This window comes from Neovison vison, chromosome 4 (assembly GCF_020171115.1).
Source record: "Neovison vison isolate M4711 chromosome 4, ASM_NN_V1, whole genome shotgun sequence".
NCBI lineage: Eukaryota > Metazoa > Chordata > Mammalia > Carnivora > Mustelidae > Neogale > Neogale vison.
This window is the reverse complement of record NC_058094.1, coordinates 157,874,072-157,946,160: the sequence shown is the minus strand read 5'-3', so window position 1 is coordinate 157,946,160 and position 72,089 is coordinate 157,874,072. Positions and strand designations below refer to the sequence as shown.

At 38.8% G+C, this 72,089-nt stretch overlaps 1 protein-coding gene, 1 non-coding gene and 1 pseudogene across 2 annotated transcripts; 1 reads left to right on the top strand and 2 right to left on the bottom strand.

Moving 5' to 3' along the window:
- Nucleotides 1–14,535: 14,535 nt before the first annotated feature.
- Nucleotides 14,536–30,866, bottom strand: STEAP1 (STEAP family member 1). The gene is made up of 5 exons (XM_044245981.1): nucleotides 30,769–30,866; nucleotides 26,642–26,727; nucleotides 18,329–18,841; nucleotides 17,537–17,701; nucleotides 14,536–14,903 (listed from the first exon to the last, which is right to left on the bottom strand). Exons 2-5 carry the CDS (start codon nucleotides 26,720–26,722, stop codon nucleotides 14,646–14,648), a joined length of 1,017 nt encoding a protein of 338 aa, XP_044101916.1. The 5' UTR covers nucleotides 26,723–26,727; nucleotides 30,769–30,866; the 3' UTR covers nucleotides 14,536–14,645.
- Nucleotides 30,867–32,567: 1,701 nt separating this feature from the next.
- On the top strand, nucleotides 32,568–32,713 carry LOC122905631. Its single transcript, XR_006384374.1, has one exon. It is a non-coding gene; the product is annotated as a U4 spliceosomal RNA (small nuclear RNA).
- An 8,532-nt stretch (nucleotides 32,714–41,245) lies between these two features.
- Nucleotides 41,246–41,591, bottom strand: LOC122904792 (annotated as a pseudogene).
- Nucleotides 41,592–72,089: the final 30,498 nt, after the last annotated feature.

Sequence of the window (72,089 nt, the reverse complement as noted above, 5' to 3'; positions counted from 1 at the left end):
AATAGTAAATCCTGGGCTTTGTATGCAGGATCGCTGAGCAACTTTAGTATAGAAGTATTTGTAGTGATACAATTTAGGTAAGCCTCATTTTTTCATGCTTTTTCATCAAATTGTTGTAAAATTCTCTGAACACTTGTAAACCTTTATGGGCTTGAAAGGGCTAACGTGGTTCTTTATTAAGTGTCTTATTTAGGAGAAGCCAAATCTTGATATTTAATAGTGTTTGTGCAGCACAGAAAACAAGGAAGTGGGACAATGCAAAGAAAGCAGGTCCATCAGATTCTTGCCTGCTTCTCCCGTCTCCCTTTACCCACACCTTGGAGTCGCTGATTGCCTTTTTTCTTCTAGTTCTGGAAAAATCTCTTCTGCTTGAATGATTTGGTAGATGGCTGGCCCTAGAGAGACTTATTATGTACTTTCCCTACATCTAGTTGAATGTTTGAATGAAAAAGAGAGCCTTTCTTTAAAAATATTTGTTCTGGCAAGAATAGAAGGATTAGCAAAAGCATTGATAATTTCAATGATTTTTCTAAAACCACACAGGAGAATTGTTCGTCACTAGAAACACACTTAACATTTTAAGGTTTTTTTTTTTTTTATGCCATCTAGGAATATTAAAAAGACCAAGCTAACACAATATTCATTCATCAATTGTTTAATGAAAGTGGGGGCGCGGGGAGTGGGGGCAGAATTCCTAGTCAGCCATTTCGAACTACACCATACCTGGCTAACCAGGCTATTTGACTGTTTACTTCTATTTGTATTAATAAATGCCAGCCGAGAGAGTATTGTGACTCAGGTGGGTTCATAATTTTCCCTTCCCTCTGTCTCTCCAGCCTCCCTCCTTTTGTTGACAGTTTGTCTTACCATCAGCTATTATAACACAAAGATATTATCTTTCAGGATAAAGGCCGAATGCCAAAGTGGGAGGCAGAATTTTGGCCGTGTTCTGGATGTTCTTAAAGACGAGATGCATTTTTCCTTCTCTATCCCCTCAGAAGTGAGAAATAGATCCCACCAGCTTTTATGGAACAAATTTAGCTTGGCCCTCCACAGACAAAATGTTCTTTTTTTCTATAGTTACCTCAAGGAGAAGATTCCTGAGCATTCATTGTAAGACTTTTAAAAATATTTTGCTGTTTCTTTTGGTAGGATTTGCAGTTTCCTGGTGTCATTTAATAATAAAATTCCAGTTTTCCTGTTGCAAATCTGGTTGTCCTAGTTTAAAATTATATATTGAATTATGAAAATCAGGCATTTGGTTGCCAAGGAGGAAAGTGATTTCTATCTTGGAATTGTTTAACTCTACAGGATTGGTGTATTTCCGACTCATATTTTCCTTCCAGAAAATTGTCTGGAAAGCCATTCCTCTTCTACTGGTGATATTACACAAATGTAGTGTAAACTTGAAATAACTTTGGTTTTCACCGACATCTCCTTATAAATTAGTCACAGTTTCTGTCTTATTTTCTGAAAAGAACAAAATGATAGGTTGGTTGTTTTTTTGTTTTGTTTTGCTTTTTCCCCTCAAAGGACTGTTTATGAAGAAGGGAACATGGCTTGGGGTTGACTAACAGAGATGGGAAGAGCAGGTAAAATACTGGTCTATATTAAAACAATTGACCTCAAAGAAAATTCAAAAGACTTGTTTAGATAAAGACAAGATTTCATTTTATAGCCTGTGTAATGTAGATTTAGGAAATGCTAGTAGGTATTGAAAAGTTAGACATAAATAGGCTATTTTATATTTGAATTTTAGGTTTTTGAAACAGTATTTGGAAGATTAGAAAAAACAGATTTTATTTATTTATTTAGTTATTTATTGAAGATTTTACTTATTTATTTGACAGAGGGAGAGAGCGAGCAAGCACAGCAGGGAGAGCAGCAGGCAGAGGGAGAGGGAGAAGGAGGCTCGCACAGCACGGAGTCCCATGCGGGTCTCTATCCCAGGACCCTGGGATCATGACTTGAGCAGGCAGACGCTTAATGACTAAGCCACTCAGGCACCCCCAAAACCAGATCTTTAAAAGGAAGAAATGGTGCCTCTTAATTTAAACGCATATCTCCCTATTGTGACTAGTCCATGGAATTTTACTATTGATTATTCTAGTTACTTTTGAGGAGGAATGATTGCCAAAGTTATTGTTTAAATTTTACTTACAAGGCCCAGGGATCTGAAAAACCATGATGAGTCAGGAAGTTGTGGTGGTGATTAATGGGGGTGTCAGACTGTTTCTAGCCTTCTGTCTTAATAGAAAGAAGAATTTTGCTGCAAAGTATTTATTAGTAGTCTTTGAACAATGCCTGAACATGGGATTTCAGGTGGGTATTTTCCCAGCACTATTAATGCAACTCGCTCATCTGGTAACCTGAGGGAAACACAGATTTCCTGCCTCTGAGTGGTGAGCTTTGCTGAGCTTTGCTGAGCTTTGCAAAAGACAGAGAAGTTTGCTTTGTTTTGAGTTTCTGGACTCTTTGGCAACCCAGTGACACAAATGCCCATCCTTTATCGACCAAACACAAGAGCGTAGAGGGATCAGTGCTAAGCTCTTCACATGACCCAGCAGTTACAACGTCAGGAACTCTGGGTGGCAGGCCTTATTCTGCCAAATACAAGCATGTGACTCTGGGAGGGTCTCTTCTCTCTGTCCTCAGTGTCATCTGCCAAATGGGGAACTTCATGGAGGATTTATGACACAAAATAACGCTGCTTATTAGAATTTATGGAAATTATTTTGGATTGTGGATATGTAGAAATTAGAATGTGATCTTATAAACTACACTTATGTGAGATGGATGTTGGGCCAAATTTATATAAAAAGTGGGGTGACGGTGCATTGATATTTTGGCACCAGTTCATTTATAGAAGAAACCAGAATTATAATTGTCATTTTCCTGTCAAAACATGAGGCTTTATGAGGAAAGTAATAATTTTAGTATTCTTAGCTCATTATTAATGATACCCCTTCTAGTAATACCATCTACTATCCAGCTTTTGTCTAGAGCCAAATTTTAGGAATGCACATAACCACCTACTCTCTGCTCAATTACTTGGAACTTGGACATGTTTTTTTTTTCTAAAGTGAATAGTCTGTGTGTGGGGTTTTTTTTTTTTTTTTCCCTCTATGGAGTTTATTTGGATTTTTTTCCCCTTATCCTTGGTAGCCTGAAATTTCACCAAGATCATATAGGTGTGCATTCCCATACTCTCCCACCTCCTAATTCTCCCTAACTTAGGGAGCCCTTTGATCTGAAGTCTAGTGCCTTTCTGTAGCTCCAGAAAACTTTCTTTTATTATTTATTTTCTTTTGAATTGTTTCCATGCCATCCTTCTGAAACTTACACAAGAAGTATTTGAAATCACCGAGATCCCTTTTCCAAGTCCCTTTTCTTAAACATTCTCCATTCCATGAATTTTTTCTTCTGAGCTGCATTCTGGAGAAATTTCTTCAGTTTAGTCTTTTAGTCCTATAAATTAATCTTCAACCATACCTATTTTGGAATCCCATTTTTCCATTAACATCTAATTCTTTCCCTTTTTGAATCCCTAGTGTAAAGAGTTGGCTTAATTATAACACCTTAGTTCACAGCAAAATATTATCGTTTTTCATGTAAGTCTTATTTCATTTGTTTTTCAAAATTCCTCTCTGATTTGCATTTCCCTCTCCCCACCACTGTTTCCATTTAAGATGTCTGATATATGTTCTTAACTGTGCATATATTTTTGCATGCCAAAGTGTATTTTATTGTTTTCTCTGCATGCTTTCCTTTCCTTACCTGATAAATATACAGTATTGTGCTATGCAGCATACAACTTTTTAAAAATTTTGCAATGAAGATCTGATTCCCAAGAACATCAATTGTTTCTGTTTAGCAGTCATGTTTTTGCTAATAAATGTAGTATCTTCTTAGATCTCACCAAAAATATTACTTATACTTATTTTAAAGCCATATTCTGTTGTCTCCATTTATTTTCTGTAGGTTTTATTTGTTCTGTTTTTTAAATCAGATGATCCTTTCTACTGGTATTAATTTTCCTCAAATATTTGGTGATGATTGTCTGTTTTTATTGTTGGTGAGGGTTTGTGTCCTTGGCCTAATGAGACGCCCTGCTTACCTGTCTGTGAATGCAGGTTCCATTTTTGGTGACAAAGGGGGAGCACAGTGGAATGTGTGGCCCAGAGGGCTGGCAATTTAGTTTCCTGAGGCTCCCCTAACAAAGTACCCCAAATTGAGTGCTTTTTTAAAATAGAATTTTTTTTCTCCACAGTTCTGGAGACTAAACATCCAAAATCAAGGTGTTGGCAAGGCCATGCAATTTCCAAAGCCCCTCTGGGAGAATCCGTCTTTATGTCTTCTGTCTTCTGGTGACCCCAGGAGTGTTTTGGCTTATAGTTGCATAACTCTAGTCTCTGTCCCTGTCTTTACATGGTGGTCTTCCCTCTATGTCCATGTATCTTTATGTCTTCACATGGCCTTCTCATCTTTGTCTCTCTTCTCTTCTTTAAGGACACTAATCATATTGGATTAAAGGCCCCACCATAGTCCATTACAATTGCATCTTAACTAATTATATCTGCCATGATCTATTTCTAAATAAGGTCACATTCTGAACTAGTAGGGTCTAGGACCTCAACGTATCTTTTTGAGACACACAATTTAACCTACAACAGTAAGTATGTGTCTTGTCCACTTAGTAAAAGTGGACTTCCCCTCTTTACCTTGAACATAGTCCTACTTCTTCAGTGCCAGAAGCTACTCTGGGAGTCTCTGATTCCAGAAATCCCAATTTGAAGTTCTGTGCATGACAATTAATCCTGATACAAAGGCTCAAGTTAAGATGTCCTTTTCTTTCTGTCCTCTGCTGGCATTGTGGATGTCTTGCTAGACTCTGCTTGTCAGGCCCCAGCGCTGAAGCCAGGAGCCTTTCCCAGGAAGTCTCCTGAAGCCAGGAGTCTTTTAGTTTTGTTTATAAATGAGGACTACAGCCAGCTGTTTAGATCTTTGGGTGAAAGGGTCACTGGCCAGATTCTCTGATTGGTCTTTCAATGACTCATCCAGTGATTTCTCCAGGACTGATTTGGTTTGGTTAGCTTTGAACATAAAACTCATCTAGGGTTTTCTTAAGAACTTTTGCTTCCTTTTGAAATAGCTTTTATTTGAATCTTGTATTGCAGTTTTTCCCACTTGTTTCTCTGTTAATCTGATCTTATCTCCTTCCCCATAATCTCCCCAAAATGTTGCTTGTATTTTGCAAGTTCCTTAAATTTTCTGCTTCTCTGATACAACCTTTTCTTGTTTTCTGTTATGGATCCTCCTTTAATCGTAGCTTTTCTTTAATTTCAGTGACATTTAGGTGGAAAGGAGATAGGTATATAGGTGAATGAGTTTATATGGCTATCATTACACATTTAAGGAGCTGATTTAAACTGGAGGTCATCAAACTTTTTCTGGAAAGGGCCAGATAGTAAATATTATAGGTATTTTGGGCAATAAGGTCTCTTTTGCCACTATTCATTACTGCTGTTTTTGTTCAAAATCAGCCTAGACAATATGTAAACATACAGGAGAGACTATGTTTCAATACAACTTTACTTTTAAAAACAGGGAGTGGGCCAGGCTTGGCCTACCCCTGAAATTAGTGGTTCTCACACTGATCACGCAATAGAATCCCTGGAAGGGATTGCTCTCCTCACCTCCAGTTTCTCACTCAATGGGCTATGGGTTGGAGGGGGTGTCCCAAAATTTGCAGTCTTAATAAGCTCCCCAGTGATGCTGATAATATTGGCCTATGGACCATACTTTGAGAACCACTCATCTAAATAATTTTTATTTCCTAAGCACCACCATCTCAACCATTTATTGATAATACAACTGTGTTCCTTAGTCATGCATTCATTTGTTGGTTTGTTCAGCAAGTAGTTAATGAGCTTCTACTATGTGCCAAGGTCTGTTCTAGGTCATGAGATTATTGTTACGAACAAGACACAATCTCTGTGCTCATGAGTGGGGGAACCAGATGACCAGACAAACACAAGTATTTCTTTAAAATATATAATGTTGGATAGTGAGAAGAACTACACAAATAAAGCCAAACAAAAAGAGAGAGTGGCACGGGGCTACATTAGGCAGGATAGTCAGGGAAGGTCACTCTAAAGAGATGACATAGCAACATAGATGCAATGATATAAAAGAACTAATTACGGGAAAGGGAGAGAATTCAGGAAGAGGAAAGAGCAAGTATGACTATAGTGGCTTGGACCGAAATGATTTGGTAATGAGACACAGCTGGATGCAGAACATATCGTGATGGTTGAGCCAGTAGAATTTGCTGAAAAATTGCATGTGGAATGTGAGGTAAAGAGCAGTCTTGAAGATAACTCCCGAGTGTCTATCTTGAGTAAGTGGGTGGAGATGGGGAAGAACTTAAGATTTTACTTTTAGGATTTTATGTTTAAGATGCTTTTTTGAGGTTTGAATAAAGTTGTCAAGTAGGTAGTTAGATGTAATGAGTTGGGGATCAGGTAAAAGGTGAAGGCTGGAAATAAAATATAAGTTTGGGACATAGCAACATACATTCAATGTCTTATTGTAAGGTCACAAGTCTGAAGTCCCACATTGTGGGTGTAGATAGAGAGGTGGGCCAAGGAGTTAACCTTGCTAACTGAGATGATGGGGAAAAGAAGAGGAGCCAGCCAAGTTAACAGAGAAAGCATGTAGGGGAGAGAATATGGTTACTCAGAAGCCAAGTAAAGAAAATGTTTCAAGAAAGAGAGTCACCAACATCAAACTTGTCAAATGTTACTGGGTGAGTAAATGAGATGAGGACTGAAACTTGGTCATGTGGTGATCTTGACAAAAGAGGATGCAGTGGAACAGTGAGGGATAAAGCCATTCAGAATAAAAGAAAATGAAAGAAGAGGATACAGAAACAGTAAACAATCAACTCTCTCTAGGAATTTCTGCTTCCGGTAAAGCTTGCCTAAGTTATATGTGCCAATCATGAGAACCAGTAGAAAAACAAGCCTCATTATAAAAACTCTTTGCCTGAAGGTATTGGGTATCTAACAAGATGTTGAAGAATAATAAATTTTGGAAGTAGAAAGAAGCCCAACAAGTCAATCTCAGCACCAAAGTTGTTTTTGTTTGTTTGTTTTTTGAGAATAGGTAGCTGAGAGGTTGAGAACTCAACAGGATTTTTAACAGCCTCAAGAGATTATTTGAACAAAATAGGTAATCCAGAGTATGCCAAGGGAGAGAGCTAGGTAGTCACCCTCCACCAGGCTTTGTGTTGAAATCCCAAAGAACTGACTCTGTGGAAGAAATGTGAATCAGAAATAATCCAAGTCTGGCAGAGAGTGAAAGTCCAGCTTCAAATAAACACAATTATTAAAATAAAATTAAGGAAACCTTGCATTGTTTGTGTCTCTGACTACTTGCAAGAGGAAATATCGCTCTCGACCCGCAAGGACGACAGAAGCCCCAGTTCAGATGTATCTTCTCTCTCTTTATTTCCACAAGTCTACACACTTATATACGTTTACATGACCAATCAGCCAGCAGGGTACAGGAGGGAGCGAATCAGGCTGTGCACCTAAATGAACAACTTCGCTAGCAACCAATGCTATTTACTTCCTCTTTGGGCGTTCCGCTTAGTCTCACGAGGCAATCCTAACCTGGCAACTAGCCAGGCGCCATCTTTTAATGGCGGAGGCCACCCTGGCCAGGGACCTGCCTCCGACAAGGAAACATAAATTTGTTCTGGAATAAGATAACATCATTTAAGGCCTCAAATTATTTCCATAATGTCTTAACATACCGTGCCTGGCACTCAATAAGATAACCAGTCACATGAGGAGATAAAATGACATGAGTGAAAACCAAGGGGGAAAAACTCCTAAAAATAAAAACAGACTCATAGGAGCCTCATGAATTTGTCTTTAGGATTCTTACTTCTCTCAAGGGGATTAGGGACAGATTAGGAAATTTGACAGAAAATTGTAAGCCATGAAAACAAACCAAATTGAAATTCTAAAACTGAATGTACATGGTGACAGAAATGAAAAACTCAGTGGATAGGGGGTGCCTTGCTGCCTCAGTCAGAAGAGCATGTGATTCTTGATCTCAGGGCTGTGAGTTCAAGCCCCATGTTGGGTGTAGAGGTGATTTAAACAAACAAACAAGCAAAATAACTAACTAATTAATTAATTAATTTTAAAAACCTCAAAACTCAATGGAAGGACTTAATAGACAAAGTTGAAGACAGAACTAGTGAGCGAGGAGATAGGTAAAAGTGATTACCAGAATAAAGTACAGAGAAAAAAGGGAATGCAAGAAGGTTATGAAATCGGAGATACAGTGAAAACATTGGCTGAGTCACTGGAGCCCAGGAAGAAGCAGAGGAGAGAGAAAATGGGACATAAGAAATATTTGAAGAGACGATGACTGAGAATTTTCCAATCTACTGACGAATATCAAACCACAGTTTGAAGAAGCACTACCAACCCCAACAAAGATAACTATAAGGAATACCACACTTAGCTTAATTTTAGTACAAGTACTGAAAACTGAGACCAAAAGAAAAAAATCATAAAGTAGCCACAGGAACCTCATAAAGCAACAGTTAGAATGAGATTTCCCTTCTTTCATGAGAACAATGGAACATTCTACAAAGTTCTGAAAGAAAATAAATTCCCAACCTAGATTTCTAAACATTAACAATAGAGCCTTCAATAATGAAGATGGTAATCAAGATATTTTCAGACCAAAACTTATAAAAAAATTTTTTTTCTTCCTGTAGGCACGCATTACTAGAAGTAACACTGAAGATTTTTTTTTCCGGTGGTGGGAAAATGAAATCAGATGGAACCCAGGAGATGCAGGAAAGAATAAAGAGCAACTAAAAAAGGTAAATGCTTATAAACCGGGACACCTGGGTGGCTCAGTTGGTTAAGCAGCTGCCTTCAGCTCAGGTCATGATCCCAGCGTCCTGGGATCGAGTCCCACATCGGGCTCCTTGCTCGGCAGGGAGCCTGCTTCTCCCTCTGCCTCTGCCTCTGCCTGCCATTCTGTCTGCCTGTGCTCGCTCTCTCCCTCTCTCTCTGATAAATAAATAAAATCTTTAAAAAAAAAAAAAAAAGGTAAATGCTTATAAATCTAAATTACTGTATAAAACAATAGTTATAATTCTTGGTGGGCCTAAATATATATTAAAATTATAATATTTAAATTAAATAATTAAATTAAATAATATTGAATTAAATATACAATATTGAATTAAATATTGAATTAAAATATACAACAGCAATGTCAAGAGAGGGTTAAATGAAGATAAAAAGTTTTAAGTTTCGGGTGCGTGGGTGGCTCAGTGGGTTAAAACCTCTGCCTTTCGGCTCAGGTCATGATCCCAGGGTCCTGGAATCGAGCCCCATATCGGGCTGTCTGCTCAGCAGGGAGCCTGCTTCCTCCTCTCTCTCCCCGCCTGCCTCTCTGCCTACTCTTATCTCTCTCTCTCTCTGTCAAATAAATAAATAAAATCTTTAAAAAAAAAGGTTTAAGTTTCATACATTGCACAAGAAGAGGTAAAAGTGCCAACTAATGTTAGATTTTGCAGTAAAAAAAGGCATAACTGCTATAGAGGGGAAAACTGGACTAATGAATAATCTCAGTCTGAAGGAAAGTAATATAATAAAGAAATTTAGAACATAGAACTGGTATGGAAATGGGAGTAAAATGGGAGAAGTTCAAATGTTTTAATAAATACATTACATGTATACAGCCTGAATGCCATAGGTTACCAGACTGGATTAAAAAACAGCAATTATGTGTTGCCCTCAAAAGACACACCTAAAAATATGGGAAAACAGAAAAAGTGCAAGTCATAGGTTGAGAAAATATATGCCATACAAATAGTAATCAAAAGAAGAGATAACCTGCTATCAAGCAGGTGAGACTTTTGAGGAGTTTTAAGTTTGCTAAGGGATGGGCCAAGAACTAGAGGAGGACATTGGTTCAAACCACTTTATTTATTTGTTTTTTAATACTGTGTCCTGACGGGAGTACTACAGCAGAGACAGGTAAACTGATGACACAGGAAAGATGTGTATAAGCTCTTTGAGTAGATTAAAAGGGATGAGATTTGATGCCACAACAGAGGAGTTGGCCTTAGGGACAGGGACAAGGCTTTAACAAGCAGAGGATAAAGGCACCACGTTGGCAGACAGATTTCTTAGAAGATGAGACAGCTGTCTTCTCTGAGTACATCTATTTCCAAAATAAAAGGTACCAGTGGAATGTAGGAGGAGAGGTTATTATTGGTTGCAGCAGAGGGATGGTGTGATACAGTTTTAACCAGAGGAAAAACAGACTTCCTATGGAAATATACAAAGGTTATAGTCTGAGAGCAGGGTTGAGAGTTCATATAACATTTATCATGATCCACATCAAGCAGGGTTAGTCAGTGTGACCGTTGTGTGTCTCTTCCAGCCAAGTCCAAGTGCGCTGAGGATGCTGAGTAGGTGAGGAGTTTAATCTGTGCTCTGGGGAAGTGAGGTGAGACGTGTGCATAGTTTCTCTTTAGAAACCCACATTTCCCAGACCTAAGGAGACCCTCTCCCCTCCCTCTGTCCCGAGAGGTATTGGTGGCCTGCTACTGAGTGGTCTCTTTCCCTCTCCCTCTGCTCCTCTCCTGCTCTCTCTCTCTCTCTTAAAAAAAAAAAAATGTTAATTGCAGAAAATGAAAATAGAACCTACTCTTCCGACTCTTACACTGTGAAAACCCTTTATTTATCTTTTGTGGTCACAACTTCAGGTTACAAGACAGGGAAGGTCTGAAGTCATTTCCCATGTTATGGGCCAAGGCATCAGTAATCCCTGAGTTTAGCTTCCTGGTTCTCTGACTCTCAGATCTTGCCCTACCAGCCACTCCCTGATCTGGCTGAGGTGCAGGGGAGCGTTGGTTCTGGGAAGATCAACAGCTTCTTCACATTACAATACCGGTACCCGTGTTTGCTTTCCCTCCTCTCTCTTTAGTATTATCCAGAAATAACTAACATTTTGCTGAGGGAGCCTCATTTCAGTGGGGGTCATGCCTCTGGGCAGGGGATTAGCAGCTCAGGTGATCTCACTGGTCTCTTCCAGGTCAATAATTTTACAGCTACATGAACTGGTAACTTGTTCTTGGCACAGTTAAAATGGGCATCCATTAATAGTTCTGGGAATCTCACTACTGAGAAATGTGAGGACCCCCTGACCAGCTGAAGAAGTAGAATTCGCTGAGAAGAAAGGACTGAACTTTACCCTTGGGTCATGTGTCATGGTCACAAGTCAGTGATTCATTAATTTCTTCCAGTATAGGATTATTTTCTACAAATGGATCAAATAATTTATTACCTCTTCCGAGGGCCTCTTGAAAACACCTGGAAAAATTGGCATGAAGAAAGAGAACTAATTAACCAAGGAAAACTTAACATTAAATCCAAGCTGGAACATTTCTAATACTTGTACTTTGAAGACCAGTTTCAGAAAAGGAGCTACAACTTGTTCATTTTCTTGGAAGAAAATTCCAGAGTTCACGTTACCAATGCAAATCACCTATTTTTGTTATTAATTTATATATTTAATTTTACAGATCTTGTGCTTAATCATTCTTTATAGGCTCTCCCAGATGTGTGTCTACAGTCGGAAAATCAGATCAGAATCACACATTTCCTTTTTATGGTCTTAAAACATTAAATGAACTCATTATTACAATAGTAAAAAGACATCATTTAAATTTTTTTCTTTAATGAAATACTGTAAGATTCCTATAGAGCAAATGCTTAAAGAAAATAAACTCTAGACAAACTTCATTTTAAGTAAAAAAGGAAGCCCCCCGGGAAGGAAGGCTCTGGGCTCCTGGCCGGCAGCTCTCCTAGGTGCTGTTCTTTGTGCTCCAGTGAGAGACCCTGTGTATCCTCCACAATCACATTAATTGTATTAGGAGTTTCATTAAAAATATCACCTTATCAAAGGACCTGAGAAATGCCTATCTTTTTGTTCCCCATTCTATCTGAAGGACTCTTACTTTTGCTTTATTTTAGGTAGTTTTTTGTTTTTTTTGTTTTTGTTTTTGTTTGCATCAACCTCACAACTTTCTGACTTTGCCATACTAGGCAGAGCTGATCATTTCCTCCTGAAGGATACCAGAAAGCCTAGAATCCATTGCTGACCTAAAATTTGTCTTTCCTCTGAGACTGTAGGTGGGACTGGTCCTTCCTTCCTTTCTTTTTTTTTTTTTTAAAGATTTTATTTATGTATTTGACAGACAGAGATCACAAGTGGGCAGAAGGGCAAGCAGAGAGAGAGGGGGGGAAACAGACTCCCTGCTATGCAGAGAACCCGATGTGGGGCTCGATTCCAGGATCCTGAGATCATGACCCTAGCTGAAGGCAGAGGCTTAACCCACTGAGCCACCCAGGCGCCCCTTTCTTTCTTTTTAAAAAGATTTTATTTATTTATTTGACATAGGAGAGAGACAGTGGGAGAGGGAACACAAGCAGGGGGAGTGGGGAGGGAGAAGCAGGCTTCCCGCTGAGCAGAGAGGCAGATGGCTGGATTCCAGGACCTGAAGGCGGATGTTTAATGACTGAGCCACCCAGGTGCCCCGGCACTGCTCGTTTCTATCTTGATATATCATCTGTCTAGCATTGGGCCTTATATAGGGAGGTGCTCTCTAAACATCCATTGCAAGGAGCCCTAGGTCCTACAGGTAAACAAGGAACCATGGAACGTTACATCAAAAGCTAATGAGGTTGCGTATGGCGATTAACATAATTTTAAAAAATCCATTGAATAAAAGGAAATCCAAGCTCATACCAGAATATAATATTCGTTCTTTTTAAGACAACTTTTGTTGTTTTCTTCTAATAACAATACTATCCAATCATTGTAAAAAATTCAGAAAAATTACCCAAGTGTGAATGGTCTTGTTTCCAAAACCCTGAGTACCAATTGAATCTATATCTTTTTATGCCTTACTTCTAAGGTCTCGTAGACGCCTTTCTTTCTACCATTAGGAATTCCCTAAAGGATACATTCTGTATTTCAAATAGGCCTGTTGTTGTGTATTACTGTGGCTAACAGAGACAGGACCCCAGTAACCAAGCCAGAATTCCGCTGCTGTCCTTGACAGCTTCATGGAAATGGCTGCTTCGGGTTGGAACCCTGTTCCCAAGCTGCAGCCTCCATGATGTCTTGGTGCCAGGAAGGCTAGAACTTGATCTCTCCCTCTTAGTCCTGGAGGTGTTGCCACTATGCATCATGCAATGCAGCTGAGAGGGCAGGTACATGACCGAGGCATCTCAGGGCTGGTTGGTAAGGGCATGATACGCATCACATGCTTAGTAAAGAAGTACCATTGTTATATCCCCCTGAAGAATCTGCTTTGTAATTTAAGAGCCCTAGATTCCTTCTCTAATGGTGAATTATTTCTCCAGGGCACCATTGTCTGCTTTTTCCAATTATGCTACTTGGAACTCTTCACTATCTCCAGACATAGATCTCTCTCTGTAAATCTGAATCTCAATAGTGTGTAGAGCCCAAATTTATACTCCAAAAGGCTCCTTAGCTCCCCCATGTAATAATGAATTGTCATTCATCCATTCATTCATTTAAGAGAGAAAGTCTTGGGGGGAAGGTATGTAAAGAAAGAGGGAGAGAGAAAATCTTAAGCAGGTTCCACACCAATGAGGGGCTTGATCTCACAACCCTGAGCCAAAGTCGATAGTTGGACTCTTAAGTGACTGAGCCACCCAGGCCTCCCCAAAATTGTCCTTTTTTAACAGAATAAAAAAATTTTTAAAAATGAACACCCAATGAATATACTGCTTTTCCTTATTTGTATCATTAGCATTAGCTCTATTGTTTTAAATCATAATAAATGGTTTACCTATACAAAAGATATGGTCTGTAGTCAGTTTTGTAAATTATAAGAAACCTCTGAAGTATATAGTCTATTGGGTTAGCGAGTCCTGACAACAGACGTCTACTCGCTTTGAAGAAATGGTTCAAGGTATGCTTTCACCAATGTATTATTTCCAACTGAGTCGTATGTAACTCATACAGAGAAAAGTGAATTTACTTTTTCTCTTGGATAGCTTGAGTTTTATTTTGCCTGGACATATATCTGATGTTATTCTGTTGCTTTACTCGTGTAGACACAATCTGTGTTTTTTGCAATTGGTGTTTCACGAATAACACCCAGTTACAGGAAAAGGAAACCTATCTTTAACAACAATCATAAATAATGGATATACTTGCATGGTAGAACCAGATAATGTATTTTTTCATGCTTCCTTATACCTTTTAATGAGTTTTAAGGATGGGGACTACAAGGCATTTTATTTATAATGCTATACAGTCTGACGAATCAGATGTGATTGTTTTGTTATGTTTAGTTCTACTGAACATAGGGAATGTGCTAAAGATTGCTTTGTTTATTGCTTTGAATCAAATCTACAGAGAACCACACATACTTCAAACTCATGACTCAGCTGCAAAGATACGTTAAGACCCTCAAGTGGTCATTTTATTAAACGAATACAAATCTGAAACATTTATGGTAAAATATATCAATATTGAACAAAAATGTGTGTAAACAACTGATTCTACAACTGGGAAGACATGTCAGTTCTATTAATTTTGGTGACATCTTCCCAACCATGTCTAATCTTCAGAATCTTCTTCCTCAAGCATGGCAGGAATAGTATAGCTTTACAAAACAGGACAACAATCGGAAGGAAAACCGCTATCATAAAAGTTGGAGGTGTATACCACACAAATTGTTTTATATCTACCCATTTATTCCAGGCAAAAATCAATGCATGTATTGTGCCCAGCAGAAGGGAAACAGTTCCTAGTTTGCTCTGCAAAAGAAAAAAAAATGATCTTGTTGGGATTGGTTGAATAAGAATTTATTCCATCCTACCTCTTCTGTTCTGTTGCTTGGAAATTCCTTCATACATCTGTAATCACTTCCCTATCATATTTCTCAACATTGTCCACTCACATCTTTCCATTTTCCTCACACATTCCCCACCTCCCCTTCCTTACTTTTGGTGGTATTTTGCCCCCAGTTTATTTAAGTTGAGAAAATTCACAATCAATCTTTCAACCTCAGCTAATCAGTAACACCATCTTTCTTTTCTCCATACTTTGTTCATCTGTCTTATGATGTTTAATTTATGGTGCTTTAGGGGTGCCTGGGTGGCTCAGTGGGTTAAAGCCTCTGCCTTTGGCTCAGGTCGTGATCTCAGGGTCCTGGGATCGAGCCCCGCATCGGGCTCTCTGCTCGGCGGAGAGCCTGCTTCCTCCTCTCTCTGCCTGCCTCTCTGCCTACTTGTGATCTCTGTCTGTCAAATAAATAAATAAAATCTTTAAAAAAAAATTTATGGTGCTTTGTCTCTTGAGCATTTGCCTTCATTCTGCCTATCAAGAGACATCTAAAATCGGGGACTTTTACTCATCACAGATCCCCTGCAGAATAAACACAATGATTTGTGCATTTTAGGTGCTCAGTAAATATTAGCAGGTTGACGATTAGTGCAAAAATCAATTTGATGTCAGTGATCTTTATCAATTATGAAAGCAACCAAAGTAAGTGACTCTGATTTTGGTACATGAATACTAAGGTGAATGAGCTTGGCCTATGTTTTAAAAACCAAACATCCTGATAAGGTGGGAAAACGCCAACAGCTATTTCCACTCTTGAAACAACACACAGAGATAGGAAGATGTGAAGAAAAATTTCAACTTGTATTGGGATACTTGGCATTGTCCAGAAAAAAGTTGCTCAAAAATAGTTGTTCACCTATGTAATTTTATAGCATTCTGACAATAGCTCTTCTAGGTAAGTTTTGACTTCTATTCGCTTTACTGGAAATGGTCATTAGTCTGCCAGAATGAATCCAACTCACAATTATTCAGCAGTAAGCACTCTTAAGCCCCAATGAATACAACCAAACAGCTAAGTTTACATTTTCAAATATCAGTCTCCAAGGTAAATCACAGAACAACTAGTTCTCAGATTGTAAAGGAAAAGTTTCTAGGTTATTAATTGAAAAATCCACATGCTTGGTTGAATATTCCTCTTACCAAATGTGTCCTGTATACTTACTATGGACTAGGTCTTGTGTACATAGCAGCATGGCTGGGTGGTCAAGATGCAGTGCCTGAATTCCTAATTAAATCTAAAAAGTGGTGCTCAGGGGTGCCTGGATGGCTCAGTGGGGTAAGCCTCTGCCTTCAGCTCAGGTCATGATCTCAGGGTCCCAGGATCGAGCTCCACATCAGGCTCTCTGCTAGGCAGGGAGCCTGCTTCCCCCCTTCTCTCTCTGCCTGCCTTTCTACTTACTTGTGATCTCTGTCTGTCAAATAAATAAATAAAATCTTTAAAAAAAAGTGGTACTCAGCATACATGTGACAGGCAGAGAAAACGTACAAAGAAAGTTATTTAATGAGGAACAGAGAACTCTAATGGCTATCCAGCTAAACCTACACAATCAGCAAGTACTGTGCTTGGAAAATGTGGCACCATTTCCAAGCTCTATTGTAATAATTCAGACGGAGACAGATTTTCCTGCTTAATCAGATGTCCTGATAAAGAGTCTGTAGGAGGACATGTATAGACGTGTAGAAGGGATAGTGCAGAAATGTCTGACTGTGTGGGAACTTCCAAAAATGTCCACCCGTAAAAGCTAAGGCTATGTGCTTTAAAAAATCTCGGCAGTGCTTATGATTAAATTAAATTTAGTCCTCTGCCTCCTGCTGTTCTTAGGCTGTAATCTACCATGAGAAGATGAACCTCAGTAAATCTGAGATAATTTTGAATCCCAAGAATACTGAGAAGTCAGTAGGCTACATAAAATACAAGTTGGAAAAAGCAGTCTTTAAAATTAAATATTAGAAAAACTTTGGTAGTTAAAACTCCAAATGTCAAGAAGAGTTGCTTTTTTAAAGGGAGTATACAGCTGTGTAATGTAAAAGGCATTAAGTAAAATCAGAGGGCACGCAGAAGAATATGTTTATTTGGGAACAAATAAACGATAACTATTAAATTCCTAAAATATCACCCATGTTGTTATTAGGTGGCTAGAAAATTGTCTAACAACATTCAAATGTTAGAAATTGTGGGAGAGGGAGAAGCTGGCTCTCTGCTGAGCAAGGAGCCCAATGCGGGCTCCATCGCAAGGATCCTGGGATCATGACCTGAGCTGAAGGCAGCTGCTTAACGGACTGAGCCACCCGGGTGCCCCCAAATGTCAGATATATTTTTCTTTGAGTAATGCTTTTTATTTATGTCTGGAAAACACTTCTACTTAGAAGTGATAGGGAAAAATTATTGGAGAGCACATTATTGTTTGGAACAAGTGTGGGATCTTTGCAACCGGAAAACCATTTGTTATTTTTTATGGGGCAAAGTTAATATACTTGATGATATTATAAGCGCAGAAAAGATTGGCCTTTTTGAGGGACCAGAGTTATTTGATATATAATTTACCTGAATATAGTGAAATTCTCTCCACGTCAAAGAGTCGCTCACAGATGGAACAGAGGTCACAGCTAATAGAGCCAATATTGCAAGAGCCACAATTCCCAGAGACACATAAATTTCCATTCTCCACACATCATGCTCAATCCAGGCATCTTCTTTATTTTTTTGGACCTACCAGAGGGTGAAAAGGGGAGAGAAAGAATACAAACAACATTTGTTCCCGGCAGATCAGTCTCCTCCTACGTTCCCTCTGTCTACGATGGAGGGCCTGATAACTAGGAGCCTCTGCAAATTTGTGGCTTTGTTTGTCCATTCTTCTGTGAGAAATGAGTTGGAGCTATCAATCTCTTTCCTGGAAAATATATATATATTATATGTATAAAATATATATAAATTGTATATATAACTTGTTTACTAATTTATATCATAGTTACTTGATGGTTAGGATTGTAATGTGCATGCTTGTGTGGTAGATAAGAACAATGAACATTAAAAAGTCATCTCATGAGGAGGAAGAAGGTTGCTGTGTAGCCCTGTCCAGGAACAAAATATGTGTTTAAGTTGTTAAAGTTATAGTTTACTATTTTCAACTTAAAAAAAAAAAATTCTTCCTTTTGAAATTATATACAACCAAGCTCCAAAGGAGAGTTATACTAAAATACTGAAAAATGCAGATTACCTTCCCGACACAGAGTTTCAAAAGAGGTTTGGGGTATTGATATTAAAATAAGAAAGCCTTATTTTGTTGGAAGATTTAGACTTTTTAGTTCAGCGATGTAGGCAGTATGGTCATCCTACCTGTTGATATGCCCAGTTGAGCAACTTGTATCTGTAGGATCGCCTCATTGGATAGGATAAACTATAAATTGCATGCAGCACAGCAAAAAAGAAACTGAGAAGCCCCAGTTGTTTTCTTGTTAACATCCATCTATCCAACCAACGTGGAAATTTCTTATATTTGGTTCCATTACGAAGCTGTACCATGGCTGCTATGACCCCGGGCAAATAGACCAGTGCCAGGAGGGTGATGGACACCATTGGCAAGACTTTGTTGATGACCAGGATTGGGATTTTATAAAAATACTGTTGGTGGGAAGTTATAAAAGGGTGAATTACTTCCCTCAGAAGAGTGTACAGAAAAGTCAGAGATGACACGATAGCAGCGATTTTAACTGGCCAGCGCCACATTGGAAAGAGTTCTTGTTTGTGCTGAAGCTCGGCAGGGCAATCAAATCCATCAAAGTGGGTTGTTGGGTGCATGTGAGAAAACACAGTTCTTTTCAGCGTGCTGGTCTCTCCCAAGTCCTTATCCTACAAAGCAAAGAAAATCAACATCTTAGACAAATAATGGGATTTCTCTTCAACGCATTACCTACTCTGTTCATGGTGCTTACCAGTAAAAAAGGGCATTCAGAACCTTGTTTTTGGATACTGGTTAGCTGAAGTCACCGTCTATGTAGCACTGATTGAATATGGATTTAGCTATGTTGGGATTCTCCATTAATTTCTGTTATTTGATTTTCTTTAAGACAGAGGAATACAGACAGAAAATTAGAAAAAAGACAGAAGATTATCTATTAAAGCTGAGACCATTGTGTTTCTACCTTGAGGCATGAAACAACGGAATAATGTAAGTGGGAAACTAAAATTGAAAACGTAAAAAAAAATCCAGTAATCTTTGGCAAAAATAATAAAACTTTTTTTTGTAATGGTTGAATTTGTTTTATAATATTCTTATTGGTAAATTTCCATTCTCCACACATCATGCTCAATCCAGGCATCTTCTTTATTTTTTTGGACCCACCAGAGGGTGAAAAGGGGAGAAAAGGAATGCAAACAACATTTGTTCCCGGCAGATCAGTCTCCACAAAGAACTCTCCACAAAGAACTGAAGAGCGAATTCTTCATTAATTCAAGTACAAAGGGTCAGGAATAATATACTCAATACAATTATAAAAATATATAATTTCATCAAAAGATTGGGATCATTCCCTGCATATTTTCAGACCACAATGCTCTGAAGCTAGAACTCAACCACAAGAGGAAGTTTGGAAAGAACACAAATACATGGAGACTAAACAGCATCCTTCTAAAGAATGAATGGGTCAACTGGGAAATTAAAGAAGAATTGAAAAAAATCATGGAAACAAATGATAATGAAAACACAACGGTGCAAAATCTGTGGGACACAACAAAGGCAGTCCTGAGAGGAAAATATATAGCGGTACAAGCCTTTCTCAAGAAACAAGAAAGGTCTCAGGTACACAACCTAACCCTACACCTAAAGGAGCTGGAAAAAGAACAAGAAAGAAACCCTAAGCCCAGCAGGAGAAGAGAATTCATAAAGATCAGAGCAGAAATCAATGAAATAGAAACCAAAAAAACAACAGAACAAATCAATGAAACTAGGAGCTGGTTCTTCGAAAGAATTAATAAAATTGATAAACCCCTGGCCAGACTTATCAAAAAGAAAAGAGAAAGGACCCAAATAAATAAAATCATGAATGAAAGAGGGGAGATCACAACTAACACCAAAGAAATACAAACTATTATAAGAACATACTATGAGCAACTCTACGCCAACAAATTTGACAATCTGGAAGAAATGGATGCATTCCTAGAAACATATAAACTACCACAACTGAACCAGGAAGAAATAGAAAGCCTGAACAGACCCATAACCAGTAAGGAGATTGAAACAGTCATTAAAAATCTCCAAACAAACAAAAGCCCAGGGCCAGACGGCTTCCCGGGGGAATTCTACCGAATATTTTTTTTTTTTTTTAAAGATTTTATTTTTTTATTTATTTTCCAGAGACAGAGGGAGAGAGAGCGAGCGAGCACAGGCAAAGAGGCAGGCAGAGGTAGAGGGAGAAGCAGGCTCCCTGCCGAGCAAGGAGCCTGATGTGGGACTCGATCCCAGGACCCTGGGATCATGACCTGAGCCGAAGGCAGCTGCTTAACCAACTGAGCCACCCAGGCGTCCCTCTACCAAACATTTAAAGAAGAACTAATTCTTATTCTCCTGAAACTGTTCCAAAAAATAGAAATGGAAGGAAAACTTCCAAACTCATTTTATGAGGCGAGCATCACCCTGATCCCAAAACCAGACAAGGATCCCATCAAAAAAGAGAGCTATAGACCAATATCCTTGATGAACACAGATGCGAAAATTCTCACCAAAATACTAGCCAATAGGATTCAACAGTACATTAAAAGGATTATTCACCACAACCAAGTGGGATTTATTCCAGGGCTGCAAGGTTGGTTCAACATCCGCAAATCAGCCCATGTGATACAACACATCAATAAAAGAAAGAACAAGAACCATATGATACTCTCAATAGATGCTGAAAAAGCATTTGACAAAGTACAGCATCCCTTCCTGATCAAAACTCTTCAAAGTGTAGGGATAGAGGGCACATACCTCAATATCATCAAAGCCATCTATGAAAAACCTACCGCAAATATCATTCTCAATGGAGAAAAACTGAAAGCTTTTCCGCTAAGGTCAGGAACACGGCAAGGATGTCCATTATCACCACTGCTATTCAACATAGTACTAGAAGTCCTAGCCTCAGCAATCAGACAACAAAAGAAAATTAAAGGCATCCAAATCGGCAAAGAAGAAGTCACACTATCACTCTTCGCAGATGATATGATATTATATGTGGAAAACCCAAAAGACTCCACTCCAAAACTGCTAGAACTTGTCCAGGAATTCAGTAAAGTGTCAGGATATAAAATCAATGCACAGAAATCAGTTGCATTTCTCTACACCAACAACAAGACAGAAGAAAGAGAAATTAAGGAGTCAATCCCATTTACAATTGCACCCCAAACCATAAGATACCTAGGAATAAACCTAACCAAAGAGGCTAAGAATCTATACTCAGAAAACTATAAAGTACTCATGAAAGAAATTGAGGAAGACACAAAGAAATGGAAAAATGTTCCATGCTCCTGGATTGGAAGAATAAATATTGTGACAATGTCCTTGCTACCTAAAGCAATCTACACATTTAATGCAATTCCTATCAAAGTACCATCCATCTTTTTCAAAGAAATGGAACAAATAATCCTAAAATTTATATGGAACCAGAAAAGACCTCGAATAGCCACAGGAATATTGAAAAACAAAGCCAAAGTTGGTGGCATCACAATTCCGGACTTCAAGCTCTATTACAAAGCTGTCATCATCAAGACAGCACGGTACTGGCACAAAAACAGACACATAGATCAATGGAACAGAATAGAGAGCCCAGAAATAGACCCTCAACTCTATGGTCAACTAATCTTCGACAAAGCAGGAAAGAATGTCCAATGGGAAAAAAGACAGCCTCTTCAATAAATGGTGCTGGGAAAATTGGACAGCCACATGCAGAAAAATGAAATTGGACCATTTCCTTACACCACACACAAAAATAGACTCAAAATGGATGAAAGACCTCAATGTGAGAAAGGAATCCATCAAAATCCTTGAGGAGAACACAGGCAGCAACCTCTTCGACCTCAGCCGCAGCAACATCTTCCTAGGAACATTGCCAAAGGCAAGGGAATCAAGGGCAAAAATGAACTATTGGGATTTCATCAAGATCAAGAGCTTTTGCACAGCAAAGGAAACAGTTAGCAAAATCAAAAGACAACTGACAGAATGGGAGAAGATATTTGCAAACGACATATCAGATAAAGGACTAGTGTCCAAAATCTATAAAGAACTTAGCAAACTCAACACCCAAAGAACAAATAATCCAATCAAGAAATGGGCAGAGGACATGAACAGACATTTCTGCAAAGAAGACATCCAGATGGCCAACAGACACATGAAAAAGTGCTCCATATCACTCGGCATCAGGGAAATACAAATCAAAACCACAATGAGATATCACCTCACACCAGTCAGAATGGCTAAAATCAACAGGTCAGGATATGACAGATGCTGGCAAGGATGCGGAGAAAGGGGAACCCTCCTACACTGTTGGTGGGAATGCAAGCTGGTGCAACCACTCTGGAAAACAGCATGGAGGTTCCTCAAAATGTTGAAAATAGAACTGCCCTATGACCCAGCAATTGCACTACTGGGAATTTACCCTAAAGATACAAACGTAGTGATCCAAAGGGGCACGTGCACCCGAATGTTTATAGCAGCAATGTCCACAATAGCCAAACTATGGAAAGAACCTAGATGTCCATCAACAGATGAATGGATCAAGAAGATGTGGTATATATACACAATGGAATACTATGCAGCCATCAAAAGAAACGAAATCTTGCCATTTGCGACAACATGGATGGAACTAGAGGGTATCATGCTCAGCGAAATAAGTCAAGCGGAGAAAGACAACTATCATATGATCTCCCTGATATGAGGAAGTGGTGATGCAACATGGGGGCTTAAGTGGGTAGGAGAAGAATAAATGAAACAAGATGGGATTGGGAGGGAGACAAACCATAAATGACTCTTAATCTCACAAAACAAACTGAGGGTTGCTGGGGGGAGGGGGGGTTGGGAGAAGAGGGGTGGGGTTATGGACATTGGGGAGGGTATGTGCTTTGGTGAGTGCTGTGAAGTGTGTAAACCTGGCGATTCACAGAACTGTATCCCTGGGGATAAAAATATATATTTATAAAAAATTAAAAAATTTATAAAAAAAAAAAGACCTCAATGTGAGACAGGAATCCATCAGAATCATAGAGGGAAACATAGGCAGTAATCTCTTCGATATCAGTCACAGCAACTTCTTTCAAAATATGTCTCCAAAGGTGAAGTGAAAATGAACTTTTTGGACTTCATCAAGATCAAAACCTTCTGCACAGCAAAGGAAACAGTCAACAAAACAAAGAGGCAATGCAGAAAATGGGAGAAGATATTCACAAATGAAAGTACAGACAAAAGATTGATATCTAAAATCTATAAAAAACTTCTTAAGCTCAACACACACAAAAGAGATAATCATGTTCAAAAAATGGACAGAAGACATGAACAGATACTTCTCCAACAAAGACATACAAATCGCTATCAGACACATGAAAAAAATGTTCATCATCACTAGCCATCAGGGAGATTCATATTACAACCACATTAAGATACCACCTTATATCAGTTAGAATGGCCAAAATTTGCAAGACAGGAAACAACGTGTGTTGGAGAGGATGTGGAGAAAGGGGAACCCTCTTACACTGTTGCTGGGAATGCAAGTTGGTGCAGCCGCTTTGGAGAACAGTGTGGAGATTCCTTAAGAAATTAAAAATAGAGATTCCCAATACCCTGCAATAGCACTACTGATTATTTACCCCAAAGATACAGATGTAGTGAACAGAAGGGCCATCTGTACCCCAATGTTTATAGCTGCAATGGCCACAGTCGCCAAGCTGGAAATATCCAAGATGCCCTTCAATAGACGAATGGATATGAAGATGTGGTCCATATACAGTATGGAGTGTTATGCCGCCATCAGAAAGGACGAGTACCCTACTTTTGTATCAACATGGACAGGACTGGAAGAGATTATGCTGAGGGAAATAAGTCAAGCAGAGAGAATCAATTAGCATATGGTTTCACTTATTTGTTTGAGCATAACAAATAACATGGAGGACATAAGGAAATGGAAAAGAGAAGAAAGTTGAGGGAAATTGGAAGTGGAGATGATCCATGAGAGACTAAGGACTCTTAAAAACAATATGGGGATTTTGAAGGGGTGGGGGGTGGGAGGTTGGGGGAGCCAGGTGGGTATTATTATGGTGGGCATTGTGAAGGGCACACAATGCATGGAGCACTGGGTGTTGTGCATAAACAATGAATTCTGTTATGCTGAGAAGAAATAAATTTAAAAAAAATAAAGAAAAAAATATATAATTTCTATCATGCTGTACTTTGATTTTGTTTCTAAAATATCTCACTTGTGTAAGTAATGATTGACAAACACTTTATCAGAAGGTACAAAAGTTATATACATAGTTAAATCCCATAGAGATGATCTATTTCCTAAGAACATACTTCTTTACCCAGTTGCATTTCTGAGCAGTTAGCAATTAAAAAAAGGTTACATTGAATATTTTGTCATTTCCCTAGCTGACTGATATACCAGAAAATTAAAAAAAAAACCCTCTTAATAAGAACTTAGGATGATTCATATTCTGATGATTTAATGATTTACTTTTTCACCAACTACCTTTTTAAAAAATAATTTAAAAACATTTTTTAATAAACATATAATGTATTATTAGCCCCAGGCATACAGGTCTGTGAATCGCCAGATTTACACACTTCACAGCACTCACCATATCACATACCCTCCCCAATGTCCATAACCCAACCACCCTCTCCCTACCCCCTTCCCCCCTGCCACACTGTTTTGTGACATAAGAGTCTCTTATGGTTTGTCTCCTTCCCGATCCCATCTTGTTTCATTTATTCTTTTCCTAACCCCAAGCCCCCCATGTTGCATCTCCACCTCCTCATATCAGGGAGAACATATGATAGTTGTCTTTCTCTGATTGACTTATTTCGCTAAGCATAATAACCTCTAGTTCCATCCATGTCCTCACAAATGGCAAGATTTCATTTCTTTTGATGGCTGCATAGTATTCCATTGTATATATACCACTTCTTTATCCATTCATCTGCTGATGGACATCTAGGTTCTTTCCATAGTTTGGCTATTGTGTACATTGCTGCTATAAACATTCGGGTGCACGTGCCCCTTCAGATCACTACATTTCTATCTTTAGGGTAAATACCCAGTAGTGCAATTGCTGGGTCGTAGGGTAGTTCTATTTTAAACTTTTTGAGGAACCTCCATGCTGTTTTCCAGAGTGGTTGCACCAGCTTGCATTCCCACCAAGAGTGTAGGAGGGCTCCTCTTTCTCCACATCCTCACCAGCATCTGTCATTTCCTTGCTTGTTAATTGTAGCCATTCTGATTGGTGTGAGCTGGTATCTCACTGTGGTTTTGATTTGTATTTCCCTGATGCTCAGTGATTTCAACAACTATCTTATTCTTCATTTCTTACAGCTCTCTATGTAAAAACCAGAACATTTTAAAGTTTAATGTGATATATTATATTGTTGATTTCCTCATTTTATGCAGAGTAACCTTAACTCACATAGTTCTTTATAATTTTTAGTGTTCAAAAGTCGCCTCTTGCCCTTTGACTTTTACTTTCAGTGATAAATCACTGTTACATCCTCTGCTTTTTCCAGTTGCTCCATTTAGAAGGGAGTTGAGCATGATACAGCTTCTGTCATCTCTACATGTTGAAACAATCTAAGTACAATCAACTGAGATCAATTTTCTGGTTAATGATGAAAAATTATGGAAAAGCAATTATGATGGTTAACTTGAAAAATGAAAATGTTTTTATTTTATGCACAATTATTTTAGAGAATATGTACGTATAATATCTTCTTATTCCTATTAAAATAATTCACAAAAATAATTTTAAAAAGTGATGTTATATAAAATTATCGTATAGACTATCTTTCCTATTAAAATAACTAAGATAAAATACTTTCAGTAAGAACTGCAGTTGATATCATTTAGAAAGGCAAAAAGAGTTTGGAACCAAACATTTCTACCAATTTTTCAGTCAAATTATATAAGTAAGAAACATTTAATCTCCTGGTGACATAAAAGTGGGACAAATGATTCTTATTCCAAAATTGAATTTATTTGTTTAAATGGTGAATCATCAATTAACTTGATGATCTCTTGTTAAGCTGCCATATTGCCTATGGAAAAAATGTATGCTTACATTGTTATATGGGCACTGATGATTCTCTTAAGAAACTTAGACCACAGAGTGTTAGAGGGGATTGGAAGGGCCTTGGAGCTGATCTGGTCCACTCTCTCATTTTATAGATAGACCAAGACCTGGAATTTTCAGTGACTTATTCGAGGTTATTCAGCCAAGTCCATGACCATCGTCAAGGTACAATTTCTCTTATCTACCACCCTAAACCTTTCTTTGCCCATCGCAGTATCAGTGATAGGAATCAGAGTGAAGATACCTGTCGACTAGGGTGAAAAATCATGGTTTCAACCCTAGGAGATACAGGACAGCATTGAAATTCTGTTTCTAGATTTCAATGAAGTATTATTAACATATTACCAAATAATCATCTTCTTCTGGATTTCTCCTAGGCTTCATTGTCCAAAGTTCTTGGTTTGTAATGTCTTGTCTGCTCTCCATTAGTTCTGTAAAATAGGATAGCGTCAGCCACCGAAGAAAATAAACATCATTATCTTCCTCGTGTCTGTACTATTTAAGATATTAATGTTTGATAGGGCAACAGAAGAATTTACTCACACAAGGACTAGAGTGGCCTACAAAGTGCAATTAAAATAGTGACTGATTTACCATTTAACCTCACATAATCTGTCAGAATCTCAAACCAGTGTCCTTGTGTCAATAACAGCTTTGTTTTGCCCAGCTATTGGTGCAATGAATGACAAACATGTCTATAGGGAATTCAAAGGGTCAGATGTTACCTTTTATAAGTTAACTCCAGGTGCCATTTAGAGGAAAGCCAGCTCTGCTCAAAGGTAAAATAGAATTAGGAAAAAAATTTTTTTTTTTGAGTGGATTTAGCTGATATAAGATTATACTTTAGGAAGTTATATTTGATAGACTTTTGGGGTTGATACTGGAATCTGAAATACTAATTAAATGATTTTATGGGGAAGCGCATTCTGAGGTTCAGACAATAAACAGAATAGACATTCTCGGTAAAGTGAACCCTGATAGTGGCACAAAGGACCCAAAAGGCTGTATATTCAGAGTGTCATTTTCTCATCAGAGTAACAGGCTGGTTTTTGTTGATAAGCAAGAATTTTTAGTATATTTCCAATGGAATTATTGAGTTGTGTTCAGTCACTGATATGCCTATTCTCCTGGTCAACGCTGTGGAAATTAGTTTTGTCAAATTTACTACCTAACAAAGGAATTTTTGCCTCAACACCCTTCACAAATCCTCCTCAGGCTTGGTGTAGCATTTTTTTTTTTTTTTAAAGGAAGGGAACACATGATATCATAATACTATTTGTTGTTTTTATTAGTTCTAAATTTATTTCTAGAGGAATACCTCGCCAATTTGCACTTTATGAAATTCAATGAGAAAAACAGATTAGATATATAACAACTTGATTATGAGAAACACGTGTTTCTTAATTTCAGAACACCTGTAACACTTTACTAAGTGGAAAGTTGTTTCCAGGAGTGGCTTCAAATACTTAAAACATTCTCTAAATTTAAAGGCTTGATTTTCTCAAACAATAAAGAGAAGCCATCTTTCTGTCATGCCAATCATTTACCTTTGTTCAAGCGCTCTGAGGACATTTGCTATATATTATGTATTTTGACATTTTGCAACATTCATGCTGAGGATATTTGTATTGGTCTGCCCATATTTCCCCCCTACTTTTTTTTTTTTTTAAGATTTTATTTATTTATTTGACAGAGAGTGAGATCACAAGTAGGCAGAGAGGCAGGCAGAGAAAGAGTAGGAAGCAGGCTCCCTGCTGAGCAGAGAGCCCGATGCGAGGCTCGATCCCAGGACCCTGAGATCATGACCTGAGCTGAAGGCAGAGCCTTAACCCACTGAGCCACCCAGGCGCCCCCCCCCCACTACTTTTTAATGATCTTAAACATTTCCTCCATTTGGAGAAAGGGCCCTCCTTTGGCATATGACTCAGTCTTGGCTAATCAGAATTCTCTTTTCCCTTGATGGCACTGACTGGCTTAGGGATGGCATAACCCTCATTGAACCAATTAGAGTCTTTCTCTAATATTTATATAGAGGAGTGGAAGATAAAGAGATGTCTAACTCTTTGTTAAGTTGGTATGATAGAAGCCTACTGTGCTTTCTTCTACATGCTCTAAGGAGGAAGATGTCTTCAAGAGAATAAAAACAAGCCACAACACTAAAGTACAAGCAAGAGATGGGGAAAGACACAGAAGAGTGCTGGTGGTAATATTTTAAGTATTTACAGTTCCTGAGACCAGATAATGAAATTTTCAGTTACACAAGTCAATATACATTCCCCTTTTTTGCTTGAGTTTGATTTTTGTATCTATCACTGGCATGCAAAAGAGCTCTGAGTAAAGCAAATGCCAATCATCAGGTATTTATAGAGCTCAACTCTATGACAGACACAGAGGAGGAAAGAGAAATGAGACTATGTGTCTGTTCTGGAGAAGCTTACACTCTATTTCCTTAATAAGTATAATTCCAAATCATTTAGTGATTTAACCAACATTATAAACACAGTAATCTGGGAGGTATGTATGTGTCTAGGAATAGGAATAGAAGGTTTTTTTCCCCCTAAGATTTTATTTATTTGATAGAGAGAGAGAGAGAGAGAGAAAGAGCGGGTGCATGTACCAGCAGGGGGAGGAGCAGAGGGAGAGGGAGAAGCAGGCTCCTCGCTGAGGCTCCTCGCTGAGCAGGGAGCCTGACGAGAGGCTCCATCCCAGGACTCTGGGATCATGACCTGAGCCAGAGGCAGACATTTAATCAACTGAGCCCCCCGAGGGGCCCCAGGAATAGAAATTTTATTTACTGCAACCAAACAAGAAATAATTCTCTATGTTTAGATGGTTTCACTCTGAGTTGTAGGATGGCAAAGATGTTAACATGAAAATCTACACTTATTCAATATTAACTCATTAACTATATTGTGAACAACAGTATCACGCAGTGAGAATACGAAGTTAAATGGAATGGAGCCTCTGCTCTCACAAACTCAAAGTCTAGGGGAAAAGGCAGAAATTTCAACAACTAACTGTGTGGTAGTGCAATGGATTCTAAAGAAAGAAAGTTTTATAGGCAGATTGTGGCATGGAAAGTGTAAGGGTTCTCTTGTAGACCTGGTCCTGGGGCCTCAAGCAAGTTGGCAGTGTTTGCTGATTGAGGGCCACTTTGTACAGAATCTGGGTGAAAAGGCAAAGTGACCTTGGAGAAGTATCCACCCATTCATCTGCGTGGTAGGGAGACCATGCTGGAGAGCAAGGCCATGGAAGAGCCCAGAGCAGTGAGAAAGCCTGTTGGCTCTGTGGTCCGCAGTCCAATTTGTGCCAAAAGGCGAGAAAATAAAATATCCGTCAAATAAAATATGTTGGTTTCCATCAGACATTAACCAAATATATAATTTAAATTCCACAGTAACATCTTTTCATGAAAAAAAAAAAAAAAAAAGAAAGAAACAACACAGTGTTCAGATTTTAGGAACTCCAGATTTGACCCAAAGTTCTCTAACTCTCATCCCTTAAAAAAAAAGCAAAACATATTTCTGATGTGACTGTTCCGTTTTGCTGAATGAGGATGGCTGACCTGATGTTCCTGCTAAATATTGACACAGCCCAAGTGACTCATGTTTTTGTCAAAGAGTTTAGAATATGAAGAAACTCAACGACCGGAGCACAATATGGATTGCACTGCATTTCCAAACCTTCTACACTTTAAAGTGTATACTCGCTTCCCCACATTTAACTATGTATAGGTTTCTTTACTGGGCTGTTTGTTTTTTTTTTTGTTGTTGTTGTTTTGTTTTGTTTTTAAAGCATTGCTTAATATCTGTGTTAAATCTAAGTAATTGTCAGGATGTCGTGGGGATTTTTTTCTTTTTCTTTTTTTTAAAGACCAAGAAATTTAGAGGTGTTTGTAAATTTTGTGTCTACAAACCCATGACATATACGAAGCCTTCCTTGAGCGCCTATTTGGAGAGAACTTGAACCCCAAACCCGAGCCCGAAAGAGCAGGACTAATATTCCCAGAACTTCAAACGAAAACTCCGTTACTAGGAAACCTGAAGGCAAGTCACACGATTTTAAGCACTGTGTACCAATCATTCCTCAATGCTATGCAAACTCGCGGCGATTGTTGCCAAGTTGGAAAAACCTGCCGGCAGAATCCAACCAAAGGGCAAACTTAACAACCCATCCTATCCGCCGGGCCCCCAGCGAAAAGACTTCCTTAGGAGTCCCTGGCTCCCAGCCCCTGGACCGGCCACAACGGAGTAGTGTGCTTGGGCCGAGAGCTGGGCTGGAGGGCAGCGAGCGCTGCAGCCGCGCATAAGGGGCGAATTGAGCTGCTCTCGCCTCGGAACGCCGCCGCCCCGGGACTGGGGAGGCTTGCAAGCCGCTACACCCCTCCCGCGGCTGCGAGCCCGCGCCCGCTCTCGCAGGGAAACACCGAGGCGGGGAGCAAGCAGCGAGCCGGGACGATTCAAGGGACTCACCCGCTCCTCGACGCGACCAGACGGTAAGTTGCGGCACAGCTTCTGCGAGGACGCGCCAGCCCCACGCTGCGTCCGAGCCCCGGAGCGCCGAGCCTGCTCCCCCGCCGCAGACCCCGCCTCTTGGTCAAGGACTCGTCCAGCGCCACCTGCAGGTGCCGGGCGTCCTCAGGGCTCCTGCCTCAGAGGGGCAGCCCTCGGGGGGTTCCAGCGGCCAAACCGAGCGTTTCCCCACATTGCAAGCAGGCCGTTCCAGGTGTTCTTTCGGATGGCCCTGTCTCCCCCTGAGGCCTGCTCCTCCCGCTTTCGCTAATCTCCCGAGGAACAAACGTTCGTGCAGTTCCTCGGAGCGGTGGTTCTCAAACTTGAACGTGTACCACCTGTGGGCCTTATTAAACTAACAGATTCCCCCTCACGGTTTCCTGATCCTCAAGTCTGGGCCTGAGATTCTGCATTTCTAGCAAGTTCCCGGTGATGCTGGAGCACCCTCAGATCACACTTTGAGACGGACTGCTTTAGAGCTTCGCCAGCCCGCTTTAAACTTAGCAGTAACTCTATGAAGTGACTGCTGTTTACAGTTGAGGAATCCGAATGTGAAGATCTGAGAGTGACTTGCCCCCTGAATGGTACAAATCTTGTACCCTAAACCGCATGAACCCTGTCCCCTGGCTGAATAGGCCCTTAAGCCCCACGTTGCCTTTGCCTCTTCCTTGCCTCTGATATACTAAAGCCAGCTTCCCGTACCCTACCCCATCAGGCACTCCAACCCGAAAATAAAGCTACTGTCGCTATTTCAGAGGTTTTTTTTTGGGGGGGGGGTGTCTTTAAAGCATAAGGGATACGGAGAAAGAGAACGTATGCGGGGGTGCGGGTGGGGGTGGGGAAGTGGGGTGGGGTGGGGGTTACTCCTCGGAGTTGGAACCAGCCTCAGGGTAGAGTGTCTGAGACCTGAATTGCAAGAGGGTTTTGCAACATCCTCAAAGCTAATCTAATTAGAAAAACAAAGGAAAATGCTCGCTCAACCGCAATTTCTGTGATTGTTCTTTAGTCAAAGCTAAGGCAACTAGAGACTGTTCATGTTTTAACATGTATTTTTTGGTGTAGTCATTGACTTTGCGCAGGGTCGCGTAAAGCCTTTTGAAGATTAACTTACCATGGCCTGACGCCTTGTGGTAGAAACAGAATCTTACACTTTTTATTTCTAGTGAAACTAGAAAATAATCATTTTAAAAAGTTTTAGGGAGTCTGCTTCTCCCTCTCATTCTCCCTCTGTGCTTCCCCCCCAAAAAATAACTGAATAAAATCTTTTAAAAAAAGTTTTAGAAAAAATAGCCTGTGTTTATAGCACAAACCACAAAGAATTAAGAGAGATTTTTAAATGTCTAAGCATTGTTGAATTTTTAAAATGGTCTTGGGTCTTAAAGGATCGAACAAAGCAATATGCTTTCATTTTTTAAGCTTTCGTAGAACAAAGAACATTTTCTTTTTCATAATCTATTTGGCACATGAAGAGCGCAAGGTCATAATTATATTAATGTAAGTCGGTTAATTTTAGCCAACTCCAATTAAGATTGTTTTTCTTCTTCTAATTAACATTTAAAATCAAGGCCCAGATATTTTGCTTTATAATTAAACTAAGAATTTTATTTATTCATTTCTTCTGAAAATTTTTTTGTTCAGTATTTTAGTGTGGTGAATAAAGTATGTTTCTAAGTAAAAAGATTGAAAATATGAGGCTGTTTACAAATTAGTTTGTAGATATTTTAAAGGCAGCATAATATTGGATTAAAAATTGTGGTATTAGCTTTGCGCAGTGGCAGTATGGTAGCCAATGAGGTTTATCCGGGGCGCGATTATTGCTAATTGAAAAATTGTGGTATTAAAGAGCTTTTATTAAGTTGTCAGGAGTTAATATTACAGATGAAATTTCTGCAATTTTGCATGCAGATGGCCAAAATGACCTGTGCTTTGGATATGACCAGCTTTTTTTCTTTTTCCTTTCCTTTCCTTTTTTTTTCCTTCTTTTTTTTTTTTTTTAGAAACACAAAGCCAAAGCATCTAAAAATGTTCTGAGTCAGCTTTTCAAAATCAGTATGATTTGTGGAAAACAGTGTTAGACTATTACACATTTTGAAAACCAAAACTGGTTTTGTCATGACTCATAAGAAAAGAGGAATTCAACAGTGAGCTACAAACATATTTGGGTCATTCAGAATATTTTGTAACAAACTTAAACTATAGTGAGAGAGCATATTAACAAAACATTTCTTCAATGTTATTTGGGATCAAATTCTGAACTAGTGATTTCACATGAACACAGCACAGGGGAAATATAATAATTTAGAATCTATGAATACCTCTCCCTGACCGATAAGCAACCTAATCTTAGAACTCGATGGGACTGCCATTTAAGAAGAATGGAGTATGATGGTGTAAAAGATAAGATAAAAATGATCATACCATGAAAAAATAATCACAATGAGCAATACATAGCAAATTATTAGTTGATGACAGGAACTTTAGTTTATCTCCTTGGGAAATCAAACTAACTCCTAAGGGCACAGTAACTCAAATTATGATCAACATAATTGCAAGTCTACTTCTTGCCCTGTAAGAATAGCCAGGTTTATTTTATTTTATTTTATTATTTTATTTTATTTTTTTAAAGATTTTATTATTTATTTGACAGAGGGAGACACGGTGAGAGAGGGAACACAAGCAGGGGGAGTGGGAGAGGGAGGAACAGGCTTCCCACTGAGCAGGGAACCCAATGTGGGCTCCATCCCAGGACCCTGGGATCATGACCTGAGCTGAAGGCAGATGCTTAATGACTGAGCCACTCAAGGGCCCCAGTCAGGTTTATTTTAAGATGAGGAAAAAATTATACCCAAAGTTCATGGAGAAATATTTTGTCAAAATGATCATTTTAGTGCAGACACGATAAAGCTGAACTGGCCTACTTTTCTGATTCTATGAGCTTCATATGATAAATTCTCTTCACTCACTCAAGATCACCTGGTACTGATCAAAGTACGGTATGTGGTCAGTTTATCCCCAATTCTGTAAATTGAAGTAGTTGGGTGTAGAGAGAAGACCTAACCTTGGGGTGGGAGGTTTAAAAAATTCTTCCATGTGTTTCCCCCAATGTAATTTATTGCTCATTCACCAACACTGTTAACAGTCAACATCCATTCTAGATATGTTTTAAGAATAGGTGGTGTATTTTGATACTCACAGATCCATCTCTGCCCAAATACTGCTTAATGATGCTCAAAAGTCCGTGATAAAATATATTATATTGTCTTTATCTCTGTTGTAACTCATCAAAGGGCTAAAGTCCCTGGAAATGGTACCACGCTAAACCTTACAAGTTATTTACAGCCTACTAAAATAAATACTTCAGTACTTTTTTGAAAATATGTTCTAGCATAGGGGGCGATATACCAGGATATTGAAGACTTACACTGCAGAGGTTGTAAAGGAGTTGTAGCTTTGAAGAAAAAGGAGCACTGGGACCAAGAGGATGGATTTCACCACTTTCCTAATATTGCTTAAACTAGGCAATTCCTCTTTCTATCACATATGCATATCAAACATTTCATGATAGTGAAATAAATCTCTTGTTTAAACCGCTCTATTTTGGTCCTCTCTGTTATGGTAGCTAAGCCCATACCCTAGCTTGTTTGATATATCATAACACTTTTTAGAATCTGTCTGTATTGAAGATTTTTATATGTATTTCTGTTACCCTCATTAAATTGGGAGTTTTAAGAGAGCTGAGACCTTGCCTTTTAAAAAATTAATTAATCAACTAACTTTTAATTTTTTTAAGTAGGTTCCATGCTAAGCATGGAGCCCAACGTGGGGCTTGAACTCACAACCCTGAGATCAAGCCCTGAGCTGAGATCAGGAGTCAGATGCTTAACTGACTAAGCCACCCAGGTGCTACTGAGGCCTTGCCATTTTTAATGCTTATATCTCTTGTAACTTAAGTGATTGATGGAATAGAGTCTTTGTAAATGTTTGTGGAATGTGATTTTAGCCCTTGGTCTCAAGAGAGTTGTATAGGGCACATAAATATGGAGTTCATGAATGTTTGGACATCATTTAGACCCAAACTGTGGGTACATATCCACTGTTATTTATTTCACACAGAACACACTCTTACCTTCCTTAGTGTGTTTATCTTTTTTGTTTTCTGCTACAGGAGCATGTAGGTTCAGAGTTGCCATTGTCACAGGAATTACAGACCTTATGCGTCTTGGGTGGTAGGAGATGGGGGAGTGAGAGTGTTAGGTAGGGAGAGCTGCTTCAATAGAGAGTTAAGAAGGCTAATTGGGAGAGTTGGACCCAAAATTTCTGGTAATAGACTCTGCTTTGTAAAGTCCTCGGCATAGAGAACCATGCCTACCAATTCCTGGATCTGAGCTTCCAGAAGAGAGGATACTATCAGTTATGAAATGCCTACTCTTTCCCAGAACTGGGTTTGGTTGTCTCAGTATCCCTACTATATTGTTATTATCCTCTTTAGAGGTGAACTGAAGCTTAGAAAGTCTAAGTAATTCGATAAAGTTGTACAGTTTTTAGAGGTCATGCTGGGGCTTCAACCAAAATCTACACTATCCCAGTTCTCTTTCTGTTGTACTATACCACCTCTGCCACCACATATAAGCAGCCAAAATTTCCTCAGGTTGCATCAGGTTGGGGGGATTCAAGAGAGTAACAGTTAACAGAAACCATCCCACAATTTGGTTTTCCTGAGGTATCAGTTAGCGCATTGACTAAGCTACTCTGACACAGAGGACCACATATGGTGTTTAAAGAAGTGGTTTCACAGTCAGGTAATAGTCCTGCAATGAGTATTCCAAGTTGGTTGTTCTCTCCACGAGGTCATTCAGGCACCCTGACTGCTTCCATCTGGTTGCCCTGCTTTCTCCTAGGGCACTGTTCTTGGCATCATGGTTGAAGGATGGCCTAGGAATATCCATGATTCAGTTGCAGGAAAGGGAAAGAGTGCAAGTCCAAAGCAATGGTTTGCTACTAGGAATTGAGGCAGAAGTTGCCCAGTCACTTCCACTCACATTCTATTGATGATGATTTACCCAGATGGCAAGGTAGGCAGGAAGATGCAGTCTCTGGCTGGGTGGCTGCATGTTAAGATGTATTAGCATGGAAAAGGGCAGCAAATTTTGGTGAACAACTGGAAGTCTCCACCACCTTCTTGCCTCCAACTCTGATCTTTATGTTCATACCAGACTTGGGAATTTTGATTTCTTCCTTCATTGGGCTTACTGTCTTCCACATTCTGAAGCCTGTCTGAAGGTTCAGGGTAAGCTTGTTACTCACAGCTCAGTCTTACACTGGAGGCTATTAGTACCAAAGTGAGCTCTTGTGTATCTCCACCGTGAGCAGCTTTATGTAGAAGTTCTCTCACGTGGTCTTCTTGTTGGCCCTCCAGGTATGCTAGACATGGGGAATACTCAGTGGGAACACCACTTGGTTCCACCATGGGACTCCCTACTACACTAGAATTGATTTTTCTTTTTAATTAAAAAAATTACCTGGGTGCCATAACTGAAAACCAATACTCAGGGTACCAAGAAGGCAAATTTATATGACGTATGTCATTTATATTTCTAAGAGTGGAGTATTTGTGCACAATGACCCAGAATCACTTCTTAGTAGCTTTTCCAGTTTCTCACAGCATCTTTTGCTGAATTCTATAATATAAAGTCTAACTTAGTCACTTAAAAGATTTTTGTAAAGAGGGCATCTGGCTGGCTCAGTCAGTAGGGCATCCTACTCTTGATTTCAGGGTTGTGAGTCCAAACCAACACTGGCTATAGAGATTACTTTAAAAAAAAAAAAAGATTCTTGCCAAGAAATTGCGGTTAGAAGATGAATATCCATAAGGAAAGTCTAAACCGACAAAAAGAAGGTGAAAGAGCTGGCATGTTTGTTGCCGTCTTTTATTTTTACTTTTTCCAACTTCACTGAGATATAATTCACATATAACCTGCAGTTATATGAGATGTACAATGTAATGATATAAGATGTATATACATATATACATATATATATTTTTACATGAACTTACATTGTTAACATTTTTTTTTCGTGGTGAGAATTTTCAAGATTTATTCTCTTAGCAACATTCAAATATATAATACAGTAATACAGTGTTTTAAAAAAGATTTTATTTATTTATTTGATAGACAGAGATCACAAGTAGGCAGAGAGGCAGGCGTGGTGGGTGGGGGAACAGGCTCCCTGCTGAGCAGAGCCTGATGTGGAGCTTAATCCCAGGACCCTGAGATCATGACCTGAGCTGGAGGCAGCGCCTTAACCCACTGAGTTACCCAGGCGCCCCTATAATACAGTATTGTTAAGTACAATTACCATGCTGTACATTACATCCCCAGGACTTTATTCATCTTATAACTGGTAGTTTGTGTTTTTGACGACTTTCATCCATTCCACACCTCCCCACCCCTGCCCTGATTCTTGACAACCACCAATCTATTCTCTGTTTCTATGACTTCAGTTTTTTCAGATTCCACATGTAAGTGAGATCTTGCTCTGTATTTGTCTTTCTCTTTCTTACTTATTTCACTTAGCCTAATGCCCTCACGTTTCATATATGTTGTCATAAACGGCAGTTTCCTTCTTTTTAATCCCTGAATAATATTCCAGTTTGTGTATTTGTGTGTATACAAGTCTATATATCAAATACATAATATATAATATAATCATGTAATTAATACTATATATTATGTATATATATATATTATATATGATATATATCACATTTTCTTTATTCATCTTTCAACAGACACTTAGGTTGTTTCCCTGTATTGACTATTATAAATAATACTGAAATGAGCATGGGGTACAGATAGCTCTTCAAGATGATGACTTTAGGGGTGCCTGGGTGCCCTAGTGGGTTAAAGCCTATGCTTTCAGCCAAGGTCATGATCTTAGGATCCTGGGATCGAGCCCCGCATTGGGCTCCTTGCTCAAGCAGGGAGCCTGCTTCCCCCTCTCTCTCTGCCTGCCTCTCTGCCTACTTGTTATCTCTGTCAAACAAATAAATAAAATCTTAAAAAAAAAAGATGGTGACTTTATTTCCTTCAGATATATACCCAGATGTGCAATTGCCGAATCATATGGTAGCTCTATTTTGAATTTGTTTAGGAATTCACCATATTGTTTCTTATAGAGGCTGCACCAGTGAACATTCCCAGCAGTGTATAAGGGTTCCCTTTTTCTCCACTTCCTTGAGCTGGCATCTTTTCTTACTCCAAGTTAAATCTCCTTATCAGTTTCATTTCAAAGTAATTTTTAAGAAGCTATCCAGAAGACTATTTGAAATGTGAATGTATGTCCAGCATAGATAATGACAAATTTCACCTTATTATCTTGAGATATTATCCTCTGATTGTATGTATGTGCTTATGTCTATAAGTATATGAGGGATATATATATTGATAGGGTGTGTGATCAAAAACTGGAGAAACCTTTATTATAGGGAAGGGAGAACATGGAAAAGTTCAACAGGAGAACCAGGAGACAAAGAAACTTCTTGTGCACTTTCCTTGCCTCCTACTCAACTTTCTCTGCTAGACTGTAACCTTTTGGGAGCCAGGACCATTTCTTTTCACTTGACTTCTCAGGCTCCGTAAAGAACATAGTATATAGTGAAGAGCTGATAAACTGCTTTTCCTTGGAGAGAGTTTAAGAAGCATGTTGTCAACAATGGAAGTGCTATGAAAAAAAAAGTGTGTGGGGTGGGGAGGCACCTGGGTGGCTCAGTGGGTTAAAGCCTCTGCCTTCATCTCAGATCATGGTCCCAGGGTCCTGGAATCAAGCCCCACATCAGGCTCTCTGCTCGGCGGGGAGCCTGCTTCCTCCTCTCTCTCTGCCTGCTTCTCTGCCTACTTGTGATCTCTGTCTGTCAAATAAATAAATAAAATCTTTAAAAAAAAAGGTAAGAAATAAATGTTGGATTTGACATTTGAGATGACTTTATTAACTGTATGAAATGAATTGAGGGAGGAAGCCAGACTGAGTGTATCAAGACGGAAATGGGGAACATATTGGATAAGAAAGGAAGGAGACTTAGGGCAACAATCGGGGAGCAGGGTGAGGGAGATTAGATTCTTCTTGTAGGCTGAGAAGAAGAGAGCTATGTAAAGAGAGAGATTGACAAGCTATGAAAAAGGAGACTAATTGATGGAGTTAGGTGTTGGAGAAAAGTGAACAGAGGAAAAGCAGCACATGGCAGAAAGATTGTCTTTGAGCAGAAGCAGCGATCCTGTTTTCTCAGGGATTAGAAGAAGAGAAATGTGAGATTTACATAGCCTTGTGGAAAGCGGGGGGAAGGACAGTGAGTGAGCTTAGGTTTGATGCCCGTCAGGAAGGGAATGCAAGGAAGGGAAGGGCATGCAAGGTAAGGACACTGAACCTGCAAAAATTGACAAGTTATTCTCTGTCTTCAGTGTCTAACATTTGTTTGGGTAAAAATGGGATGAAAAGTTTATGAATACCTGAGTTCGCTGGGAAAAGAAATCAGAGCTCCTTAGAACCAAGTACAGGGTAATCAAATAAAGGTAGGGGTGCCCCAAATTCAAAGAAGTGATAAAGCAATGATTTTGGCGTTTTGTTGGTTAGGGAAGATACAATGGAGAAGTGGATCTTTTGAACTTGGCCTCCAAAGGGTGAGAGATTTTTTTCCCGGGGCGAAGAAAAGGAAAGGTCTTGTTTTCTCTTCCAAATCAGAAGTGGTTTATATGGATTAAAGTTTTCTTTGGTCTAGCAGCACGTAATGAACAGAAAAGCGTTATAAACTTAGTGGGGTTCCTTCCCTAGAGCACTGCTCTTTTGGGTGAACCAGAGAATTTCTAACATCGTATATTGGTTGTGATTCCTCAGTGCTTCAAGATTCCTCCCTCCTCACTGAGCTAATGCAGGTGTTAACTTTCTTCCTGTCTCTAGCCTTTAGCGGAGAGCAATGACTCCTAGTAGCTGCTGCTCGAAAAACGAAACAACAAAAAATTGAGTTGAATTCTCCCACCCAGCCCTTGCTGTCAGCCTGTCGGTCCTGCTTTTGTATACGGTTAGCTTCCTGAAAAGCCCTCCTTTCTGTCCACACACCTCTATTAGAGCTCATTTCTGATCACGCCCTAGTCCGTCACGTAACATGCCTGTCTTTCCTACTGCTTGGCAGTGACAGAATCCTTCAGGACCCACAGTGAGCTTCAAGGGGAGAGCAGTCAGATGAGATCATCCAACACAAAACACCAAAATAGTTTCGAACAATAGAGCAAGCTCTCTGCACTGTTTCCATCTGAGAAGGGCTAGGGTTCTTCTTCCAATCAAGGAAACTATTCATCTTCTCAGTGTGGGGGTATTGGAAAGCTCAGACCTCACAGCTTCTGTGGTATGGATTTGGTGGTGGGCTGCTGTGCCGTGTGGCCACACGGTGGCTCCAGAGCCCTTTGTAGTAAAAATGAACTCATCTCTTCCGGGAGACGTCTCGGCTGAAGCTGCTTTCTGCTTACATGGTTTCACCAGACTTTTTCATACTCGCTGTAAACCGAGAAGGATGCATTTGTGTGTGTGTATGTGTGTGTGTGTGTCTGTGTGTGTGTGATTGTGTTTATATTATGATAGCTTGAGCATATTCCGAGGTCTAAATAATGTCCATGGGGCTGAGAGTAAGCATCAGATTCCGTCTGTTCAGCCTCCTGGATGGGAGTTGGTCTATCATCTATGTTTGCTTATGAGTATATATGTGTGTATCGTTACATCATATCCTTTACTATCTCTATCTACATCTGTATCTAATGTTTCCTGAATTAAATGGTACTAGACTCTTACCATTTCCATAAATTATTATTTCTTTTAGGGAGGCAAAATTGATGTATGAAATTATACCACTTTCAGGTATACAACATGTTTCGATAGTTGTATGTATTGCAAAATGATCACCACAGTAAGTCTGGTTGACATCTGTCATCACATATAGTGATGAAAAATGTTTTTTCTTATGATGAGAATTTTATGATGAGAATCTTAGCAACTTTCAAGTGTACAATATAGTATTATTAACTATAGTAACCACACTGTACATGACATGCCTGTGGCTTATGTATTTTATAATTAGAAATTTGGACCTTTTGACTCCTTACTCCCCTTTTCCATCCCCCACCAACACCAACTGCTGGCAGCCACCAATCTGTTCTCTGTATCTATGAGCTCAGTTTTTTGTTTTTGTTTTTTGTTTTGTTTTGTTTTTTTAGATCACACCTGTAAGTGAGCGCATACAGTATTTGTTTTTATCTGACTAACTTACTTCACTTAGCATCATGCCCTCAAGATCTATCCATGTTGCTGTACATGGCAAGATTTCATTTTTTTTTTTTTTTTTTTTTTTAAACAAGCTCTGGACAGTTTAACTAAAGAAAAATTTTTGCGCAACTTACTTTTCACCAGTCTTTTCTGGCATGCTTCTAATGATATCAGAATCATCTGGCTTAATGATAGCCAGAGTGCATGTTATTTCCCACATGCTGTGTCCAGCTCAATATTATTGCCACTGTGGCGATGGATACCAGTTTTGGCCAACAGAGCGTATTATTCTATTTCAGATTTCCTTAAGGCTGGGCTGTTGTTGGTGAGAATGACTTTAGCTTGTCATTTCTAATCATTTTCAGAGTCTACTTGTATCCCACTGAGTACTTTCCACTTTTCTTAATCAGTTGGCGCCTAGAGTTGATCAACCCCAGTGAATTTTTCACCTTCTTTATGGCCCCCATCTTCCTGCCTTAGGTGCAGGGCAGCCCCAGCCAAGAGCAGCCACCAAGATGGCCAGAGTGAGACAGGAAAGGGAGCCCACCAAGATTTCATTCCTTTATATTACTGAATAATATTTCATTGTATACACACACACACACACACACACACATAGACACACACACATACACTCTGCACTTTCTTTATTCAGTCATCCTTCAATGTCCACTTAGGTTGTTCCCCTGTCTTGACCATTGTAAATAATGCTGCAATAAATATGGGGCTGCATATGTTTTTTTGAATGAGGGGCATTGTTTTCTTCAGAAGCATATCCTGGAGTGGAATTGCTGGATCACATGGTATTTCTACCTGTAAGTTTTTAAAAATTTTTTTGAAGATTTTATTTATTTATTTACTTGATCGAGATCACAAGTAGGCAGAGAGGCAGGCGGAGAGAGAGGAGGAAGCATGCTCCCTGCTGAGCAGAGAGCCTGATGTGGGGCTTGATCCCACGACCCTGGAATCATGACCTGAGCTGAAGGCAGAGGATTTAACCCACTGAGCCACCCAGGCGCCCCTACCTGTAATTTTTTGAGGGACTGTCATACTCTTTGCCCTAGTGGCTGCACCAATTGACATTCCCACCAACAGTGCTTACGAGTTCCCTTTGCTCCAGGACATCCTTGCCAACACTTGTTGTTTCTTGTCTTTTCTGTAATAGCCATTCTAACACTGTGAGGTGATGTAAGTTATCTTGCTTAATCTGTACAAAACCCTTGAAAATGGGTACTTCTTTCATTTTACAAATCAAGAAATTGAAGCTTAGAGAAAAATAACCTTTTGAAGTGTACAAAGCCTTTTTATTCTTTACAAACACAATGCGATGCTTCTGATAGTTCCTTTAACTTTCACAAGATCTTAGTGATATATATGCATAGAGAAATGGGAGAGTTTATAGTCAATTGATTAAATAGGGAAGAAAGTCTCAGTGACCAAAGTGTTTGTCTCTGGTTCCTGACCTGCTGAATTTTAGTTGCTTTGAGTGTGGTGATTTTGTCCTTGGTCAAAGTAGACACCTCACACCCACTCTTCTGCTACAGCAGAAGTACAACTCCTAGCACAGTCTACTGTAGGATGAAAGAAATCACTCCTTTCTCCCAAGAGATTTAACATCCCCATGTAAACCTCAGGCGTTACTCAAAGGATTTGCCAAAGAATCCATGAATAGCAGCCATGAGCTGAGACATTGTGAGATCACCCATGTGATCCTTTTATTCTGGTCACCATGGCCAAGGACTTCAAATCAGGTGTTGAATGGCCCCTTTATTGTATATACTGGAATGTAGTGATCAGAGGTAGAGTAAAGAAAAAACTGTCTTTCTAACTCAGGTTCATGGCCTATAACATGAGAAAATAATTTACCCTATTTCATAAGGTAGGTGTCAGGGTTCAATGAGGAAATGAATGTAAACTGTATGACCCATAGAAAGGGTGCCATGAATTTTGCCATTATTGTTGGAGAATAATGGGTGGTGTTGTTGAATAAAGGCAGGGAACTGTCAGAAGGAGGAAGGAAAGGGCCGAGTGAAGGAAGGAAGGAAGGCCAGATACACGAGGGAATGGTGGGTTGAGAATGGGGGCCCTTGGTGGCCTCTGCAGGCTGTAGAAGCTGTTAGTTCCTCAGTCCCGGTAACAGCCAGTCCCAAAGTCATAGACTTTCTGGCAGGACACTTAGAAATCATCTAATTTAACTGGGATGCATGAAAGAAAAGTGAATTCTGGGACTCACTCAATGTCAGCTGGCAGCAGCTCCTGGCCTAAGATCCAGAACTCCTGACTTTGGTTCTGGTGTTGTTTTACCACTGCTCACACTGCTTTATGTTCTGGATATTTGCAAGCATGAGACCGAGATAGATTTTGTCTGTATTATATGGGTTCCCTTCAGAGCTATGAGTTGCTGAAATAGCACCATATGGAATTGGGGGAGGGCGAGGTATTATAACTTTAAATCAAAAGGACAACTCACATGGAGACTTAGTTCTCCTTGGCATAAACTCCTCAAGCTCATGGTGCATTCAGTATACCTCTTCCTACAAATGTTACGTATAACGTGATTTTTCCCTGTGAGGAGAGAATTATGATTTCTTTCATATGTGACCTCTTCAAGATGCTTTCTATTATCTTTGCTTATGATATAACCTTATAGACACTTATTTCTCAGTAAGATCCCCAATATGAAAAGCAGTAACTTGATTTTATTGGCTAATATATTTTCCATAGAGTTATGCTTTCTGAAATCTTCCTTAGAGAAAAAAAATTTTTACTTATGTAGGTGTATTACCATCTATCTTTTGTATACATGGCTACTGGACAAAAGGAAGTAGAGAGTAGTTCTTTGAATAGCTTCTCAAGTTTCAGAGACTGTTAAAATAGGACCATTTCCTTTAGAACTACATCGAAAATTTTATTTGTGGGCCCAGACATAGAATCACTGTGCCATTTCATTGGTTCATTTTTATATGTTGTTAATGAGATTTTTTATTTCAATTGAAAGAAGTGTCTTTTAGAAAATATTATTCCTTCGTTCCCACTCTCAAATACACTTATCAATATGGGTGAAGACAAAAATTAGAACTGTGATAATGCTAAGTTAAAACATTATATTTACTGTGGCTTCTGATGACAAAAGTACTGTTTATTGAGTGAAATGTGGAAATTATAGAATAGAAAGAAGAAAGTAAAAATGAATGGTAATTTCATCAAGCAAGTAGAGTTATTCTTCTGTTAAGAATTTGGTGTATGCCTTTCTAGAGGAAGATGATTATTGTTACATGTGAGGAGGATTATTGTAGATACTGCTGTTTTTGAGTTGTATAATCATTACTCAGTTTCTTGGAATCTCAAAGCAGTATCTTATTAGAAGGAGATGTGGTCTAAAGCGAAACAGTGGTGAGTGTAGAAAACAGAAATAGAGTAATTTCTTTCTGATGAAAAGCTCTGGACATGTGACTGTTTCTGTGGGTTCCGGTGATTTTTGCTGATATGGAATTCCGAGATTTCAAAGTGTCTGAATGATTGAAACCAAGAGACAGGGCATAAAAAAGGAAGGGGAAGGAAAATACGAGCTTTCTTGATAAGTCAACTATGGTGTTTACATGGAATGGAGTGTGTTGGTTCAGTTTTTGTGGTTTAACCTATTGAAATAGCTGTTTTCATCAGTGGTGCCCTTAAAAAACCCTTTAGGATGACAGTTTGAGCCTCTTCAAACAATGCTACAATAAATATCCTTAAATTGATATTCTTATGCACGGGCCCTTTATTTCTATGTGATTGATATCCACGCAGGGGATTTCTGGGTCTGAGGCTATATGAATTTAAATTTAACTGATAATGGCAGATTGTTTCTTAAAAACACTCTTAATGACTCACTTTTCTGCTAGTTGTAACTTTTCCTGGCAGTACCATGAAAGTAGACTAAAGTAAAGAAAATTGCGAATCTAATTTATATACAAACTCATAATATGGCTACTCTAATTTGTTTCTCTCTAATTACCGGCAAGTTCAAGTGTATCTTCATAGATTACTTGTTATTTCGTCACTGATTTTGGTAGGGCATCTTTCACATATATTACAATTTGTTTTTATAAAGTCAAATAAATCTACCTTCTTAAAAAACCTTATTTTTGTTATTTTTTTCTTAAAATTTTTTATCCCTTATTGTATATTTTAGTCTTTAATGTAGCTTAAATTTATTTTCATATATTGTTTAGATAGGGGTAGGATTTCATTTTCTCTCAGATGAGTGGACATTTGCGCCAAGCTCTTCTTTGCTACAGAATTTAAATATCACCTTTTTCATAACTAAGTTACTATATATAGTGGGATCTACTTGGGTTTAGCTTTTTTGGTGTTTTACTAACTATCGTTTCCAACACCAATGACAAATTGAGTTGAATACAATGGCTTAACAGAGACCAATTTTTGCCTAACTTAGGTAGGCAAAAGTTGCTCCACGTTCTAAAACTACCTCCTGTCATAAAGATACAAGAAAATCTGGGGTGCCTGGGTGGCTCTGTCGGCTAAGCATCTGAATCTTGATTTTGGCTCAGTTTATGATCTTGGGGGGGTGGGTGGGACTGAGACCCACAGTGGGCTCTGTGTTCAGCTAGGAGCTTAAAATTCTCTCTCTCCTACTACCTATGCCCACTACCCCCCTTGATCGCTCACACACACACACACACACACACTCTCTCTCTCTCTCTCTCTCTCTCTTATAACTAAATACATCTAAAAAAAAAAAAGATACAAAAAAATTTACTCTCCCTTTGGGGAAGGCCAATTAGCAAAAACAAGTGGCCTATAATCCCCTCACCTGTGTGTTAAAGCCTCTCCCAAAAGTTGTTTCAGTGGAGTTGAGCTGGACTTAGTTCTGGTTTCTCTTGCATGTTGCCATGGCCTTGAATAAAGTCTTCTTTGCCTGTTCAACTTTGTCTGGTACAATTTTCCTTTGATAGAGCTTTATCTTTTTGTTCTGGAAAATTTCCTCAACTCTTTGTTGAGAAGGAGACCTTATTCTTTCATGGTTGTACAGGGATCCAGGTTTTTTTATTGTTTGTTTGATCTTGTGTCTCTCCCTTCCCTGAGGGCCTTGGAATCCTCTGGATCTCTGAATCAAGCTAGCAGATAGGAAAAAAGAGGGAGGATCACCTTGGGAGGTTTTCATGGGTCAGGCCTAGAACTGGTATACATCATTACATTTATTTCCCATTGGCCAAACTCAGTCATGCCTAAATATAAGCAAGTTGGGAAAATGTAGCCTAGCATGTGTCCAGGGGGAGAAAAAGAGGGTTTTGTGAATATGAAGAGACTTTTTTGATCATTTTCTCTGCTGGCCACTTAGGATGTGTCTCATATTCCTCCTACACATAGAACATATCACCTCCCACACCTCCCCAGGGCAGACAGTCTATCTGGTCACTACATCTAGTTCTGAGTTTGGGATTTCTGAGTGATACACAGTCCCCCTATGAGGGCAGGATATGACTACTTGTGAAGTACTGACATGTACACAAGGAAGAAAAGTTGTCTGCTCTTCCTACCAGCATGGTGATGGTGGAGCAGGGATGGGATAAACACAGAGAAAACTCTAAAACTGTACTCAGGAAAAGAAAAGCAAAAAAAAAAAAAAAAAAAAAAAAGAAAAAGAAAAAGAATGGAGACATACAACAATCTCTGATCCATAGATTCTGAAGTTCTGTTAAGCAAGCATTATAAAGGTGTCCTTGCCTCAGGATGAAGAAATTCCTTGTGTTGCTCATTTTGCTTTTGGAGAGCAATTTCCTCGATACCATTCCTCATGGCCCCTGGCTCTCCTTCCGGGAGGTTCTTTCTCCTCCATTACCTTTTATGCTCACATCAGACACAGACTTTAATGAGTCTGCCTTCTTTGGGAGTGTGTGTAGCTCTCATTGTCCCTTCCTTCTGGAGGGTTGTATGAAGATTTTTCTGAATCAGGTTTCTTTAAACCAGCCTCAGGATTTCATTGGCAGTACTACCAAAATTTTGGTAGTTTTTGATCAAAAAGTTACTTTCAGTAAGCTCCAAATACTGGTGACCACTCACACAGATTTTCCTTAGAACATAATTTTCAGCCCTTCCCTGTGTATTTTCTTCACTCTCACATTGCTCAACTTAAGAATGACTGCTTTGAGTCGTGGCTTGGTTGGAAGATGGCGCACTTATTTTGTATCTGCTGCAAAGTTGAATTCCCTCTCTTAGCTGAAAAGTCTCCTTGGATTTTGTTGCTTAAGGTGTTTGAAAATCTTATTTCTTAATATTCGGTGAAAGAAGAGACAGATTTTCCAACCCTGTAAAGCATTCTAACTTTGGACTCTATTCTTTTCTGTTATTGCTTGAAAACCAGACAAATTCTTACCTGAGCTCATCTTTTACATGTAATACCTTGCTGACAGCAGGAAATAGTAGCCATTATATATGATCTACCACTTTCCAGCCACTTCCTCTGGAGTTCTAGACTTGTAGGCAGGGGCCTGCCTTTCAAGTTATCATAGACAGCAGTTTTAGCAAATATTTCACCCGGCATTGCAAGGGTCTCTGGCCTTCCAGTCTCTCATGTTTGTTTAGAACTTCATGTCAACCCCACACATTTTAGTTTGTTTTTTTTTTTTGTTTTGTTTTTGTTTTTTTTTTTTTGTAGCTTTGTTTTGTTATAAGAGCTCCCCACTTCAGGGTGATAGGTCCTACTGAAATTAGGATAAAGAATATTAGCTGTTATAATGGACAAATTCCCAAATCACAATGGCTTAACACAGTAAAAGTCCATACTTTGCTTCCCCAAAATTTAATGTAATGTTTAGTACGTAGTTTTCTATATGGTTATTTAGGGAGCTGGAAGACTTATTTATTTAGGCCAAAATCTAGCCACGTGCCACACTACATGGATATATCTTCGAGCTTTTAGATAATAGCCACTTGAGAAAAACCTGACCTCTGTCCCCATCACTCTTTCATTCAACCTGTGTCTTCATGCTGAGAGGCAAAGGAATGTCCTCCTCCATGTCATCTTCTCTCCCTTACCCTTGAGGAGTTCAGTGAGGAAAACTGGCCTATCAACAGAGACATGACAATACCATGTGGTGAGGACAATAAAAGTGATGGGAATAAAGCACTGGGGAGTAGGGATTTTGAGCACTCATTCACCAGAATGGCACTGTCCTCTGAGAACTCTTTCATCTCTATCAAATGTAGAAAAGTCTAAAGCAACTTACTGCTATTCAAAACAGAGAGAGTTTAACAGGAATTCAGGCTGCCATCTTGCATCAGTCCAAAGGACATCATTCACACGACCATGTGGTCATGTGCCCTGGAGTTGTGTGACAGAAGGATGTATTGAAATCTGATTGACACATAACACTGCATGTATTTAAGGTGTACAAGATGTTGATTTGATTCACTTACATGTTGCACAGTGATTACCACTGTGGTGCTAGCTAACACCTTTCATTGTGTTACGTAATTACCATTTCTTTTTTTTTTTTGTGGTGAGAACACTTCAAATCTACTCTTTTAACAGACTTTCAAGAGATAATATGGTATTATTAATTATAATCACCATGCTGTACATTAGATCCCCAGAACTTATTAATCTTTTAACTGGAAGTTTATACTTTTTGACCAATGTCTCCCCATTTCCCAACTCTCCAGCATGGCAACCACACTCTAGTCTTTGTAACTATGAGTTTGGCTTTTTTAGATTCCACATATAAGGGATATCATACCATATTTGTCTTTTGCTGGTCTTACTTATTTCACCTTAGGGAGTCAGGCTATTTCAATTCTATGGCCTTGAAATTTATGCTGGATCCATTGCATCTGATTGGCCAAAAGGGGGAAAATATATGGGAAATTATGATGAGAGGCACTCATCACTCTCACTCACATTCTAATGGCTGGAACTCAGTCACATGGTTGTATCTCCTTGCAAGGGAGATTGGTAGATATTGTTTAGCTGTGTTCCTAGAAGGAAAAGGAAAACTGATTTTGGTGAACACGTAGCAGTAACTGCCACATCTTTTATTTTCCTTCTTCAGAGAATAAAGCTCTAGTCTTCTGCTGGGGGTCGGGTGGGGTGAGGAGGCAATCTTCTGTCTGTTCTGATTGGAGTTGCGATCTGTTTCCACGTCCCCCCAACCCTGCCCCTGCTCTATGGAGATATAATAGACATCTAACACTGTGTAAGTTTAAAGTATACAAGGTGATGATTGATATCCATATATGTTATTAAGTGGTAAACACAGTAAGGTTAGTTATCATATCCAATACCTCACATAGATAGCTTTCTTTTTTTTTTTTTTTCTGTAATGAGAACTTTTAAGAAGTACTTTCTTAGCAACTTTCAAATGAAGAATACAGTATTGTTAAGTGTAGTCCCTGTGCTGTATATTATATCCCAGAACCCATTTTTGGGGAAAATCGTTGAGAAGACCTGACCACCAGTTGACCTGTGAGCTGGACCTTGGCAACTGAAGGCTCTTCACCCCTCCCCTATCCTTGAAATGTGGATTCCCTTGCTTTCCCTGCTCCTGAAGGCTGCTCCGAGGACATAACCTTGAGATGGTGATGTGGTATTGAAACCATCTGGCTGGGGCTGGCCGTTATATGTGACTGAACCCAGTTAAGACCTCTATATAAATGTTCAACATTTGGTGACAGGTGCAGAGATCTACATGTCTTGCTGCTGCCCAAGACAAGGTTTGCTTGTGAGTTCCCTTTGCTTTCTGAAACGGTTGTCTACCAACCTGGAATGTGTGTGTCTTTCTTTGGTATCTCCCCACTATCTACACGGGGGGACTAGTTTCAGATTATACCTGGGAAGCTCCTGAAGAGCTTGCTATCCAAAACATATTCATCTTATAACTGAAAGATTACCTTTTGAACACCTTTTTCCATTTTCCCCACCTCCCCCTGTCCATGAGAACCACCAGTCTACTCGTTCTGTGAATTCAGTTAGATTCCATATATAAGTGGGGTCATACAGCAGTTGTTTTTCTCTCTCTTATTTCACTTTGCATAATGTCCTCAAGGTCCACCCATGTTGTAAATGGCAGGATTGCTGGGCTTTTTGTTTTATTTTTTTTATGGCTTAATAATAGTCCTCTGTGTGTGTGTGTGTGTGTGTGTGTGTGTGTATGTGTGTGTGTGTGTTTATTCTCACATTTTCTTTACTCATTCATCCATTAATCGGCACGTAGGTTGTTTTCAGGTTTTGGCTTCTATAAATAATGATGCAATAAATATGGGAGTGCAGATATCTCCTTGAGATGGTGATTTCTTTTCCTTCAGATATAGACCCAGAAGTGGAATTGCTGGATCATGTGATAGCCTGGACTTTGTGATCAGATAGGATTGGAGGTTATTCTCTGCCATTGGATAGAACTGAGAATTTGCTTCCCTGACTGCCTGGGGCTATAGAACAAACTCCATGGCAGGTCTAGCCCATTGGCTAGGGACCTGAATTGGGGAAAATTGCCAACCAAGCTCTGGCCAAACCAGGCCACTGCCTTGGTTCTTCAGATGGACGGAGCTGCTGGCTGAAATCTCTGCTTAGGCATAGTTGAGAGAAAGAATGTGGTCCTCCAAGATCTGAGCACTGGTTGCAATAACTCCTTCTCTGTCTGATCCCTAGTGGTCTGGCCCTGCAGATTCTCTCAGTGATCCTCCTGATGAAAGACCTGAGTGGACCTCCTGAGAAGTATCCTGCATGCAATGCTGGGGCAGCTGGATGCCCTCTCTGGGTTCTGTTTTCACACTGGAGAAATCATAGGCCCAAGGGGGCCCTCTCCTCATGGTGTTGTGCTGGCCTGGAAGAGGGGCAATGAGGTAAAAATGAAACTGCTGGTTTTACCCTTTTAACGTGGCCCTTCTTGACCCTATCACCCAGGGAGGTGTCTCAGCTTTACCCCCAGGTTCTGGGATTTTCACAGTGGTGTCTTGTCTATGGATAGTTGGTAGTTGGTCTTCTCGTGAGGGGTACTGAAGACAGAAATGACCTATGTTGCCATCTTGATGATGTCATCTTTCTTATTTCTTTCTTTCTTTTAAAAATATTTTATTTATTTATTTCACACACACACATACACACAGAGCGCAAGCAGAGGGAGAGGGAGAAGCAGGCTCCCTACTGAGTAAGGAGCCCGATGCAGGACTTGATCCCAGGATGCTGGGATCATGACCTGAGCTGAAGGCAGATGCTTAACCAACTGAGCCACCCAGGCTCCTTCTCTCTCTTGCTTCTTGAATAGACTTGCAACCAATCCACTTTAGTCCCCATTCAGCCCTTCTTCCAGAGATATGTGTTGTCACCAATTCTGATCCTTAGGGGATTTAATAGTATAAATTGGTTTGTTTTAGCTTTCCTCAATACTGACAAAAATTCATGTTCTCAGGTATGAAACATGACTGACAAAACATCATCTGCTTTCTAGCTTCTAAGATTTTGTTGCTCTTACGTGCTGTTCCATTAATCCCTATTATTGTAAGTTTGAGATTTGCAATAAATTCCCGTGAATGCAAGTTAGTAAGCTTTCAGGAAGGGTCAGGAGTAGACAGACCCATTTGTTTAATCTACCTCTTTTCCCCCATCAGCACTTTCTTTTTATAATTTTCTTGAATATCATTTTCTATCTTTCAAGGGAATGGCCTAATGCATTTTGGTATATTAATAGCCTAGGTATATATCCAATAAAAAGAATATTACCTCCTTTCCATGCAACTTGGAGTGATTTCTAATATATTATGTTAAAGAAAAACTAAAACAGGACAGTGGTTAAAACAGTGAAACCAGATTTTATCCAGGAACTATTATAATGGGGGGAGAATCCCTCCATATGGAACTGGGCTCAATTAGTAATATGGCATGAACAAGTGGGAATTTATAGGCAAGGAGCTGGGTGGGAGTCAGTGGATGAAAAAATCATTAAGAGGAAACATTAGGAGTAAGGGGGCATTCTGTCTATACCAACTTGACAGGACTCTTGCTGAAGGTAGCCAAGGTGATCAGATATCTGAGGTAGGGGACGAGGCATCTTTTTCATATATTACAGAATCGGATAACTAGTGTATATTTGCTATAAACTGACTTAGGATTCTTTCTAAAACTGGGCTATGTAACAGGACAGACACTGAAGTTCAAGGGCAAAGTCTAGCTGAAAAGAGGGCTTAGCAGAGCCTAACCAAAGTTTAGTCAAGGAAAGAATCTTTGTCAACTGTTAAATGACTACATAAAGATGTGTGTGTGTGTGTGTGTATGTGTGTGTAAAACATATAATTACATAACTACAGGAAAGAATTTTAACATTGGCTACCAGGCTGCGGGAAGGAGGCTTGTGTGTGGGAGGAGAAAATTCAACTACCTAAAGAGAGATGTCCACAAAAATAGCATTTGTCTGGTAATTCCATTTCTTTAAAATTTATAGTGTATGTGACTATGTGTCTAAAGATGTTCTTGAAAGACTGCTTAATATATACTAATTATGATATGGCAGATATAAGATGGCCAAGAATATCTTGATGGCTCTCCTGTCAAGATGTGGACATCCATGAACTCTCCCCTCATATCTGGACAGACTCAGTGACTGGTTTGACTGGCAGGACATAGCAGAAGTGAAGCTCCACCACTTTCCAGGTTTAGCTTGAAGAGAGTGGCAGCTTCCACTTTCTTCTTATGGAGCACTTTCCCTTGGAGCCTTGTGCCACCATGAGAGAAGTGTGATGACCCCGAGGCCCTAGAAGATGAGGAGCCATGTGGAGAGAGAGGTCAGTGTGCCAGACATATGAGTGAAAGAACTATCTTGGGAGTGAAAAGGTTTCTGAAGACATGCTTGAAAGAATACTTAAAATATTAATTGTATTATCTCTCAATATGGGGATTTCAGATGATTGACTTTTTTTGCTCATCTCAAAGAGGTAATGTAGTGTAAGAATTGAAAACATTTATTCTGGAGCCAGATTACTTGGGTTCAAATACTGTGTCTGTCACTAACTGTTTAATCTGGGGCAAGTTAACTAGCCTCATGTGCCTCAATTTACTCATTTGTAGAATGGAGATAATAATAGTACCTGCCTGATGAGGTTGTTGTGAGGATTGAATGAACTAATCCACGCAGAGCACTTAGAGTAGTGCCACTGAATGTGAACCACCATTAGAAATAAATGTGTTGTTCCAATTATTTTCCCTGAGCCTGTAGAGAAAAGATACCAAGAATGGTAATATGGATACACACTACCCTTCATTCTTAATAGATTCTTTGTTAATGAACCCAATATATAGTATATAGGCTTAAGGAAGTAGGGATAAATTCTCATGTAAGGAATTTTGAGGTTTTATTCCTTACGTATAAAGTGCACAATTGATACCTAAAAGAGAGTGATATACAGCTAAATTTAGTGTATTTGGTAAGTATTAGACTAAAGCAAGAAGGAGACACAACCCATGGAGCTGCAAGAGGAAAATTAGGGCTGGACTGGAAAACTCGTTGAGGACTAGGAGTGTGACCAACAATGAAAGGGAACTAAAAGAAAATCTTCAAGAAGTTAGGAGTGCCCACCAGTTCCCAAAATTTATGTCCTTTGGAAGGCTAGAGAGTTCAAGAAGCTCTTTGGATAGATCCCATCTCACCGAAGTTTTAACTCTAGTTTATTGGGGAATATTTTTCTTATGAAATGGAAGTTAAGACAATACAGGAAATAAATGAGAATTATAGGATTCCCTCCATGGCTCGATTTAAAGTACAGCATTATCTGTAGATTCATTTCCCTAAAGCTGTGCCAATGCAAGTAAACTAAGTGGAGAGGAAATTCTCCTGATGATACAGGCCAATAAAACCCGCTCTTAATGTATTTTGGATTTGAATAATGCACACTGACTTTTTACATTTATTTGAATGCATTCGTTAGCTGCACTGTAATCTTCACTCTGGCTGTATGGAAATGCCCAAATTATGTGGTAATAAGAAGCACATGACCTAGTTCTTAGAAATCATTAAACTAGAGATGTATCTTTCCCTGTGATATTTTAATGTCAGAGGGTAAAATATGTTGTTTTATCTTCTTACCCCTAGTAAATGTGGGTCTAGATGGAGGATGAATGGAATGTTGGAAACAAACTCAATTTTCTCTTTCCTCAACTGGCTTCAAATAATCTGTTGTAATTATGGGTCATCAAGTGGGACATATATCAGAATGTCCACTTTATGTTAAGCAGTGTGGAGAATTTAATGGAAGGTTTAAGGATTTGAGAGGACTTTAAGCCTAGTTTTCATAATATTATATGCAATTATGATACAAGGCAGTATGACATAAGAGCTATGCTATTTTATTTAATGCATATATGTCTGACCTAATTCTGAAAAGAGAATTTCAGCAGTCAAATGAAGTCTGTAACTGAGTTAAAACTTCACAGTATTTGAGAGGTTCTAGAGAATGAAATTAATTTATCCAGGATTAGATAAGTTGTTTGAGAATGACTGGGATTTTGATAAATACAGTGGGGACCCATGTAAACAACTCAATTGACTGAATCTACTTTGTAGGTCAAAAAGAGATATGCCTCAGCCAAGTACTTTAAAAGTATTTTTTGGTTGCTGTTAGGCATGCTATATGCCATACACTGGAAATTTAGCATCGTTCTCAATTCTCACTCAACTTGCATAAGAGGGAGAACTAGAATTAGAACCCAGTAATCTCTGATTTCAAAACCATTGCATTTTATTGTCTATTTCTATGTAAATTAGAACTTCTCGGTAAAATCACCAGAGGAAGGCTACCATTCTTTTTTTTTTTTTTAAATTAAAATCAATTTTTTAAAAAAATTATTTATTTATTTGTCAAAGAGAGAGTGAGAGTGAGCGAGTGAATGAACATAAGCAGGGGGAGCTGTAGGCAGAGGGAGAAGCAGGCTCCCTGCTGAGCAAGAAGCCCAGTGCAGGACTCGATCTCAGGACCCTGGAATCATGACCTGAGTTAAAGGCAGATGCTTAACCACCTGAGCCACCCAGGCATCCCCAAAACAAATTTTTTTAATTAAAGTGTGGTTGACATACAGTATTATTTTAGTTTTAGATGCTAATATAGTTTATCAATATTTATATATGTTATGAAGTGATCACCATAATAAATCTAGCTATTGTCACCATATACAATTATTATAACTTATTATTAATTATATTCCTTATGCTATACATTGCCTTTATGTTTAATTTATTTTGTAATGCGAAGTTTGTACCTTTTAATCCCCTCCCCCTGTTTCATCATTCCTCTCCTTGCCTCCCCACCAAATTGTTCTCTGTATCTATAAGTTTGTTTCTGTTTTATTTGTTCATTTGTCTTGTTTTTTAGATTGCACATACAAATGAAATCATATAGTATTTGTCTTTCTCTATCTGACATTTCATTTAGCATAAAACCCTCTAAGTCCATTTATGTTATTGCAAATGGCAAGATCTCATTCTCATTTATGGCTGAATAGTATTCCCTTATTTTTATATACCCCATCTTCTTTATCCATTCATTTATTGGTGGATGTTCGGGTTGCTTCCATCTTGGGTATTGTAAATGATGTTGCAGTAAACATGGGGGAGATGCATATAGCTTTCTGAATTAATGTTTTTGTTTCTTAAAAAAAAATATCCAGAAGTAGAATTGATGGATCACATGGTAGTTCTATTTTTAATTTTTTGAGGAACTTCCATAGTGATTTCCAAAGTGGCTGTACCATTTTGCATTTTCACCAACAGTACATGAAGTTTCTCTTCTTTCCACATTCTTACCGACACTTACTTCTTACCTTTCTGAAAGTAACCATTCTGAAAGGTATGAGGTAATATCTCATTGTGGTTTTGATTTGCATTTCCCTGATGATGCATGATCTTGAGTGTCTTTTCATGTGTCTGTTGGCCATCTGTAGGTCTTTGGAGATACGTCTATTCAGGTCCTCTGCCCGTTTTTTAATTGGGTGGAAGGCTAGCATTCCTTATATTTATACATAAAGCATTGGATGGTGGGTGAAAAGACACCCATCCAGCATTTTAAAAATCATTTGTTTGGTAGAGACAAAAATTAACCTACAGAGAGCAAACAAGTAAACGGAAACACAGAAACACGACAAAATAATCAAAAACACAGTTTTTAAATATTGTAAATAAGTAGGTTATATCTTTTGAGATCTAATAATAATGACATTATTTTGCATATGAATGACAAAGTAATAAACACATAAAATTTCAATTATCTGGCTTAAATAAAGTTCTTTTTAGATTAATATAACCAGAAAAAAAATGTAGGAGAGTAAATTGTTTATTGACTGTGGCTAATTTAGAGACTATTTGGTAGAGAACATTATGAAATTTAGAAGGTATTTTTCAGAAATGAATATTATAGAATTTAATTAAGTATAAAATAGCAAAATTAAAAATAGAAATGAATAACATTCATTCATGAGAGGAAGAGAACACACAAAATATAAACTAGTGGAACAACAAAGAGAAATCTTTAACCACAGTGCTGGGAGACCTTAAGTCCTCTGATGAATGTTCCATGGCGACTAGCGACTATTAAGTGCACACTCTTCGGACTGGACCAGGGTTGGAGGTGTGAATAAGGAAACAGCTGATGTGTAGAATTGGTTTTTTTAAAAAATGTAAAAATGCTTGAGGTTGACATTTGTTAAAACCCATTCCACTAAAACAGTATACTTTTTAAATAAGTACACAAGAAACCAAAATGTCAAAAGATGAATCAGTCTTTTCTTTTAAGATCTTTCGGACCTGTACTTAGTCTCACTCCTACTGTGACTCTTTCACTTGGAAATTACTCACAAACAAAAGAACAAGTCTCTCATTTTTGTGGTCATAAGGGATAAGAGATGCTGTTTGAATTGTAAAAGTATTTTTAAAAATGCTTACTTTATAATAAAATGGCACTTTAATCTAGAGAACAATTCTTTTGCACATTTGCTACCTAATACCCTGCATGCTTTCAATTGATCATCATGATAACTTTAATTATTAAATATGAAATAAATTCCCCTCTTCTCCATTAGGCTATTTAACTTTAATTTTCATAATGTAATGGAGTAAGAAAGGTCAAGGGCTCCCCTCTTGTAGGAAATCTCATTCATTTACTAGGCAAGAATGGCTTTAACAAAAGATCAAGTTACATAGGTGCTCAAGAAAAATAGGTCCTAGAGGGCAGCAAAGGACCTAAGCCTCTTTGAAAAGGTTTTGTAAGAAGCATTTTTCCAGCTGGACTCTGTATTTTATTTCCCTTATCCCTCTCCCTGCAAATACCAAAGCTCTGGCCCATGAGGGGACACATTTGCTGCTGGGCTGTAAGAGGGGATAGAACTCTCCTATTCAGTCTTGACGATGATGTGCGTATGTGAAGAAAGATAATCCAAGAGTGGGTCTTACCTCAGGGTCACATGTATCACTACATTGGCAAGATTTTTAAAAAATGAGAACATTCAATAAAATGGAAAGTGTTGTTATTTAAGAACTTCAGAGAGCCATACAGAGCATACGTAATTCTCAACCTCATTGTGCATCCGAATCACTTGCAGGGTTTATTAGAACAGATTGTTGAACTCTAATCCCAGAATTTCTGATTCTGTAGGAGTCTGGTGGTGAAGAGACTGCATTTCTAACAGGTTTCTGTTGCTCTGGGAACCACACTTTGAGAACCATTTTAGAGTTCTAATAGGTGATCCGTGACTCACTTTTGTGCCTCAAGTGGGTTTTTGATGAGCTTAAATATGGACAACTGCATCTTTGGGGTAGGAAATGGGTCATAGAAGTGCAAGAGTCATAAGCCTGTTGCCTCTGACTGCGATCAGTCTTCACTCTTTAATCCCTGTGTGCCGTGTGAATAGTATTACTTTCTAAATGTGCCAAAACACGGAAAAGTTGGAGGTGCACTCAGTTCTATAGAACTTAAAGGTTTCCAGTGATTTAATTCTATTGGGAAAAAACTCAGTAGGCATAACTTGTCTCTGGAATAGAATATTTTAAATGAGGCAAGAGATCATTGAATCATTCCCATTACATTTTGCTAGAAGAAGGGAAGGGAATGAGAACATTTGTTGAATAGATCTCTTATGGTAGGCGCATACTAGGTACTCAGTATGTTATTGTGTTGAATTCTTACTATCACTTAATGAGGTAGGTATTCTTTTGCTCTTTTGCTTCATCTAACTGGGATTTAGAGGACAAAAATAATTTGCTCACAGTCACAGAGCTGGTAAGTGAACCAGTTAAACCCAGCTGTCTCTCACTGGAAGTTCCAAGCTCTATCACGTGGCCTCAGGGGTGAAGCAGATCGGGGGGCCCTTTCTTTACATCACCCGAAATCGGATCAGCTTCAGAAAAAGTTAAGGTCGAGGTTATATATAAGTTTCCAATGCAAAGGCTTACGCAATTTAACTATTTCAGGCTGGGGCCCCTGGGTGGTCAGCCGATTAAGCCGCTGCCTTTGGCTCTGGTCATGATCCTGGGGTTCTGGGATCGAGACCCACATCAGGCTCCCGCTCAGCAGGGAGCCCGCTTCTCCCTCTCCCTCTGTCTCTTCCCCTGCTTGTGCTCTCTCCCTCCCTCTCTCTCTCTCTCTCAAATAAATAAATAAAATCTTTAAAAAAATAAATATTTTAGGCTTGCAGATTATCTGATGAGAAGTTTTGAAGCATGTGATTAGCATGACTCTTCGTGTGTGTGTGTGTGTGTGTGTGTGTGTGTGTGTTTTCCTTCTGATAGTTATTTGCAGCTGACACCTGTAGTGTGTCAGACTTCCTGGCTCTATTATGTAGGCATAATGAGGTGACGAATTGAATAGTGATATAGATAACAGGTTGGAGGACCCAGGTTTTTTGGGTAGCTTTCTTATGTCCTCCACAAGACTTTGTGGAGACTCAGGCTGGAGACCCTTGTTTAGTGGCCATCTCCCACTGCTTCTGCAGACAGCTTTCTCTGGGTTCCAGACTCTTCCACTTATTCATTCTTGCTTATCTTGTATTGTTATCTTCTTTACACATAATTTGAGTTGCTATTTTACTTGAGCTTCAATTTATCACTTGAAATTTTTTTTTTTTTTAAGATTTTATTTTTGACAGACAGAGATCACAAGTAGGCAGAGAAGCAGGCAGAGAGAGAGAGAGTAGGAAGCAGGCTCCCCGCTGAGCAGAGAGCCCGATGTGGGACTTGATTCGAGGACCCTGGGATCATGACCTGAGCTGAAGGCAGAGGCTTTAACCCACTGAGCCACCCAGGCGTCCCATCACTTGTAATGTTAAAAGGGGTCATTAATTTCTTTTATTGTGGTTCCTCTCACATTTATTTCTTATTTAAAATGTGCCCATTCACAATGGGGTACCTAAATAAGTATTTTAACTGGATGCTTTATTAATTACTTTAGCTGACTTTCTTCAATTACTTTAATTAGTGCCCTGTTGTATTATTTTTGTCTCTTGACTCCTCAAACTAAAAGTTCACTTTTTGATATATTGAATACACTTTCGCTTGCGTGAATGAAGCCTTGTATCTGGGAAAGGTATGGCAATTAAAAACTTGTGGGACCTTGAAAGGTTGCCCTTGGGTAACAAGGGAAAGACTAACACCCGGAAAGATTAAGAGATTGGCTGGCAGCATTGCTAGGGGAAATAGGTTTGAAATCAGCTAGATCTACTTTCGGTTTCTGGATTTTAATTTCCCAGTTCTGGAATCCTGGGCAACTACATAGTTTTGAACATGTTTCTTCATCTAAAAAGTGGGTACAGTAATAACACAGGGTCACTGGAGAGATAAAGCATTGGCATCAGCACAGTATTGGTACTATATATGAGAAATCTAATAAATAGTAACTATTATGATTGCTTACATATAATCCAATCCAATTAAAATGTATTTCTCACTTATTGTTTTACTTACAAACTTAATATTTCACTTATGTAAATTTTACTTACATAAATACACAAATAAAGTGTAATTTTCAAAAATACAAAGTCATGATTCTCATACAAATATAAAAATGAATATGTGCCAAAGATTTCAATTAACTCTTTACTTAATGAGGAAACCAGTAGTGTTAAAACTAATTCAAAGAGAATTTGATTTACAGAAATTTATATTCTCTATCAGATGAAATTTATTTGCAACTCTGAACAGGAATATTTTAAATTGCTATAAGCTGGAAACATATGTATTACTGTTCTATTTTCTACAAGTTAACTTCTATCCTTAAAGAGTTTGTTACATCGTTTAGGCAATCAAAGACTATCCAAGGTGCACAGCCCTATGGAATCAGATATTTCTGGAGAATTTATTAGACAAATGACCAACATGCCACTGGAAGGGCATTACATCTTTTTATAGACTTGTTTTTTAATAAATGATTCTAATAGATTTTTCCCTTCAAGAATGCATATGGTATCTTTTTTTTCTTTTTTGGTCCAGTATATTTTGTTTCTGTGTATGACTCTGTGTTTTTTCAATACATATTTCTCCTCTGTAGTATCTTTAAAATAAGTGTTTATAACATTTAAAGAACATTAGAACTCTGGGGGTGGGGTGAAGTACACGCAGTAATCTCTTTTGCTATTTTTCCAAGTCTTTGGCAACTTTTCTGACAGTTTCACACACCCCCACCATTTGTGATCATAAAATAATATCCAAAAGGCTGGTCTCATCAGGTTTTGTCTGATTATTAGCATAATTTATTGGAAGACTAGTAGTATCCATATGGGCCTCCTTGAGTTTGCTTTTCCAATCTATATACAGCCAATAATATAAAACTAGAGAGGCTGTAGAAGGAAGTTTGATTTTAAAGTCATTATAAGGAATCCTGAATTGGACTTTAAAAGGCTCTGTTATTTGTTCTTCTATCCCAAGATTAGGAAACCAACTCCATCAGACTTCACCTATAATAACTATAAGCTTATGTGAATTTCTTCTTGAGGTCCCTAAAATTTGCTAAGGTTCCTGGCCTGTCAGCAAGTGATCTTCCTTTGCCCCTGTGAGGCCAGTTTTCCTGGAAGAACATTGTAGACAATAGATCCATATATAAAGTCAAATTTTTTCATTAACAGTGTCTTGTCATGCCTGATTAAATGAGATTCATTCTTAGATATGCTTCTCCAGGTTCAACACTGATTTGTCTAATTAGGTTGCGGTAAAAAGGAGAGATTTTTTTATTAAATCTATGCAAATAACCTTATTGCCATAAAAAGTAAGACACTCAGTTAAAGAAATTATAAATCTGGGGGAGTCCAGTAAGAATTAGATTCCATTTTAAAATATTTCATGTCAGTTTTCAAAAGCAGATTTTATTAAATTGAGGGTTAGAGATCATTTAAGAAAAAAGAGGAGGTGCTATCTCATACATATACATAAAACTAAAATATTAATAATATTCTAAATAAGCAGTCATAATTAAATTTCCCTCATCTGTTCCTTTAGTCCAGATGCCACAACTGAATAGTTATGATTAATTTAATCTAGTATAGCCACTAATATGGGCTGGAGGAGAGTAAAATTCTTTATTGGAGTATTCTACATATTATTATTTTTTTAAGATTTTATTTATTTATTTGACAGACAGAGATCACAAGTAGGCAGAGAGGCAGGCAGAGAGAGAGAGAGGGAAGCAGGCTCCCCACTGAGCAGAGAGCCCAATGTGGGACTCGATCCCAGGACCCTGAGATCATGACCTGAGCCAAAGGCAGAGGCTTTAACCCACTGAGCCACCCAGGCGCCCCTCCACATATTATTTTCTAAGAGTTAGATCAACACTTTCCCTGAGGTTAAAAGCTAGTTATTAATAGTAAGGCATTGACAAATCTATAGGGCTTTTCCAAAACACATAAACTTTCTGAAATATTTACCTTGGTAGCATTTTTACCTTAATCTAAAGAAGTTTGAGCACCTCTTTTTTTTTTTTTATTTTAAGATTTTATTTATTTATTTGACAGACAGAGATCACGAGTAGGCAGAGAGACAGGCAGAGAGAGAGGAGAGAGGAGGAAGCAGGCTCCCTGCTGAGCAGAGAGCCCGATGCTGGGCTCGATCCCAGGACCCTGGGATCATGACCTGAGCTGAAGGCAGCGGCTTAACCCACTGAGCCACCCAGGTGCCCCCTGAGCACCTCTTTTGATTTGATAATGTTTCCTATGCAGCCTTTCCTCTATTGAATCTGATTAAGATCCCTGTGGAGCAAATCAAATCTAATTATTTGTAGGCAAAGCAGAAATTACACCTGACAAATTTAAAGACGCAAGAAAGACATTATTCGAGGCTACTGCAATAGGGGACATAGGTTAGCTCTAAACTCTTAACTACAGTAAAAAAACAAAAACAAAAAAACACATCAGGAGAGTTTTGAAGAGCTGAGGTGAGGGCATTGTAGGGTACTCATGTTTGCTAAGTGGTATTTCCCATAGGAAAAGTACATTTTCTTGTACTTGCATGACAGGAGATGGTTTTACAACTTAGAGCAAGGCAGTCATTACAGCTAGTCTCTTACTCTCTCACGGAGAATAAGGGATAGGGGCACTATCTTCCTTGATAATACATTTCAAAGAGATGCCTCCTAGGTCTTTGCAAAGGATGGTCCTGGGCTTTAAAACTGGCAAGAGGGTTTTTAAAAGATTTATGTCTTGAAGAGAAAGAGAAAGAATTTATTATTGCAAATTTTCTAAAGTAAATAGTCTAAGAAAGGGAAGTTAGAGGTCTAGCATCTGGAAGAAGCTGGTCTAAAGTTTAGTCAATTTGAGGAGGACATTAAGACCATCTTGGTCAAGACCATCCTTATTTATTTATTTATTTATTTATTAGATGAAAGAACAGATCTTTGTGATTTTTCCAGGGATCTTCTGGGTAATGTCAAAGATAGTTTTAGTTATAAAGGATATCCTGAAACTTTAGTTTATTGTTACTTTTTTCTAACCATAGGCTGTCATGTTGGGAAAACAAAGTGAGCAGTTGTCAGAGAAGATTTTGTCAATTTTTGAAGATGGGCTCATGGGTTCCTACAAAATAATGCTTGGTTTTCTATTCAACCAAAGTGAACACAAAATATATTAAAATGAACATAGAAGAAAGTTTCTCAAGTATAGGAAACTTAACTCTTTCACAGGTGAAAAAAATTTGTCCTTAGCACTTTTTTTAAATTAATTGAGTGAATGTGTCCACATAAAGAGCAGAAAAATTATTCTGGTAGGAAACAGAATTTCTGCAATCTAGATAGGTTTATGAAAGATAAAGAATTATCTATAAAGTTGTAGATAAATGTGCTAGAAAACAAGACCATAAAACTGTGCAACACATTTGCTAAAGATTGAATGCACTTTTTAAAAAAAAGATTTTATTTGTTTATTTGAGAGAAAGAGAGTATGAGCAGGGGAAGTGGCAGAAGGAGAGGAAAGGGAGAGAGAATCTCAAGCATTCTGTGCTGAACATGGAGCCTGATGGGCTCCATGTCATGACCCTGAGATCATGACCTGAGCTGAAATCAAGAGTTGGATGCTTAACGTACTGAGCCATGAGGTGTCCCAAGGTTGGAATGCATTTTATATATATTTTTCCCTCTAAATTCAGGAGTTATAAACCAAGAAAATAAAGCCCACTTGCTTCAATATTTGTCCTTTACTATGTTTTTTTCATATTCTAGGACAAACTTACCTTCTACTTTAGGGCAAAACTACTTTTTTTTTTTCACATGCTCAGCTGTACTTTTCTCTCACTCTTGTCTAGTACAGTCTCAACCATTCATAATATTATACCTTTCATTTTTATTTTTTATGTTTATATTTTTTAAAAGTTTAATTTCAATAGTTAACATAGAGCATTATATTAGTTTTTGGTGTACAATATAGTGATTCAACAATTCTATACATTACTCATCTTAATAAGTGATCATCATTATAATCCTCTTCACCTATTTCACCCATCCCTCCCCTTACCTCTCCTCTGATAACCATCAGCTTATTCTCTATAGTTAAAAATTGATTTTTAGTTTTGTCTTTTTTTGTTTCTTAAATTCCACATATGAGCTAAGTCATATGACATTTGTCTTTCTCTGTTGACTTATTTCACTCAGTGTGATTACCCTCTAGTTCCATCCATGTTGTTGCAAATGGCAAGATTTTGTACTTAAAAAAAAAAAGATTTTATTTATTTTTTGACAGAGAGAGAGAGAGAGAGAGAGAGAGAGAGCACAAACAGAGGGAGTAGTAGGCAGAGGGAGAAGGAGAAGCAGGTTCCCTGCTGAGCAGGGAGTCCGATGTGGGGCTCGATCCCAGGACCCTGGGATCATGACCTGAGCCGAAGGCAGTGGCTCAACCAACTGAGCCACCCAGGTGCCCCGATTTTGTACTTTTTAATGGCTGAGTAACATCTCATTGTGCGTATATACCATATCTTCTTTACCCATTCATCAACTGATGAACACTTGGGTTGCTTCCATATCTTTGGTATTGTAAATAATGCTGCTATAAACATTAGGGGACATGTATCACTTTGAATTAGTGTTTTTGTGTTCTTTGGGTAAATACCTAATAGTACAATTGCTGGACTATAGGGTAGTTGTAATTTGGAAGGACCTCCATACTGTTTTCCACAGTGGCTGCGCTAGTTTGTGTTCCCATCAACAGTGCACAAATGTTCCTTTTTCTCCATATCCTTGCCAACACCTGTTGTTTCTTGTGCTGTTGATTTTAGCCATTCTGACAGATGTGAGGGGATATCTCATTGTGGTTTTGTTATTGTAAATATTTAATATGTAAACATTATACAACACACTACTGCACAACCAGTGGGCCATTAAGAAATCAGATGAAATTGAAATATGTCTCAAAACAAAAGAAAAGAGAATACAATATTCTACAACCTATGGGATGAAACAAAAACAGGTGTTAGAGTGAAATTTACGCTATAAGTGCTGTATTAGAGAAAAAGTGCAAATAAACAATAGTACACCACAAGGAACTAGAAAATGAAGAAAGTTTGTTGAAATTTAGTAGAGGAAGGAAATAACAAAGAAAAATCTGAAATACACAAAATAGAGACCAGAATAAATAATAACATTGAAAGTAATGACCAGTTTTTCAAAGAAAAACAAAACAAAATTGACAATGCTTTAACCCACTAAGAAAAAAAATGAGAAATGTAAGAGAAAACAGTACAGCAGACACCACAGAAATACAGTATGGTAATAGAATACTACAAAAACTTATATGCCAACAAATCAGATAACTTAGGAAAAAAACCAAATAATTCCTAAAAATGGATGTTACAAGATTGAATCACGAATCTTGATTTCACAAAGTAGAAGATCTTAAGTGAAAGTTAAATTATGAATCAAAAATCTCCTAGCACAGAAAAGCCTGAGAATACATGGTTTCCTTGGTGAATTCAACCAAACATTAAAAAAAATAATTAATGTCAATCTTTATAAAAATTTTACAAATAATGTAATAGAGGGAATACATTGAAAATCATTTCATGAGGCCAGCACTACCTTGGTACCAAAGCAGGATAAAAACAATACAAGAACAAAAAAGTCTAGTTTGTCCAATTTAAGTGTTGCCACTCTGGCTTTCTTTTGACATCCATTTGTGTGATAAATGTTTCTCCATCTCCACACTTTCAATCTGCAGGTGGCTTCAGGTCTAAAATGAGCCTCTTATAGGTGGTGTGCAGATAGGACTTTTATTTTTATTTTTTTAATTTTATCCATTCTGATACCCTTTGTCTTTGACTACAGAGAGTTTAGTCCATTTACATTCACAGTAATTACTTATAGATAGGAATTTATTGTCATTTTATTACTTGTTTTGTCATTGTTTCTGGTGACTTTCTCTGATCCTTAATTGTCTTTGTCACTTTTGGTCTTTCCTCTGTGCTCAAAGAGTCCCCTTTAATATTTCTTGCAAGGCTTGTTTAGTGGTCATGAATTCCTTTAGTTTTTGTTTGTGTGGGAAACTCTTTATCTCTCTTTCTATTCTGAATGATAACCTTGCTGAATAGAATATTCTTGGCTGTAGATTTTTCCCATTCAGCACTTTGAATATATCATGCCACTTTCTTCGAGCTTGCCCAGTTTCTGTTGAGAAATCCCCAGCTAGCCTTATGGGTTTTCCCTTATAAGTTAAGGATTTCTTTTGTCTGCCGTTTTTAGCATTTTTTCTTTATCACTGTATTTTGCAAATTTAATTACAGTGTGTCTTAGTATTGGCCTGCTTTTGTTGATTTTGATGGGAATTCTCTGTGCTTCCTTTCTCAGATTAGGGATGATTTCTGCCATTATTTTTTGAAATAAGTTTTCTGTCCCCTTTTCTCTCTCTTCTTCTGAGATTCCTATAATATGAAGATTATTATATTTGATGGAGTCACTGAGTTCCTTAAGTGTCTATTCTAGTGTTCCATAATGAATCAAAATCTCCTAACACAGAAAAGCCTGAGAACACATGGTTTCCTTGGTGAATTCAAGGAATTCTTGAATTCCTTTCTTCTTTCTTTTGCTTAGCTTCATTATTTTCCATTATTTTGTCTTCAAGGTCACTGATTCATTCCTCTGCTTCTTTCAGCCTGCTGTTCATTGCTCCAAGCCTGTTTCAATCTCATTTGGTGTGTTCTTCATCCCTGATTGATTCTTTTAAAACTCTTTTATCTCTGTGGTATGAGTCTCCCTGATGTCTTTTATTCTTTTCTCAAGCTCCCTCTGTATCCTTAAGATTGTTGTTTTAAATTCTCCTTCAGGCATGTTACTTATATCTGTTTTGTTTAGATCTCTGGCCATAGCCTTATCTTATTCTTTCATTTGTGATAAATTTCTTTGTCTTGGCATTTTATCTAAGTCTCTGACTTCTTCTCTGTGTTAGAAAAGTCAATTATGTCTCCTGCTCCTGAAAGTAATGGATTTATGAAGAAGAGGTCATATAGTGTCTATGGCCTGGCATTTCAGTGAGTATCTTTGTGTGTGCAGCATGCTCTCTGCTGTTGTGTTTTTGTTACTCTATCCTTCAGGCTAGTAATTCACAGAGACTCTTCTTGCCTGCTGTGTGCAGTGTTTGGTCCTTGGCCTGAGTGTGGTGCGTTTTAACTAGGTGTGCTCTGGTCTGCCTGTGAAATGAGATCTGGTAGCACTTTCATGAGAACCGAGGTCCTATAGAACTCTCTGGTTGGGAGATGTGGTGTGGGCAGGGCTTTGTAGATAATTTTTCAGAGTGATGTTTCCACACTGTCTGGCCCCCAGGTTGTTTGTCTGCCTTTTCTCTAGGTTGTTTGTGGCCTCCTGGTTCTATCCTAGCCAAGCCTGCTAACCTTTAATATTGCAGGGTTTAGGGGCACCTGGATGACTCAGTTAAGTGTATGACTCTTGGTTTCAGCTCAGGCCATGATCTCCTGGGTCATAAGGTGGAGCTCCATCAGTCTCCAGACCCAGTAGGGAGTCTGCTTGAAGCTTCTTTCCCTCTGCTGCTTCCTCCTCTCATGTGCTTTCTCTCTCTCAAGTAAATAAGTAAATCTTAAAAACACAAACAAACAAATAAAACTCCAGGTGTTAGAGCTGTGGTATGGGCAAAGGTCCATGCTGGTCTTCTTGTGGAGGGTCCTGCCATCCTGGAACTGAGGCAAGCTTGACTGAGAAGGGTAGTCTAGCCAGAGTGGAGAGATGTGGGACTTGGTGTAGGTGGGTTAGGCAGCCAGTGCTGTGCTGTGCTGCTTCCCTCAGGTGGTTCTGGGTTACACTGAGGGACAGGGGAGACAAATGGCACCTGCAGCATCCTTTTTCCTGGAAAGATGTCTCAGTAAATCCTGCCTCTCAGGTATGCCCTCCTAGTAAGGTGAATAATCTCCCTACTGTGTGCCCTAGGCATTATCCAAATCACTGTTTCCCCACCATCTGACCCTGGGTTATTTGCCTTTCATCTTTCCAGGAGCAGGTCAGTGCCATTGGGGCTCTATCCCTGCCAAGGAGGGTGACTTTAGATATAATCTAAATTATTAATACTATTTAGAGATAGGATAATATTTCACATTCACCTAATGAGAGGTCAAGACCTTTGTCAATTATAAACATATAGACACCCAGACACATTGATAGCTCATGGCCTAAGTTGTATAACTTTAGCTATTGGTCAAAAATAAACAGAGAGGTGCGTGGGTGGCGAGGATGGTTAAGTGTCCGACTCTTGACTTCAGCTCAGGTCATGATCTCAGGGTGGTGAGATTGAATTCCACATTGGGCTCTGCTCTGGGCATGGAGCCTGCTTAAGATTCTTACTCTCTCTGTCTCCTTCTCTTAAAAAAAAAAAAAAAAGTATATAAATAAATAAACAGAAAAACAACTCTTTGGTTCAGATCTCAAGGATCTTTCTTCTTCTCAATGGGTATGAAATCTTAATTGATTTGTGTTCATAAATAGACAAGCAAACAAAAAAGACTAGCAAATCAGATTTCTCTTATCTCTCACCTAACAGAAAATGCATCTCTGTCATCCACCAAGAAATTCATCGGGTAGTTAGATTATAAACCAAATTCTCAATCATTGCTGCCACCAATGGGGAATTATTTTTATTAGGTACAAACCAGAAGCAAGAACAAATTCAGTAGAGGGGAAACAAAAGTCCTAGAGAAATCATTAGCAAAGTTAAGCTTCTATTGACCTTTGGGATTCATTGTGGAAACCAAGAAAAGACATGCTGTGTTTAAATAGCTAATGAAGTACGCTTCCCTGGCAACCCAGTTTACCTGGTTCCATGAAGTCAGTCCAGCTGGGCATCTCAGTGCATGATTTGCAAAAGTACTAAGGGATAATTTTCAAAAATGTGAAAATATGACATGGATAGGAATAAAAAATGAACACATTCAAATATTTTTCTTAACTCATTAATTAACGATGAAACCAATAAGAAGTGGTAAACAAAATACATTTGCAATGCTGTGAACAGAAATCATTTGCATTACTATGGAAAGAGACACTTGCATTCCTATTAGTTTTTCAGTATCTTAACTTACATCCTTACAGAACCTTTTCACAGACAAACCAAAAGTATGCACCTTTTATGGAATCTGAAATTCCTCAGATGGTTTACTAGAAAGCCCAGTATTCCACTGAAAAGACACCCAGTAATCTCTCTTGCTCTTTTCCAATACCTTGACAGTTTTTTTCCTGACACTGGGAAACATGAATGATCAAAACTGACAGAGATTTATGCCTTCATGGAACTTGGGTTTTAGTTGGTGAAATAGACAATACCCAATGCAACCACCAAATCAATAAATGTTTAGGAGGCTTTAAGGGCTCTGGAAAAAGAAAAAGGAAAGCAGGGACGGTAGGAGTAGAGTTCTGGTTAGGGGAAAACAGTTTGAAATATTAAGTAGAGTGGTCTAGGTAATGGCCTTGATTTGAGCAAAACCTTGCAGGAAATGAATGATGTTGGGCAAGAGTGTTCTGGATGAAGAATAGTTAAAACAGAGTCCCTAATCTGTGGCTTGTTCAAAACACAATGAGAAAGCTAATGTGGCTGGAATGGAGTGAGTGAGGGGGAGAGAAAGTGCTATAGATTTAATGTTTTGTCTTCCCCAAATTCATATGTTAAATCCTAATGCCCAGTGTGAGGGTATCGGGAGGTGGGGCCTTTGGGAGAGGACTCTGCCCTCCTGAAAGCAATTAATGCCCTAATAACAGAGACCACTCTGCCATGTGAGGACACAGTGAGAAGACAGCCATCTAAGAACCATGGAAAGGCTCTTAACAGACACTGAAGTCTGCCAGTTCCTTGATCTTAGAACTGTAGATTTGTTCCCAGTCTCCAGAACTGTAAGAAATAAACACTTATTGTTTATAAGCTACCCAATCTATAATACTTTTGTTATGACTGCCTGAATAGACTTGGACAGGAAATTGATACCTAGAAGTGGGTGCTGCTATAACAAATATCTAAACATGTGGAAGTAGCTTTGGGACTGGGTAATGAGTGGAGGCTGAAAGAGGTTTGAAGTGCATGGAATGGAAAACCTACACTGCTATGAATGGACCATTAAGAGGGATTCTGGTGTGAGCTCAGAAGGAGAAGAGCATTTTAAAGCCTAAATCTTTTTAGAGAATACCTAAGTAATCCTCAACAGACTGTTGGTAGAGACTGTTGGTAGAGGCCATTCTGATGTGGTCTCACATGGAAATGAGGAGAGGCCGTCCTTTTTATAAGGTAGCAAAGAACTCGTGTTTTGTAAAATATAAGAACTTGGCAGTGATAAAATGGGATGTTTAATGAAGTCATTTCCAAGAGCTTCAGGATTGACAGCACCGAAGGCACAAATTGGCTCTTCTTGACTGCTTACAGTAAAATATGAGAAGAGAGAAATGATTTAAAGACAAGAGTTACTAATCAAAAGGGAAACTGAATTTAAAGGCTTGGAAAAGTCAAAGCCTATTTATATTGTAAGAAGTCAGAAAGTGTTGTTGGGGGGGAGCACTGAGTGTGGCCAAATGACTACTGGATGAGATTAGTATCCATTGGCCATCTCAACAGAAGCTAGGGATTGTTGTCCAAGAAAATGGAAGAATGATCTTTAAGGCAATTCAGGGATTATCAGAGCTGTCTTTCCTATCTATCACTTCCATTCAGGGTGGGTCTGTGGGGCAAGACTTGCAAGGATTTGGGAGGCAGAGTGGTTTCAAAGGAAGGTATGGGATCTTTGAGACCTTGGTATATAAGCCTCATGTCTTGAGACTTTACTCTCTACACTTTAGTGCTGCAGTTCCTTGGCTGTCCAGCTGCTGTGGTGAGCTCCAGAGCAACCTGGGCTGTGCCCAGCAGAACTATGGAGGCATGGCTACCTCTACCTAGGTTTCAAAGGACAGGGCCTTCTGGCAGAGTCACCAACTTGCAGTCCCAGACAAAGAAACGCCATAGGGGCAGGACTACCCAAAGATAAAGGATCAAGATCAGTGTCTTTGTCAATATTGAAGGTGGGACCTCTTGTTCCAAAGAGACCACACAGAAAGAGCCCTCCTAAGCTCATACCATGGAGGTTATGGCAGAAGGATGGCTATCTGTGAACCAGGAATTGAGCCCCCCTCCTCCATCTTAAAAAAACCCCAAAACACCTCTTTGACCCCCACTCCTGCTCTCAGCTACTGCCCCATTTTTCTACTCTTTGTGTAGCAAAATTCCTCAAAGAGAATTGTCTGTATCCATCTCCAACTAGTCTTAAGAGTCTGCTCCAATCATGCTTTTGCACCCCTCTATACACACATGCCATTCTACTGAAACTGTCTTCTCAAGGTCATTGGTAACCTCCATATCTCTAGTTATTCATTCTCAGTCCTCATTCTACTTGACTCTTTAGCAGATGTTTGACATGGTTTTCTCTCCAAACCATGAAAAACTTTCTTCACTGGACTTCCAGAGTATCATATTCTCCATGACTCCCATATTTTCTCCATCTCATGCTTTTTCATTAGTTGTCTTAGTTATGGCTGCTACAGCAAAATAACATAAACTGAGTAGTTTAAACAACAAAAATCTATTTCATTCTGGTCATGAGCAGTGTGGAGAATCATGTGACTCTTCTGTGGAAGAGACTTTTCTTCAAGCCAACAACTGGGGGTGGGGTGGACTGGTTTGGTGGTGTTCTTCACTATAGGTTTTTTGAATAGGAAGTTTCGGTTGTCCCAATGACTGGAAAGTACTTCTGGCATTTATTACATGGGGAGCAGGGTTTAAAGATCTAAAATGCATGAAGGATTATCCCTCCCCAAATGTCAAAATTGCCCATATTCAGAAATGCTATATGAGACCTGATAATATGGTTGAGAATAGCTGAGATGTTATATTCTCTATCTTCGGGCAGTTCTCAGGAGTAATGGTAGTGAGGAAGGGGCTGGGGCATGATGTTGGGATCCTAATTCCATCACGTGAATGATAAGCTAAGGCACTTCTCAGGAGAATGAGGAGGCAAAGAGAT

What these genes read in the sequence shown, in the direction of transcription:
- STEAP1 (XM_044245981.1), bottom strand. Translation starts at nt 26,722, where the DNA reads ATGGAGAGCAGACAAGACATTACAAACCAAGAACTTTGGACAATGAAG. An exon ending in CAGAAGAAGATGATTATTTG is followed by an intron (nt 18,842 to 26,641) that starts GTAATATGTTAA and finishes TTTGCTTTGTAG; the next exon opens with GATAAGGACTTGGGAGAGAC. An exon ending in TCAACTGGGCATATCAACAG is followed by an intron (nt 17,702 to 18,328) that starts GTAGGATGACCA and finishes ACCCTCTGGTAG; the next exon opens with GTCCAAAAAAATAAAGAAGA.